Source organism: Toxorhynchites rutilus, chromosome 2 (assembly GCF_029784135.1).
Source record: "Toxorhynchites rutilus septentrionalis strain SRP chromosome 2, ASM2978413v1, whole genome shotgun sequence".
Lineage (NCBI taxonomy): Eukaryota > Metazoa > Arthropoda > Insecta > Diptera > Culicidae > Toxorhynchites > Toxorhynchites rutilus.
Window position 1 is genome coordinate 189,208,097 of NC_073745.1, and position 72,089 is coordinate 189,280,185.

General features: G+C 41.8%; 4 protein-coding genes and 3 long non-coding RNA genes across 8 annotated transcripts; 6 read left to right on the forward strand and 1 right to left on the reverse strand.

Annotated features, from left to right (window-relative positions):
- Nucleotides 1-2,852: 2,852 nt before the first annotated feature.
- LOC129771446 (uncharacterized) lies at nt 2,853-3,803 on the forward strand. Its single transcript, XR_008742377.1, has 3 exons — nt 2,853-3,015; nt 3,073-3,313; nt 3,369-3,803. It is a non-coding gene; the product is annotated as an uncharacterized LOC129771446 (long non-coding RNA).
- A 7,264-nt stretch (nt 3,804-11,067) lies between these two features.
- Nucleotides 11,068-12,400, forward strand: LOC129771442 (uncharacterized). Its single transcript, XM_055775080.1, has 3 exons — nt 11,068-11,327; nt 11,383-11,515; nt 11,620-12,400. Exons 1-3 carry the CDS (start codon nt 11,218-11,220, stop codon nt 11,938-11,940), a joined length of 564 nt encoding a protein of 187 aa, XP_055631055.1. The 5' UTR covers nt 11,068-11,217; the 3' UTR covers nt 11,941-12,400.
- An 11,932-nt stretch (nt 12,401-24,332) lies between these two features.
- LOC129771445 (uncharacterized) lies at nt 24,333-25,592 on the reverse strand. Its single transcript, XR_008742376.1, has 3 exons — nt 25,338-25,592; nt 25,175-25,270; nt 24,333-25,109 (listed from the first exon to the last, which is right to left on the reverse strand). It is a non-coding gene; the product is annotated as an uncharacterized LOC129771445 (long non-coding RNA).
- Nucleotides 25,593-25,963: 371 nt separating this feature from the next.
- LOC129771443 (uncharacterized) lies at nt 25,964-31,015 on the forward strand. 2 transcript variants are annotated; one of them, XR_008742373.1, is made up of 4 exons: nt 25,964-26,266; nt 26,323-26,563; nt 26,618-28,666; nt 28,725-31,015. It is a non-coding gene; the product is annotated as an uncharacterized LOC129771443 (long non-coding RNA). The 2 variants fall into 2 exon arrangements; XR_008742374.1 differs by having other exon boundaries at nt 26,618-28,627; nt 28,691-31,015.
- Nucleotides 31,016-38,661: 7,646 nt separating this feature from the next.
- On the forward strand, nt 38,662-40,026 carry LOC129771440 (DNA repair protein RAD51 homolog 4). The gene has a single exon (XM_055775074.1). It carries the CDS (start codon nt 38,901-38,903, stop codon nt 39,858-39,860), a length of 960 nt encoding a protein of 319 aa, XP_055631049.1. The 5' UTR covers nt 38,662-38,900; the 3' UTR covers nt 39,861-40,026.
- A 15,305-nt stretch (nt 40,027-55,331) lies between these two features.
- On the forward strand, nt 55,332-56,306 carry LOC129766537 (uncharacterized). Its single transcript, XM_055767110.1, has 2 exons — nt 55,332-55,454; nt 55,515-56,306. The coding sequence occupies exon 2, from the start codon at nt 55,644-55,646 to the stop codon at nt 56,304-56,306; it is 663 nt and encodes a 220-aa protein (XP_055623085.1). The 5' UTR covers nt 55,332-55,454; nt 55,515-55,643.
- A 2,104-nt stretch (nt 56,307-58,410) lies between these two features.
- On the forward strand, nt 58,411-61,695 carry LOC129766538 (uncharacterized). The gene has a single exon (XM_055767111.1). It carries the CDS (start codon nt 58,411-58,413, stop codon nt 61,693-61,695), a length of 3,285 nt encoding a protein of 1,094 aa, XP_055623086.1.
- Nucleotides 61,696-72,089: the final 10,394 nt, after the last annotated feature.

Below are 72,089 nucleotides of genomic sequence, written 5' to 3' on the forward strand. Positions count from 1 at the left end.
TCTGTTCTTGATGAGGGTTTTCTGATTGTCGTGAGCAGCTTTGCAAGCCAACTCGAGCACTCCGACGGCCGAAACTCTATAATCGCTGTTAGGTATACTGGTGCTCCGGCACCAATCCGTTCGGCCTAGTTACCCTTGCGGAGCAATCAGTGAATGCGACCAACAGGGAACTGGAGACCTGCACGGTTCGAGTGAGACTTTGCCTTTCCCTTAACTTGTCCTCCTTTGTTACGTCCACGATGTCGATGCCGTACAACCACACGGGTTTACGGTTTGAAAGAAAATAAGATATTTTTTTGGGGTCCGCGTGTTTTATACTCTAGCGGTACACACTCACAGGATAGAGACAAATCGGCAGACTCAGCCAGAGGGGCGAGTCCAACGAGACGAACGAATGAGCGTTAAAAGGGAGCGATGGCAAAAAAATACATTCATTACGACTTGTTCGCTCGTTGGATTCACATGCAGGCTAAAAAGGGTCCTTTTCAGGATCACAAAATTATCTTCAATCTAAAGAGTTTATTGTTTTGTTATCACTCGATATCCCCATCTTGTTCGGCTAAACCTTTCTGTTTAGCGATTGCATTTGCCACTCGCCACAGCTTTCACAGTTGGAAAATTTCTTCCCATCCAGCTTGTGACATGTTTTACAGTAAATTACATTCAATGGCACGTCGCATTACCACCACTCATAATTCATAATTTCATAATTTGGACCCCGAACTCTATGTTTACAAAAATGTCCAACTAAATATGTCGCAATACAGGTCCGTCCAATTAGCTAAATGTCGAGATAAGTGTAAATTACTGTACTTTCAATCTAGAAGCAATTTAAGAATCGGTGAAAATCAATAAGCTCAGAACAACTGCCAAATTCACATACTCATCATATTCTGGCAATCAAATTATGAAAAAATCAATTTGTGTTTTATTATTATTTTGGATATTGTTTTAGAAAGCATTGAACTGTATTTCCTAAACTCTTTTTTGGAAGGTTTAATGGCCCTGAAAAGCGCCTTGTTTTATGGAATGGTTCCAATTTAGAAAACTTAGTACTCGTGGTTTTGAAAAAAACCATTTCGAACGCCCTCGATGCCGCCTTTTTCTGGATTTGCCACCAAAGCAGTTTGTATAAAGAACAAACTTATTTATTCTGCTACCTGATGCCGTTTTGCGATTGCGTTTGCCACTCGCCACTCGCTGCAACTGCCTGTTGTCTTGATGTCCACCGAACCGAATGTGTTCTGTTCCGAATGCGGGTTTTCTTATCGTCGCGAGCAGCTTTGCCGGCTAACTCGATCACTTCGGCGGCCGAAACTATATAACGCCGGCTAGGTGGACTGGTGCACTGGTCCTAACGCGCTCGGCCTAGCTACCCTTGCGGGGAACTCCAGATCAACACGGTTCGAGCGGGATTTTGCCTTTCCCTTCACTTTTCCTCCTTTACTATTTCCAGACATGGCTGCTTGGGTTGGTTTGTTGATGTGTTGTGATGCGAACCGATGTGGTGTACGGTTTGAATGAGAATGATCGTTACGGCAGCGGAGCGGGGATTTTTAAGCTGACTGGCTGGCTAGAGAATTACGCATGTGTGAGACTGCGACCATTGTTTCGTTAATTTTTTTCTTTTTCCTTTCCAATCGTGTTTCATTCTATTTCGCTGCTGCTCTGGTTGCCCGTTTTGGTCGGTACGATTTGAGGAGCACAAAATGGACCAATCAAAAATGGGCACATAGTGCATTTTGACAATACTTGATATTTTACAATTATTCAATTATTTATCTCAAGAAAAATGAAATGTTATTCGTTATGATAGATGCGTAGATATATTTCCTATCAATTGATGCAAAAACCTTTGCGATCTATTGAGAAATGCTCGAGTTATAAGCGTTCCAAATCTTGCATTTTTTCCTACTTGTTCAGTGCCTAGATTTCCATTTCACCCCCTATATCTTCCGGTTAGACGTAGTCCTACGTCAAAATCGTGTAGTTTATGGACCCGATACTGTAACGATTCGCACAGCGTAGGTTTGATCGATTTCGTTCTGGTGTAGTGGCTGTCGAAGATACACCCCGTATTGATAGGTCAATCGTCGTGGAAACCGATAAAATCGTTGAAATCATCCAAATAGACCGGTATGTCAGCACTCGCTCGATTGGCCAGGAACTGGGTATAGACCATAAAACCGTTTGGAACCATTTGCAGAAGGTTGGATTCCAAAAAAAGCTGGATGTATGCGTGCCACACGAGTTGACGAAAAAAAAAACTTTTAGACCGAATCAACGCCTGCGATGCACTGCTGAAACGGAACGAACTCGATCCATTTTTGAAGAAGGTGGTGACTGGTGATGAAAAGTGGATCACGTACGACAACCTAAAGCAAAAAAAAGTCGTGGTCGAAGCGCGGTGAGCCGGCCAAAACCATCGCCAAGCTCGGATTGACGGCCAGGAAGGTTTTGCTGTGTGTTTGGTGGGATTGGAAGGGAATCATCCACTATGAGCTGCTCAGCTATGGCCAGACCGTCAACTCGGTTCTCTACTGTGAGCAGCTTGACCGTTTAAAGCAGGCGATTGACCAGAAGCGGCCAGAAATGATCAATAGGAATGGTGTTGTATTCCACCAGGACAACGCTCGGCCTCACACATCTTTGATGACCCGCCAGAAGCTACGGGAGCTCGGATGGGATGTCCTATTGCACCCACTGCATGTATTTGCAATGCCGATTTCTTTAGGCAGATTGGTTTTGAAGTATGTGTTTGGGAACCGTAAATTTGGCCAATCAATACGTGGCAGTTAACAAAGTACGTAGAATAGAAGGTAAGTGATATTACCTGTGTATACACACGGAACGCGCATGTGTTACACACATGAAGAAGTTAGTAATAAACAATCCTCAGTTTGTACGACGTTCGGAAGTTTTTTTAATATTTCTTGTTCAAAAAAACGTAAAAAGTGACAAAATCGTAAATCGAGCCGACGATAATCACGATAGTGTATCGCATTTTCACTGCAGGTAAGGTTTGATGTGATTTTTTATCGATTTCATACTGAACGGTGTTTTTTACTCCAGCAATATGTCGAAGTGTCACGTCCCGCGATGCCGGAGCAGAAAAAAATTGAAGAAAGTTCGATAACTTTCCACCGTTTTCCGACCAACAAATTGTTGAGACAGAAATGGTTAAACTTTTTCGGATACAAAAGCTCGTTCGATACGTGAAACATATTTGTTTGTTCGCTTCATTTTTCGCCGGGTTCTCTTGGGGATACTGTTTCAACCTATAATCAGCAAAGAAGACGTCTTCGTACTGGAGGTAAGTGTGTTTTATATAAATTGTGATGAGATAAACTAATCGGAGATGTTTTCAGCTGCTCCATGCATTCGCTTCTTGGATCTTCCAAAACGTTCCGTTTCAATGGTTTCACATAAAATTTCAAATTTATACATTCACTTCTTGCGAAAGTGCAAAATATTTGTTTGCAATCACTTCGGAAGATGACCCGGGATGGAGGAAATGTTTTTCTCGTTTTCCAGATACGCCAATTTGGTCTCTTAAGTGCCTTCACTACGGCTGAACACTCCAAACCGAAACCAATGGAGGCGTCGTGATGATTCTTGATGGATGATTCAATAAAAGAGAAAAAAAAATCAGCAGTGTGGGAGTTAATCTTTCATCATATTATCAATTTGCGGGAACGACACTGCTTCGATATAACCTCTCCACACATTTGTTCATCGTTTTTTGTGTTATTTTTATAATACAGATGCAATAATTTCACTGTTTTCAATTTTAAAATTATTAAGTATACTGCTATTTCATCATTTGGAAACATATTTTGACAGTCATGTTCGAATTTATATTCAATCGATGGTTTATTAAAATTTTTTGCTTTTTTTCTTTGCCTACTACTACTTGAACATAGCAGAGAGGAGACTACCTTCTATTCTACTTTAGACAGTTAGGGCGTTTAGATCAGGGGTTAGACATCAATTGAATATAGGCTACCAAGAATAAAAAAAAATGAGTGGGTTATATCTATGATATAACCGCAAGGTTGACGTGGAACTACCTTAGCTTAGCAATCATTCGTTTGTATTGATTAAATTCTTGATTGAATGAAACAGTTTCCAAATTCAATTGAGTTCAATATATTTGTTCTGTGAGTGAAAAAAATTAACAAATGCCATGTAAAGTCAATTCATTTATTGTGATTGATTGTTCTTCGTTACAAGTAAATTTAATGACGGACCTTTTACGTTTGGTATGATGACTAGAACAAAATATATGTACGGAAGAATTATCGTTTGATGAACCAGCCTAAGGCTGAAAATCTTTCCAATAAAGACAAAAAAAAATTATCAAACGATTATTTTATTTTACATTTCTCTCTGAAGTTTACATCCCAAAAGTGTACATACTTCTCGAATCTCGAATTTGCTTGAAACTGGGAAGTTCATTCGCTTCTAGTGTCTGCACGATTTTCCCAGGTTCCTAAGTTTTGAAGATCATGTTAGGACAGACATATTCCACTCTGCACAAAGGCAAGCGAGGACAAAAGTACTCGCAGTTTGCATTTATTTGCAGAGCCGATTTCTCCAGAAACCTCGGTTTTGAAGTCTGTGTTAGGGAAACACATTTCAATCGGAACAAAAATACCCCCGATTTGTATGAATTCGCAATGCCGATTTCCCCACGCTCCATGGATTTGAAGTCTGTGTTAGGGAAACACATTCCAGTCGGAACAAAAATACCCCCGACTTGCATGAATTTGAAATACCGATTTCTCCAGGCACCTTGGTTTAGAAATCTCTATTAGGGAACACATTTCGGTGGGAACAAAAGCTCCCCCTACATTCGTGTGTTCTTCTTCTTCTTTTTGGCTTTAAGAGGGTTTAAACTTTTCAGTTCATTCGCCTCTAGGCTCTTTCGTGTGTTTGCAATGCCGATTTCGCTGCTTGGTTTTAAAGTCTGTGTTAGGGAACATTTTTCGATGAGAACAAAAGTCCCCCTACTTTCATGTATTTGCAATGCCGATTTCCCCAAGGCTGCTTGGTTTTGATGGCTGTGTTAGGGAAACCGTAAATCGGGCCAATCAAAACGATGCAGTTATGGCGTTTAGATAACGCCTAATATTTTACAGTTATTCAATTGTTTATCTAATGAAAAACAACATTTTGTTAGTTGCGATAGATGCGTAGAAATATTCCCTATCAAGTGATGCAAACATCTCTCCTATCCAGTACGAAATGTTCGAGCTATAAGCATTCGAAATCTTTCATTTTTTCCTGCATGTTCTGTGCTTAGGTTTTCATTTTACCCTCCATATATTCCGTCTACGTCTAGTCCCACGTCAAAATCAATATGGCGACATTAGTTTACCAACGTATCATTTGCGAGGATTGAAATCGTTGAAATCACGGAGATAGTATGCTTGATTTCTAACTGCATGAGCGATTTTCATATTTTGGTTTCACATGGAGGTGTTCACATTTAACATGGAGCCACTATTCTATATAACTATATAACCAGACCGAGTTGTAAACAACAGTAATTGACAGAACCAAAATGTCAGTGAACCGCAGCAATATTGGGTACACTGGCAATATGAGGGATCTGACGTTTTAGTCATACCCCTGGTTTAGATAACGCTTGACATTTCACAGTTATTCAATTGTTTATCTCATGAAAAATCCACTTATGTTCCTGTTGCCGTGAATCGCTGGTCACCCTGGCGACTGTTAGCACATCGCGTACTGGTCCTGCCGAAGAGCAGTTCATGTATATGACAGAAGAATGACGTTAGAGAATTATATGAAAAAAATGAAAAGATGACTTAACAAAAGAAACTTAAAGAACAGAAACAAAGCATTCATTGAATATGGTTAATTGTGCAACTTATACTTATTTCGATATACTTAAAACTATTCCTTAAAAGTAGCCTAACTAACTTAAATTAGTGCTTATAATTAAACGGAATTGAATGTAAGTGGAACTAAAAACGAACGACATCTTATGAAGCTAAACATATATTTACATTTATAGTATATTACACTTAATCTATTCTTACCGTGAGTAAACGAAGTACACATAGAAGCCGACACTGAATTTGTAAGTTATAATTATTTAATATCGATGTATTGCACTAACTAAAATAAATATTGCAGCTTAAGCAATCGCTAAAAGAAGTGTTCGCTTGTTCATTCGAACAAACTTAAGAAATTCACGATACGATGGCCAACAATAGCGCAGATTCGACTGCCCTCAACAATACCCATCCAGTTCGGGAAGGCAATTGTCATGCTTGTAACCGTCCGGATAGTGTCGACGACATGGTTGAATGTGAGGAATGTAAGAATTGGTACCACTTCGGCTGCGTGGGTGTCACACAATCAGTTGAACGTCGACATTGGTGCTGTAATAATTGTTTACCAATCAGTGTTGGCAGTAACTCCTCTAGAGAGTCTGCCCGGAAGACGCGAGAGCAGCAGCGATTATTGCAGGAACAGCAGATTCGCCGTAAGCGGTTTCAACAAGAGAAAGCTCTAGAGAAAAAGCGACTCGAACAAGAGCAAAAGCAGATTCTAGAAGAGGAGAAAATGGAGAAAACATTCCTACAGGAAAAGTATGAATTACAAGAAGCGCATGAAGCTGACGAAGTCAGGAGCGCAATGAGCAACAGAAGTCGTTGTCGAAATAGCCTCGAGAAAGTCATGCAATGGATGCAAGATGACGGACCGAAGGAGCCAAAAGCCAGCTCACCAAATTATGCGGCAGAACGGGCACCAAATCCGGAAACTTCCCTCCACGACAATGGTAGCAACAAAGCTCCAACCGCGATCCATCCAAGTAGGACAACTACACAGCCGGACGCGCAGAACAACCAAACAATTTTTCAACCTCGTACATCCCAAAATATGATTCATAAGAATATTCCAGCATTTGTAGTGATTCCGTCTAACGTTCCCCCCACCGAGCATATCGTACCTCCTGCACAACTGATCAATGCTGTATTAGACGATAGAAGCATCGATATATCACCACTGCCGTTCCAGTATGCGCCTTCAGAAGGTGTCGCTGATTTTCCTCATCGTCCTTGTGATGATGCTCAAAATTCCACACCAATTCACTTTCCTCCAAAACAGCATTCGCTACCAATGGGTGCTGAGAATCAAGCCGCTATGCAAATTCCTCCACCGAAAAACACGAAAAACGCGGATCCTCCTGTACATCCTATCCCGCATCAAAGAAATGAAAACGTTATCGTTGATTCTGGACCTTCACCAATGCAAATAGCAGCACGTCACGTAATGTCACGTGATCTTCCAGATTTCAATGGGAACCCAGAAGACTGGCCTATATTCATCAGTCAGTACAACATCACCACGGAATGCTGTGGTTTCAGTAATGCCGAGAACCTCATCCGACTTCAACGATGCTTGAAAGGCCACGCTCGCGAATCGGTACGAAGTCGGTTACTCTTGCCAGCATCCGTGCCACGAGTAATAGAGACACTTCGGATGCTTTATGGGCGACCTGCATTACTCATAGACACTCTGTTGAACAGAGTACGCTCTACTCCAGCGCCGAAGATGGAACACTTAGAAACGCTAATAGAATTCGGTCTGGAACTGCAGGTACTCTGTGACCATCTGCAAGCGGCATCAGAAATCACACATCTCAACAATCCTTCGCTGTTACAAGAGCTTGAAGACAAGCTGCCATCTCAACTGAAGCTTCAGTGGGCAATGCACAAACAAACTGTGCCCAATGTGACACTGCAGACATTCGCCACTTACATGTCGCATATGGTTTCCGCGGCGAGTCATGTTACCAAATTCGTGGGGCACTCCAGTATGTGTCGGGGAAGTGATCGCAGGAATAATATAAATCCATGGAAAAAGGACAATTGCATACACACAGCTTGAATGACGAGCAACAGTTTCACACGACTAATAATGAGAACCCGGAAACTACAACACGCAGGTGTTTAGTCTGCAGTAAACCAAATCATCGAGTGAGGGAATGCCAACAGTTTTGTGGTCTAAGCGTGGAGAATCGCTGGCGCAATGTTCACGATCTTCAATTGTGTCGAATTTGCCTTAATCAACATGGGAGAAATCGATGCCGATTGTCAATCAAGTGTGGAATAGATGGGTGTGAATTCAAACACCATCCACTGCTGCACACTAAGGTGGAAAATATGGTCAAGCCCGTAATAACAACGGAAAATCATTCGCACCGAGACGAGAAATCCAAAACGCTGTTCAGAGTTGTACCCGTCACACTGCAAGGAAAAAACGGATGTGTTCACACATACGCCTTTCTAGACGAAGGCTCCTCTTTAACCTTGGTGGAAAAATCGGTAGCAGAGCAGGTAGGAGAGTCCGGACCAGCAAGTGCGTTATACCTCAACTGGACCAATAATGTTACCCGTTGCGAAACCGGAAACCGACTCCCAGGAAATTACATTTGAAATCTCGGGAGCGACTAGTGGAAAGGCCTTCAGGATTCAGTCAGCCAGGACAGTATCTGAGTTGAAGCTTCCAGTACAGTCATTGAACCCACAAAAGCTTTCCCGGCAATATCCTCACTTAAAGGGACTACCGATTGCTGGTTATGAAGATGCTGTACCACGTGTTCTTATCGGTTTGGACCAATTGAATTTGTCTTTACCGTTGGAATGCAGGGAGGGACGACACGGACAGCCAGTAGCCACGAAATCTCGCCTCGGATGGTGTATCTACGGCGGATATAGTAAATCACAGTCCGTAGGTGTAAACTGCCACATTCTTGAAGTCAATCAGCTTCAAAAAATTGAATATTCTTACGGACAGGAAAAAGCTGGTATCGGACCAGTTGTTGAACTAGCTTCCGCGGAAGCTACTAGAGCCGAGAATATCTCGACCAACTTTACCGATCGCTTGAAATATCAGTTTAAATTCTTGAATAAACATCATATTCGCCGACATTGCTTCGATAGTGTCGGAGATGAACAACAGGTAACAGCTGAGATGAAGTTAGTTCATCAAGAGGGTGGGTTTGAAATCCGCGATTGGTGCCCCAATTCGTCGGACGTACTCATCCATCGGGATAAAAAAGTTGTTCAGGAAACAAAAGCCCTAAACTCGTATAAAAGTTTTAAAGTGGGAAGAGTCTTCGGTATACTGAGGTTGCTAACCGGGAATATTTTGGAATTCGCGACACAAATGCGGATGAGCAATACTGCCATCATCGATAAAGGTCAAAACCCAAACAAACGTCTAGTCCTGCATCATTATATCATATCACAGTTTGGCTCTGAAAAACTGTTGACTACACATATTGTGCACGATGAATTAGGTAGTTGCTCTGGAAGCAACAAGGATCATCACAATCACATTTCATGTCGTTACATTATCCAAGCATTTTCTCCACTACATTCAGTTCAGCAGAACAAAGCCAACGAAGAAGCTTACTGCGCTGCGGTGACCTTTGTATGTGAAACCGACGTCTCCAAGTTGGTCTTGGCGAAGACGAAAGTTGAACATTTCAGGTTCAGAGCATGCTCATCGGGTCAGTCGGACTCATCAGGAGAGATGGGTTATAGTCCCGTACAACCATGGCTAAACCAAAATAGCTTGTGGTTAATAGATTATATTACCACTATCAGCTGCCACACGAAGTGGCTCATCGGTACAGGTGGAAAAAATGGGCTTAGTTCTAATTGCATATGGGGGAAAAAAGAAAATTGGAAATGGGAACGAGTAATCAAGATTCGCACAGCCACATCTGGTCAGATGGAACAAGCTTCAGATCGAACAACAACAGGATTGCTGAGAAAACCTGTTTCTAAGCTGGTGATCTGGAACGTGAAGTGTCTAGGTAAAACAGCGTCGAATACGCTGTGTTACGAGGGCCGGGATGTTGCCGTGAATCGCTGGTCACCCTGGCGACTGTTAGCACATCGCGTACTGATCCTGCCGAAGAGCAGGTCATGTATATGACAGAAGAATGACGTTAGAGAATTATATGAAAAAAAATGAAAAGATGACTTAACAAAAGAAACTTAAAGAAAAGAAACAAAGCATTCATTGAATATGGTTAATTGTGCAACTTATACTTATTTCGATATACTTAAAACTATTCCTTAAAAGTAGCCTAACTAACTTAAATTAGTGCTTATAATTAAACGGAATTGAATGTAAGTGGAACTAAAAACGAACGACATCTTATGAAGCTAAACATATATTTACATTTATAGTATATTACACTTAATCTATTGTTACCGTGAGTAAACGAAGTACACATAGAAGCCGACACTGAATTTGTAAGTTATAATTAATTAATATCGATGTATTGCACTAACTAAAATAAATATTGCAGCTTAAGCAATCGCTAAAAGAAGTGTTCGCTTGTTCATTCGAACAGTTCCCCTGAAAGTTCTGATTGAGACTTTCCCAACGATCTTAGCATCATTCACAGCACCCGGTAGACCCTACGCTGTCGATTCATCAAGATCGACTTTTTTATAAAAATCGCCAATCATTATCTACGTCGTATGTGGACGTAGTGATCCCCGATTTTTGAAATTAATCGTTCATCAGCTAATCGAATACTTTTCAGCAGTTTGTTATTCGATACGATTAATCGCCTCAAATAATCGATTAATCGTTACACTAAGAGGAATAATTAGTTAGACTAATATTTCTCATTTGATAGAGAGCCATCTGGAATCAAAAAAGTGTTCATTCCGTCTGAAAATCAATTCTTATCTTTTACGCTCCCCTAACTCGTAAACGAAACGTTGATGGCGTTGAGCTTCGTTTACGAGTTTAGGTGAGCGTAAAAAATAATGATTGTTTTTCAGGATAAAACCGCGGCAGTCGTAGGTTTCTTTCTCTCTGGGTTTGGATCGATTAATCGACGTAAATTATTCGTTCGTTTCGATTATTGGTTGCGCAGTATTCGTTCGACTAATAATCGATTTCTCTAGGAAGTATTCGATTAATCGATTAATCGAACGATTATCGGGGATCACTATGTGGACGGTTCGTAATTATTTCTCTGAATGTAACATTTTTGGGCGAAGGGGATGTGGAGGGGAAAATAATGTTTTGTATCGTGCGCTAAGTAGTTTGTTTATAAACAAAAGTATTTGCTAACGAAAATGCGTATATTTGCACTATAAATTATACTAAATTGTCTTGTAATTTTGTAAAGTGACGAAAACCAAAACAATGTTTTCGTTAGTCGCTGACTATGGAGATAGTGAAGAAGAAAGTTCAACTTCAGAATCCACAAATGCTGAAGATTCTAACAATGTTGAACCAGAGATTTTAAATAACCAGTATACATCCATCTGTTTAAATTTGGTATATTTCCTAATATAATCCAATTTTCAGACTTAGTCCGCTTCCGAGCGCTACCGCTATGCTATGTAACAATACGAAGATTATTCCGGGCGGTGTTTTCTGTAACCCTTTCAAAGCGGCGGAAGACGCACATATCGCTAACCTTGAGAAACATGTCAAAATGGTAATGCTATCAGTGCAGTATTCGCTTTCTATCAAATTTATCGTTAGATGGAAACATGTTTTTATTTGTTCAATCACAAAATATAGTGTGTTCAAACTGTTTAGGTCGATCCAGAGCAAGAAAGTGGAGATCAGAAAAGAAAAATTTGTTGGAACTACAAAAAAGGACGATGTCGATTCGGCAGTAAATGTAACTTTGCGCATGGCTCAGATCTTATAATGAAACAGGATCGTCCCGGCAGTCATCCAGAAACGGACGGAGATGATTTGCCGTCAGGGGAAAGGCCATCTGTTGCACTGGAACAGATTCAAACAAGTCGCAAGCAAACGAACAAGAAGAAACGTCCCGGTCTCAGCAAGGACTTGGTTCCTCCGAAAAAAGTTTTAAGAATGTATCAAAGGGAAAAGTATAGCGGAAAACACTAGAGTTGCTGATATTGCACTAACCCATAGGAATAATCGGTCATGCTTGTAGAAATTGATTGTATGAATAACTTCTTCCTTTATGGCATTACATTCCTTAGTGGAATTTCGATTTCTCGTGTAGTATTGCTAGTTTTCTCTTTCTTCATTCTAATACGATGAGGGGATAGTACAAAACATGCTCCAGTGCAAATCCAGGAATATATCAACGAAGAATATATTTGTCTAAACAAAACATGAGTTTAGAAGTTCGCACCCTATGTCAGAGGCTGAAATCCCGTGGATTTGCGATTTTTATGGGTGGCTGTTGTGTGTTTGTGGTCGAAATGTATTGTAAATCGACAAATGAATTATGGAATTAAAAAAAACTGTTTTCTATTGATGTACACATTTATCAGAATTGTCATATAATATAAGGAATAAGAATGCTATAACCAATTTATTTGATAACATATCTCAATGTCTTGAAATGGAACGTATGGTTTATAATAACAACAATACAAATGTTTGCTCATCCGAAATTTGCTTTTTTCTCAACATCTGCTGAATAAAATACTTGCCATCTTGAGGAATTCCTAATGCGTTGTGCATGTTTCGCGAACGATCACTAAGGGATTAAGTGCGATTCACATACCACATCCACGTCACGTTCACGTCCCGTCACTTTACGTCAGTTATTCTACCATGCAATTCTCATGAAACCATTCACATTCACCGGCGGCATAACAACCCGTCAGCGACCGTTCATCGAATACGACCGGCAGGATTTGTAGAAAACAATGGGCCCTATTATAGAAATCGAGGCGATAAAAATTTTGCTCGTTAGACCTATTTTACTATTATAGAAATCGACCGTTCATCGAATACGACCGGCAGGATTTGTAGAAAACAATGGGCCCTATTATAGAAATCGAGGCGATAAGAATTTTGCTCGTTAGACCTATTTTACTATTATAGAAATCGAACAATTCGATAGCACCGAGCGAGTGATAGCTATCGATGCAAGTGTCAGAACTTTTCGAGTTGTTTGGTTCACTTGTTGCATATCTTCAGAGAATTATTTTGTTTTGGTTTGCGTCCCTGATATTTTCCTTTAGGAAACATTTCAGAAACGCTTGAATATATGCAATTTTCAACACATGTTCGTTTGTTTTAATCAGTATTTGTTTTACGGTGCTGCCAGAATAGTCTATACAAGGTAAGTGTTCAATCCAACATTATTCATATTGATTATGTTATAATTTACAATGCAGAACTCACTTCCAGCACATATTTCAGTGGCTGAAAACGAGTGGACAGACAAATGTTTGAACGACTCGTTGAACCAATGGAAGCGAATGTAAACATTGCTCGAGGTATTTGTGGAGGCAGTTCAAATAAAATCCCGGTTAAGGAAACGTGGGAGGAATTCAGTGAGGAGCTTAATGCGCTCAGACCATCAATGCGTCTTGGTTCAGAATGCCAGAAAGTCTACGATACATACAACTATAGGAGATGAGATGAAGACAAGAGAAGAAATGCGAAACAATTGAAATATAGGTATATGTAAATATAAATCGATTACAAAATCGTTGTGTTTCATCTACTCATGATCTATGGTAAAGCTTTGGCTTTGTATGCAAGTGAATTCTTGGATTACCCATACACGCAGGCAATACGTGAGAACATTCCTCCACAAATAAGGAGAGGAAAATAATATAAGAGCGAAATGAGAAAAAGCTCTAATCTGTCTCTGTTCCGATCAGCGTTGCCAAATGTCTTATACGATTATCCGGATGCATTAGAAGTTGTTAATATAATGAAAACGCGCAGTAAAGATAATGTACGTCCGTGTCGTTACAGGTTTATTGAGAGAAAAAAAAAGAAATGATAAAGTACAGTACAGCAGAGAAACGTCAAATGTTACACATTAATTCCAAACTATAACAGAGTTGGGTTCAATTACATTGTAGCACAGATATGGATAATTAGATGAAGCACAGCTTATATAATTCCAACACCCCCGCTTAAGCTGATGCGTCCACTCCCATTGCAGCTCGGTTTCGTTCTAACTTGATCCGTTCAAGGGTCTTGGTCAGACCATCCGCAATCTGTTTGTCGGTGCTTACATAACTCAGCCTTACGATGTTCTGATCGAGGGCATCGCATACAAAGTGATGACGTATGTCTATATGCTTCGTCCTTGGCGTATAGCCTCTGTTTTTGGCAATACAGATGGTACTCTGATTGTCACAGCACAGTTCGATGGTTTGATCCAGACCTAGTTGTTTCATCAAACCACGCCACCACATAGCTTCCTGTACGGTGGCGGATAGAGCCATGTACTCGGCCTCGCATGTAGATAGAGCTACGGTGGGTTGCCGCTTACAACACCAAGACACTGCAGCACCTTGCAGCATAAAAATATATCCGCTGGTTGACTTACGATCGTCCAGATCCGAAGCCCAGTTAGCGTCAGAGTAACCGATCAAATCGGTATTACCTCCCTTGGTGTATCGCAGCTGAAGTTTCGACGTACCGCGTATATATCGAAACAGGTGTTTTACCGCTTCCCAATGCTTGGTTCCTGGATTCGCGTTAAAGCGACTTAATTGGTTGACTGCAAAAAGAATATCGGGTCTGGTGCACTGCGCCAGATACATCAAACTGCCTACAGCTTCCTGGTATGGGATAGCTTTCATTTTTGCAATCTCATCCGCGGTCTGTGGAGCCGTCTCCTTAGTCAGCTTCATGCTGGAGTTCATCGGGGTCGACACTGCCTTCGCTTGTCCCATGTTGAATCGGGAAAGCACCGATTCTATGTAAGCTTCTTGATCTAGAGCTACAGCATCCTTCTTCCGAGTAATTCGCATTCCTAGGCACGAGCTAGCTGGTCCTAAGTCTTTCATCTGGAACGTGTTGTGCAGCTTCTTCTTGATGTCGCTGGTCCACATATCATCATTGGAAAAGATGATCACGTCGTCTACGTATATCGCAACAAATATCATCCTATTGCATTCGATACGATAATATAAACATGGGTCGAAATTCGAAGATGTCAGTCTGAACCTACGCAGCGCCGCATCGAGTTTAGCGTTCCAAACGCGGCTCGATTGTTTAAGGCCATAGAGAGCTTTATTCAAACGGCAAACCAGTCTTGGCTGGTCGGACCTTTGAAAACACGGCGGCTGGTCCATGTAAATTTCTTCTGGCAACTCTCCTTGGAGGAAAGCCGTTGTTGCATCCATTTGGTCAATGGAGAATCCATGCCTGGCTGACAAGGCGAAAAGGTATCGCAGGGAGCTATGACGGACCACGGGTGAGTAGGTCTCGTTATAGTCCACCCCCTCTCGCTGCGAGAAGCCTTTTACGACTAGGCGGGCCTTGTGTCTGTTCACGTTGCCGTTTGCGTCGTGCTTGGTCTTAAAGACCCATTTACATTTGATCGGTCTTCTTCCTTCAGGCAGCTCAGTTAGTATCCACGTGTCGTTTGCCATCAGCGCATCATACTCCTCAAGCATTGCTCGTTTCCAGAGTGTCGCGTCATCCCGCAATAGCGCCTCTTGATGTGTAACCGGATCACCACTAGTCATTGGATCCATATCGATCGCGGTTGCGATCCCACTGAACTGCTCCTGGGATGTGAGCTGGGCTGGTGCAACCAATTCGCTCTCGTTCGTACCAGCTTTCTGTAAAATTTTAGAATGCGGCAGACCTTTATTCGTTATTTGATAGTCATTATACTTGCCTGGAATTTTGTGCTCCCGACCGCTACGCCTCAACACCTGTGACTGAGGTGGATTTGAAGTTTTGCGCGGTGAGAGCACAGGAGTCACGTCGTAACCGTTGAAATCTCCCTCGTCTTCACTGTTGCAATCCGTGAAGGACTCTTCCTCGTCGTCGTTGTCTTCGCTCTTCTCGACCAAAGTTATCGGTGAAGCGATGAACTCGACGTCTAGCGGGATCAAAACTGGATGCTGCTTCTCAACTGGTGAACTTGATATACCTTCGTCGATGAAACACACTTCGCGACTGATGGAAATTTTACACGACTGCGGATCATAGAGCCGATATCCTTTCGTGTTGCCGTCGTATCCCACGAAAATGCATTCGCGGGACTTGGGATCCCACTTCTGTCGCCTTTGTTTGGGCACTTGCACCATCGCCTTGGTGCCGAAGATCCTAAGGTGGGACACATTCGGTTTCTTTCCGGACCAGACTTGTTCGGGAGTAAAGTCGTGACCTTGCGTAGGGGACCGGTTAAGCAAATAAACGGATGTGTGTACGGCTTCAGCCCAAAACGTCTTTGCCAGCCCTGCTTCGAACAGTAAGCAACGAGCACGTTCAACAATGGAACGGTTTGCACGCTCTGCCATGCCGTTTTCCTCCGGGGTGTATACGGTAGTTTTCTGGTGTTGAATACCGTGTATTTTTAAATATTTTTCGAATCCTTTATTTACGTACTCCTTCCCGTTATCGCTACGAACCACCTTTATTTTCCGTCCGGATTGTCGTTCGACCATCACATGGAACTCTTGGAAGGTTCTCAATACTTCGGCTTCCGATTTCGTTTTGAGGAAATACGTCCACATCTTCCGAGATTTGTCATCTACGAATACAATATAATACCTGCTTCCGCCAAGTGATTTCACTTCCATGGGGCCGCAAACGTCTGTGTGCACCACATCGAGTATTTCCATTGCACGTGAACCTTCTTTGCTAAAGGGATGCCGACAATGTTTTCCCATTGCACACACCTTGCAGTTTATCGTATTTGTGTTGTTGATTGCGATTCCATCCACCAATCCGTTGGCTAACTTCTTGACACTTTTGAAGTTCAAATGTCCCAGCCGCTGATGCCAAACCTTCGCGCTGGTTGCTATCGAGCAAGCCAAAGCATTCTTCACATCCGCCGGCCGCTGTTTGAGTGAAAACAACTCATTCTCGTGACTACCTGTGGCAATAATTCTACCGTCGCTGTTCGAAATCTTACATCCAGCATCAGTGAACACAACAGTATATCCTTTTTTAACTATTTGATTTACGGAAAGTAGATTTACAGAAAGCTCCGGGATTAGTTGAACATCATGAACAGGAATGCAATTCTCCTGACATGTCGGCTTTAAGCTGGCCGAACCAGTTGCCGTTACCTTCATCCCGCTTCCGTTAGCAGCAATAACAGATCCGCTCGATGGCTGCAAATTTTCCAGAAATTCCGGGTTGTTCGTCATGTGCACGCTTGCACCAGAATCAATGAACCAATCAGATACCTTCTTTGACGAAAAAGTTGATAATACCGCACAGAAAGCATCTTTTTTTACGCTTCTGCATTCTCGAGCAATGTGTCCAAATTTGTGACACTTCCGGCACTTTGGTCCTTTCGGGGGATTATTCTTCGCTTCGTTCTTCGGTTTAAAGTTTCCAACTCCGCTGCTTCTCACTGTTCCCGTCCGTTGGTTTGCCAGCAATGCAGCGTCCTCCGCTGGAAATTTTACCTCTTGCAGCAGCTTTGTCTTTATTGCGTCACCTGTAATCGGCGTACCCGAATTCTCAAGAGCCATAATCATCGGACGATATTCATCGGGGAGACCGGCCAGTAGCAATGTTCCTATCCATTCGTCGGAAATCGGGAAATTTATTCCATTCAGCTGGTGTGCGGTCGTAACAATCCGGTTGACGTAGTCGTCCATCGACGAACAAGCGGACAGCTCAGTTTTTATCAACTTGTGCAGCAATCCAACTCTTCTTGTCAATCCTGTGTCGTCGAAAGCACTTTCCAGTTTCGCCCAAACTTCCTTGGCAGATTTTGCTTCTTTGACGTGCACGTAATTTACGGGGTCGAGCAGCAAAATGATTTTTGCTCTCGCTCGGCGATCGGATGTGGCGTTAACTATTTTGTCGGTTCCGTCCTTATTTTTCTCCGGCTTGACAGCGCTCCATAGATCCTCCAGCTCCAAATATGTTTGCACCGCAAACTTCCATGTGGGCCAGTTACTTCGACCAGTGAGTCGCTCGATTCCCGGAAGACTCGAAATGTTGTGAACTACCGTGCCAGCTCCTCCAGCTGGTGCTATATTTCCTCGAACCGAGGTTCCAGCATCGTTTTCGCATTCGCCTCCAATCATTTTATCACCCGCGTACCGAATAATCACTTTTCACACGACGAAAAAATTTCCGCGTCTGGGCCCATAACCTGTTAATATAATGAAAACGCGCAGTAAAGATAATGTACGTCCGTGTCGTTACAGGTTTATTGAGAGAAAAAAAAAGAAATGATAAAGTACAGTACAGCAGAGAAACGTCAAATGTTACACATTAATTCCAAACTATAACAGAGTTGGGTTCAATTACATTGTAGCACAGATATGGATAATTAGATGAAGCACAGCTTATATAATTCCAACAGAAGTAAAAGGAACATAATTCGGAAACATTGGCACCATTGGTCCGGAAGAGTATCAGCTAATAAGGATGAGAAAAATGAGAAATTAAAATATCTCTTTGGCTGATGCATGCCACTAATTCGATGGAACGTCAGTCTAGTGATCCCCGATTTTTGAAATTAATCGTTCATCAGCTAATCGAATAGTTTTCAGCAGTTCGTTATTCGATACGATTAATCGACCCAAATAATCGATTAATCGATTAATCGCAATACTGAGAGAAATAATCCGTCAGACTAATATTTCTCATTTGCTAGAAAGCCATATGGAATCAAAAATATGTTGATTCCACCTGAAAATCAATTATTATCCTTTACGCTCCCCTAAAGTCGTAAAGAATGCCCAATTCGCGTTGACGGCATTGAGCTTCGTTTATGAACTTAAGGGAGCGTCAAAGATAATGATTGATTTTCAGGATGATGTGCGATTCACATAGCACGTTACGGAGAAGAACGTCTACGTTCCGTCAACGTCTCCACCAATTCACACATGCAGTCAATGCTTCCACCAGCACCGTCACGTCAAATGCTAAACGAATGATTTATTTAATTTTATTCATGGTGTCGCCACCTACAACAATTTTAAATTGCAATGCCCTCTTTCAAATCAGCATGCCTAGAATCAGTTCTAAATTTAGAAAAATTCAATGAGAATCATTGAATTCAATTATTTAAATGCTTAAACCCCGTAGTCCGACCATTATGCAACAATAATAATAAATAGAATAATTCTTTCAACTAGTCGCGAATGATTTTCACTCCGAATGACTTAGCTCCAAAGAGATATGTTGGCATAAAAAGCACAGTAAGTTACTTATAAAACGATATGCTGAGGCACCACTCAGTGTCGCATTGGAGTCAGTTTCGACCAGTAATTGGACATTTGCGACTGGTGGCGACTTTCAATGTGGGGCCATAATTTGGGCCCCGAACTCAATGTTTACAAAAATGTCCAACTAGAGGTAAAAATGTCTAATTAAACGTGTTGCATCACAGATCTGTTCAATTAGCTTAACGTCGATGTAGATGTAAATTACTTTACAATCAAATCAAAACAAAAGCCGAGACACAAAGCCCAGACAAAAACCAAACGAGCCGTCCGTCTCCGTCAATTATTCTTTTCTATAAACCCTGCCGGTCGTTTTCGTTGAACGTATGCTGACGGGTCGTTACGTTGCTGGTGTATGTGAATGTTTTCATGAGAATTGCATGGTAGAATCATTGACGTACCGTGACGTGACGGGACGTGAACGTGACGTGTATGTTGTATGTGAATCGCACTTAAAACTGCAACGGCCGTACGTTTTTTTCTCTCAGCGTTTGGATCGATTAATCGACGTAAATTATTCGTTCGCTTCGATTATTGGTTGTGCAGTATTCGTTCGATTAATAATCGATTTCTGTAGGAAGTATTCGATTAATCGATTAATCGAACGATTATCGGGGATCACTACGTCAGTCTCTAGAATAAAGTTAGCAGAAACGGTCACTGGAATTCAACGATGCTTAAACGGGAACACGACAACAACTTCATAAGTAAATTTTATCATATTATTTGAATTACTATCAAACGAATTTCCTACCTAAAAATGTCTTATTCCTGCTAGCGTATGTTAGTACGTGTTACTTTTGTCAGCAATTTTCTTTCTTATTGCTATACTATACCAAACTTTCTATACCATATGCTAAAGCTGAAATGTCTTGCAAAACAATGATTTTTTTAAATTACAGATTTGGATTGACATGAGGTGAAAAGTAAATAAACACTAGCACATAACAAGCGAGAATTCAGGACCAAAGGTGGTGGCCCAATACAATAAAGCTATTGACGCCGCTACAACAAGAAATCGACGCTAAAAGAGAATTACATAAAAAAAATGTTTTCCTTAAAAAAGTGGAATTTATGTGTGACTCCTTACGGAATTCCATAGATTGCAGTTGTGAAAATAAATGAAAAGATTCATTTTCTAATAATTATATTTTTATAAAGCAAATTGTTCCATGATATCGTTTTTATTACACATCCATGCATGCATTACGCCTATTAAGCTTCATTCGTTGAGGGAATATCAGTTTTCTCCAAAACATAACCATATTAACACTTTTGGAAATACATTTTCATAGCAGATGCCTCAAAAAAAGATTTGGCATCCTTTCTATAGTGCTTCGTGAAACATTTCAAGCTTGTTTCAAAATATTTCATCACAACCGCTGACATTCGAGCTTGCTAACGAATCGAGCAGTTTTCCTCGATTTCTATAATTCCAGATTTTACTCGGTGTGATAGTGATAGTGATTGTATCGAATCCTCGATTCGATTTCTATAATAGGGCCCAATATTTGACGGAGACGAACGGTTCGTTGGGGTTTTGTCTGGGCTTTGTATCTCGGCTTTTGTTTTGATTTTGGTTGTATTCTTTATGCCAACATATCCCTTAGTTCCAAATTTCGGAGTCAAAATCATTCGCGACTAGCAGAGAAAAATCGCCTATATATTATTATTGTTGATTAAGGCTCGGGACTACGGGTTGAACCATTTAAATAATAGAACTGAATGATTTTCATTGAATTTTTATAAATTTAGTACTGGTTCTAGGTATGTTGATTCGAAAGAGGACATTGCAATTGAAAACTGTTGTAGGTGGCGACACCATGAATAACATTAAATAAATCATTCGTTTGACACTTGACGTGACGGTGCTGCTGCAAGCATAGACTGCATGTGTGAATTGGTGGAGACGTTGACGGAACGTGGACGTTCTTTTCCGTAACGATCTATGTGAATCGCACATTAGTAGTGGCACTTCGTACGCGGTACGCGTAGTCCATACGTTTCCCATGTTTTCTTCAGACAATGCGAATTGACTTACACAACTGATGTCTGTTGTTATCGACTGATGGAGGCCTGTCTACATATCACATGGACGGAAATGAAATTTTCGTCACACATGGACATTGGTCACTGATCTCCCTGTTATCTAAATGAACGATCTGCCTTCGTATTCTACCAATAACCATGAAGAACATGTTCCTCTAAATTGCTAAATTCTCTTTTCAGGAATCCACCCAGCAAACATTAAATCGTATAACTTTGCACATGATAAGTTACATATCATTCCGTATCAAATCACAATCGCAAAAAACACAATCAAAATATCGATCATATATATCTAAAATCGCATAACATGCAAAAACACGATTTTCCATGTCATCGATGGATTGAGTGGCAACGTTGTCGTATCAAATCGCATATCAGTCTAAAAAGCATCGTATATCGTTATATACGGCTTTATATACGTACAAAATATGGCATATACGTATATCGCCTCCACTTTTGTGTGTATATGCTAGTTATCTGCATCATATATCATACAAATGTGTCTTGGTTGTATGTATATCGCCTCCAATTATAGCTATTCACACGACCTCATGTTTGCTGGGCATTCTACAGGGTTTTTCAGATTAAACGCTCACGCAAAAAAAATCGAATAGCTCCTTATAAAAAAAGAGTGGGTCATATATATAGGGTTGGGGAAAAAGAAATGTCGTATTTCTGATCGAAATTTGATTAATTTGGTAATTCTTAAATTGGTAATTCTTCTAAAAGTACCGCGAGTATCAAGTCCCTACACTCCACATCTTCGTCTATTTCAAGGCCGCTATGGAGAACGAACACGGGTTTCCCCGAAAGCTGACAAGATTGATTCAGGCATCAATGAACGGTGTGCAGTGCAGTGTGCGGATCCCAGGCGATCTGTCGGAATCGTCTGAGACACACAGGTGACTTCAACAAGGTTAATGACACAGCCATTAGCGATAGACGGAAATTGGATCATGTCTCCCTGGAAGTCCCCTGGTTACTGTCCATATACCACGTGGACAACTTTGGGTAGGAGGTAGAGGTTGTGAAAGTGTCCACACATGTCCACGGTGAGGGGGGAGGGATATAGATGAGGACCACCTGAACACGATAAATAAATATTTTCGAAAAACATACTCAAGATGAAATCTGTAGTGCATTTATGTTCTACATATATCTATGAGGACATGTTCACAATCCGTATTTAACCCTCCTGTACTCGCGTGCAAAATCATAACACGTATACTCGCGCACGGTGTCACAGACCGAAAATTGAACTTCTCTGTAATGCCATTGTGTATTTTTCAGGCTTTATTGGCATTTATTTGAAGAAGAGGGTATGATTGAATGAAAAAACCCAAAAAAAATATGTTTTCTTCGCCTAATTCAGCCTCCTCAAAACCGAGTAATTTTCGATACTCCAACACAAAAAACGAAATTCAAATTTTTCACTGTTATTAATTAAAAGTAAGCAACTGAATATAATTAATGGAAATATAAAGAGTTATAAAATAACATAAAAACGTATTAATCGATTGTGGTTTCATTGGAGTAAGAATCAGAACATAGCATAACTACATGCTCGAAACAAATGTATTTTTTACATTCCATGCAGTTGTTGCGTATTTTCCGGATCTTTTATCGAAGAGAAGAATGTAAAACAACCTTCTAGATAATTACCAGATGATAAAGGTCCTGGAGTATGAAGCTTGCATATACTTTGTCTCTGTATTCTTGGTAAACTAAGAATTAATGCCTTTTTATAAGATGATATAATGATGATATAAAATGATTTCTAGGAATTTCCTTTTCTTTTTCTTGTTTTCGTGTTGATATTGTGCATTATAAAAAAAATATCCCCGAAACTGTAAGGCCGATTACACATTATCCGGTTTCTGCCGGACCGGTTTCAAAAAACGCCGCTGGGATTGGACGGAAAACCGGATAACAATGTGAAAGAGACCTCGCGCTACACAAAACCGTACATCTCTTACAAACAAATACACTACACAAAACTGTACATCTCTCACATAGACATGCATGCATTTATTTATATAGTGGATTGACAGGTACACATTGCTGCAAATATTCCGGCTACATGCAGCTGATTGCAGACCGAAAATTTTAAAACCACAGCTGCTGCGGCAACCACGAGCGTTTTCATATTGTGTGGCACATCAGGAGCATGGTCAAAGTAAGAGCAGCCCTCACGGGCATTAGCGCATCCTGGATCATAACGGTGTTCTTGCAGCACCTATCGTAAATACTTCCGCCCCACTTTAGAATAACTAAATTTAGTCCAGTTGCGGTGTAGTCCCAGCAAACATTAAATCGCATAACAAGCGTATATATAACATCATATGCCCTAAAATTCGGTTGGCATATAATGCGCCTAACTGGCATATGCATGCAAAAGTGGAGGCCATATACATACATGGCAAATGCTTACCGAATTTGTTTGGATGAATATGCAACTTTGACCGGCTATAATAGCGACTTGTGCCATACTCATATACGATTTATTACAGACATAGAAAAAAAACAAATGGCGCAAAATATTTTCGTGAAATGTTTATTATAGCCTCACGAATCGCCATTTTTATATATGAGTATTTATGTTTGTAGAAATAATAATTGTTTGATTGACTTGTGTTGGGAGTGGAATTGAATGTTTAAAATGGCACAGATTGATGTTTGGTGAAAACTGCTCCGATATGGGTTCGAACTCCGGTCGTCTGGATTATCATCCACCAGCTATCTCGCGCGGCTATCTGCAATTTAATTCAACAGCGGTTAAACTTTCGAGTGCATCAGCATTTCATTGACATTTCAATATGATGTAATATGTCCTTTATTAGGATCTAATATGATTTACTGTTTCATGATTTTCTTCAGCATGCAACACGATTTACTACAGTACTGAATCGATTTAAATTATACGCTTATACGACACACAAACTGCATCAGCATAATATACGCATATGATGCGGATTAAATATATTTACATATATTTAATATATTTATAATTACATCATAAAATTGATGTTTATTATACCGATATGCGACTTAATTTGATAATGGTATATAAAATCGAGTTTTTACATTTTATGCGATTTCAAATATACACGATACACACTTTGATTGATATTATATGCGATTATGATTTATTCGGATTTCTTGTAAGACTTGGCACGTGCAAAATTATACGATTTAATGTTTGCTGGGGTCATTCATACGCTCAGTTATTTTGTTTCTAAACATACACAAATAGCTTGATTTTTTCACACGTTCTGTTGCCACATATTGGTTGAACAGTCTCAGAAACAAGTGTACAATTTTAAGACCGAAAAAATAATAACATTCCGTAAGAAGCTAGCGGCACTATTTATTTATATGTGTAATGTGTTCATTTCCTGTGATTATCTTGGAATTTGTCTACGAGATAATATATGCCCTTCCATTCATTCTAGAGTGTTTTTCATTTCACCATTACAGTAGAAATCTGTACGATTAAAATAACATCATAATTCCTTCCTAAAAATAACATAATGATTCCTTCAAATGCTATCCCATTGCTGCATCCGCAGATCCTCGTCCAGAAACGGGCTCAGCATATGCCGCAATTCGTCGAACACCTACTCCTGGGGCAGCGGTAGCTTCTCGAGCGCATAGCAAATCAACGCACAGCTATTTATACGCGGATCTTGGGCAAAGAATGCCTGACTCAGATTTTTTAATTTGAGATTTAGGTGATTTTGTTAATACAGAACCGATGCTTCGGTGTCGGGCATCTCGATCACCGATCACAGATCGGACATTTTGGGCTAGAGTTCCTCAAGCCGAGCCTCGACCACCTCGTCGTCGATCGCGTCCCGAATCAGGTCAAACTGTCTGAAATACCCAATAAGAATATTAGGAGAGCTATTTTTGATGTGCTCAAATAAACAAAGACTGACCTCCTCATAAAATCTCGATAAAGTCGCTCAAAATATGCCCCTTGAAGAACCAGTTGGAGATTTGTTTGACATCATCGAACTTGTTCAGTAGCGAATCTGTGAACAATACAAAAACGGAAGATAATTTAAGAACTCGTTCAATTTGTCGAAAGACACCACCCACCGTTGATAGCACTGTCCACGGCAATATGCTTCATGATGATCTCGTGCGCCTGTGACCATTGCTTCCCTTCGTGCAGAAACTTGCATCACCGAATTTGTTCCACAGTGCAGGTCGTTGCCGAAGAAGCGAAATAAAAATTTCGGCATCCATATCACTTTCAAATTCTAAATTGATTTCAAAATGAACAAACAAACGTCAATAGCACACACATACTAATTCATGGGGCTAAAAATTGCCTGAATTGAACTAATACTAACAGACATGACAAACAACTGTCAATTCGCGTTGATGGCATGGAGTTTCGTGTTCCGCTTTTGGGAAATGATAGTGATAATGGATTTCCGGGTGTAGTAAACACATGTTTTAAAAATAAAAGTATGAATGAAAATTAACTTCTTCTTATGAAACATGTTCTTTATGTAATAGAGTAATACGTTTTTTGCAAGTAAGGAAAACCCCCTGAACAAGAATTGTGTTTGATAATGATTTTATATTACAATTATGAGTTTTAGTGAAAATGTGAAGAAAATTATACAAAAATGGTTAAGTAAGAATTAGTATTACGGGTTTTCAGTAATTAAATAACATGAAGTAAATATTTTCATTAAAAATTTGAACAACCCAAAACTGTCTTAAGGTCCGATAATCTTATAGGGAATGATTTGCTTTCCCAAACCGATGTCTCCACCACGATAAATACAATACGGTAGCGCGACTTATGAAAAAGGCCTATCAGCCATCTTGGATTTTTTATGCAGTGTTTGTAAACAATCTGCAATATTTTGCAATATTTTTTTTTTGCTCTCTGTGTGTAGAATTGTTTTGGTTATTCTGAATTTCTGCAGGGAGAGAGTGTTGATGGATATGGGCAAAGTTGTTATTTTAAAATGACTGGAACTGTGGCAATAAGAGCATTAAAAAGTTGAAAGGTAAGTATTTTACAGTTAAAACTAAGTTTGTAATATACTCTTATCTTATGTTTCAGCTGGCGCATTCAATGAACACATTCCAGCAATTGCACACTCGTACTACCGTTAGCTATTATGCGAAGCACGCGAAGGAAGGTATTGCAAAGGCACCTTCCGCTGCTCCATCGGAAATAGGATCGGAACCAGACAATGAGGCGAAAACTGAGCAGCCACGGGGGAGCAGTGCCGATAAGGAAAATCAGCATGTACGCGGGATTTTACTTTCGAAGGAATAGGAATGTACTCCGAATAAAATGTGTAAGTAATCGACCAAACACATTGGATTGACAATATTAACGACTTTGTTCACAGGGACAAGCACAAGCGCGATGGGTTGTCGGAAAAATGTTCCTGTTGCACTTATCATGCAGATAAAAAAGAATGGAAACGGTTCAAATATAGTCTACCAGGAGAAAACAACCATTCAAAGCTTAGATGGAAAGTGCGAAACAAACTGTAAAGTAAATTTAAACCAACAAAATTCGATTTTATTTCATGATGCTAATGATTTACCGATCGACATGGAATTTCGTCATAAATGACTTCGCATCGTTGCGATGTGAATGTTCGCTTAATTTCGATTCAATTTCCTGCGCTGCGCTTCTAGTCAGAACCAGAGTATTGAGTTTAAGCATTGAGTAGACATTCAGTCTATAAACGTGCATCAGATTCATATATTCGACTGCATCCGCCCCAGCGGTGATATTCTTCGGCATAGTATCGCTGCTATCGATGAACAAAACTGACGGTCCCCATGCTCACTCATGAGCCAAATCCTTTAGATATTGTGGATCATCTGTAGGAATTTTCAAACTCTCGACAACATGCAGATCATTCTGGGCAAATTTGATCGACAGCGATGACAGCAAGAGACATTTGTTCAAAGCCCCCAAATAAAATTCTTCTTAAAAAGCGTTCTGATCTGTTACACTGCTTGCTGGGGCTATACACAATATCTGCCAGTCTGATCATGCCGAGAGACAGTATTCCAGCTGCATTCAGGATGGATACCTACGAAAAAGATTTAAAATTGTTCACAAATCTGAAACTGGCGATTGTTTATTTGCGTATAAAAATGAATATGGGTTGCGACAGGTACAACTTAGAGGCGAATGAACTCTACGAGTTTAAAGCCTCTATAATTCAACAACAACAACGACAGGTTTTCTATACTAATCTGAACAGAAAAGCCTTACAGATTTTTATCAATCGGTAATGAATTGGTTTTAAACTTATACTCAATGAGATTATTGCAACTCTATCGAACTATTGATACTCATTTTTCATTAATCAACAGTATGCAACACGTCAATTTTGAAACATATGGATATGATTTCTACAGATCAACTTGTTAAAATTGAACAGCTGTTCAGAAAAAAAACATATTTCAACAATATGTAATAAAAGTATTTATAATATGTTGCATCTCAGTACAACATAAAACATATGAACAACATATTTGTGTAACGAAATGAAGAAGAAAAACTCACAAGATATCTCGACATTTTCTATTTCATCACTACTACTTCTTGCGCTGTCGGCGGGTTGATTTTCAACTTCTCCCAATTGAGTTCAGTGTTCAGGATTCCCTGGTAATGCTAGAAGTGAAAACAGTTTATTACACGGTTTTTATTCAATACGATACACTCACCATCAGCATTGATTCTTCGAAGCCGCTCAACCGAGTATGAGATATTTTCGCACTCTTCATTCCTTTTATAGCAAGAGGAATCGAAATGTTTCGAACAAATACCTTGGTTACCTAGAGGTTTCCACTGTTTTTGTTGTCCACAATAAGCGATCCATTTCAAGAGCAGATCCTCTCTTTTGGGAAATCTATGCACGGTAATACATTCAGCTTTATTTTTGTATCGAGAACGAGTTATTTCGCAGCCCTTAACGGCACAGAAATTAGCCATCTGCAAGAAAACGAAATTATATCTTATTATATATTGCACCATTTAAAAGATAAAAATACACTTACCTCGAAATTCCTCACAGGTGATTCCTCTGCCCAAATAAACTATCCTTATTTCTTGGCACAATTCAAATGTTTTGATAACAAACAATTGTAATGTTATTCGATGTTAATTGATGTTAAATGATTTTTATAATCCAGAAATATTCTCGTTCATGGAATGTTCATCAGAGCCAAACTTGACAGCAATATTTTTCCCCCGCTTTGCAGTCAAATCCCTTTCCACAGTCCTCTGTATGTTTATACCGTTTCCCCTCGCGCACTTATTGACGACACGGTCACACCTTTATTCTACACATCTTGGTCTCCACCAGACACCGACACCAAGGAAAGTGAAGTGGAAGGTAAAACGTAATGTCAGAATTGCCGTTCGGACGTATCCCGTAAGTTTGAACTTATTTACATAGATGGTATCCAAACAACACTAAACATTAACTACAGTTTCGCCGGCACGGTTGATTGTCGTTATGAACCAGCACAAAAAAACAAAGCTGCAAATTATGCGCCAGTGGCGGTACCACGATCAAAGCACTCCCTGAATCACATTAGCCGAGCCAGATGGCGGAAGCATATGCATAAAGGTTACTAGGTTACTATTTTCAACGACAACTGTTTATTTATTATACTGCTTCAAATACCTTCGACGAAATCAAATGTAACCATACCAACGTAAGTAATAACATAAACAAATCCAAATTTTTCGTCTTGCTATTCCTCAAACGTCTTTTCTAAATAGTGTAAATTACGAGCCACCTGTTAACTCCACCATCTTGGTCGACACCAAGGCGCTTATATCAATGTATAACAGGTGAAGCAACATCATCACTTCAAAAACAGGAAGTGGGTTATATCTATGGTATAACCGTAAGGGAGACGTAGGACTATCGTTGATTTAGGGATCATTTGTTTGAAGTTGAATCTAAATCCATCCTGAATGAATGAATAAATAAATATTTGGGTGGCTTCAAAAACGAGAGCATTACGTTGGAGGCTCAAGGTTATATGCATCCAATATTGGATACAAAAAACCTTGTTCTGAAGAATAATCTTCAGAAGCTTTCCTGTTAACTGCACTTGATTGACAAACCACAAAACCAAATGTATGTGGTCGCAGTATTATATGGATAGAAAAAGTCACAGGAGGGTTGTATCCAAGACACGACCGCATAGTTGACGTAGGATTCCGTTAGGCTATCTGCTGCATGCTGATTTTGGATAAATTGTAAAACTCTTCGATAATGATTTGGGTCCGTTTTGTCTGGTTGTTAGGTAATGTTTGTTCACTCCACCAGTGTCCATAACCGAGTGATAATGATAAAAGGATGGTGATTAGTCATTAGATAGTGCGTATCACGTACCAAAGCCGCCCTCTGTATTCCTGGACGAGATGGCTCCTGTGTGATGTATGGATGAAATAAAGAAAAAAAAAGCTCATCAATCATCATCGAACACAAGTTTTCTCACCAGAAAAAAAGTGTTACTTTAGTATAGAGAAAATATATATGAAATGGAAAAGGTAATTTCATTTATAATTTTTTTCTGAGTGTTTATTCAACCCATTTCCTTTTTGCTTTAAACCCAACGGAACACGATGCTACATTCCTCAAGGCGAATTTCAATTGAGCTAACAGCACCCAATACGATATATAGAGCATATGTGAAATCACTTTTTCGAATACTCCTTCATTTTTCCAATTTTGCTCGTCGCATGAACTTTCCTTGGGAAAAAAAATCGTTTCATATTTCAAGTCATTTTAACACAATAGCTACCATTCACAATTTTACGCTTACAGTTCTGCTAAAAGTTTCAAAATACATGATCGGTCATTGATATGAAATTTCACGAAGCAACCAACATAAAAGTTCCAAATTTTAATTTTATTTATATTCCATCTAGCATAAGTTCTATTCAGCTCATTGAAACATCATTCTTCAATCTACCCAACGAAAGATTCTTATTGGAACGAAAATAACAAAAAAAAACACTCGTTCATCGCTCCCAACTTATCCGCCAGCACGTATGCAATCAGCAATGCCCACGCTAGTTACCATTTGTGCGCGTCGTTAGTTAAACTATCGACCACGAGGGTATTTACATGCTGATTTCCCCCAGACACCTTGGATTTGAAATCTCTGTTAGGGAATACGTGTCGGTGAGAATAAAAGCTCCCCCTACTTTCATGTATTGTTCGATAGTTAGTTTCATGACATATATTGTTTTAGTCAATGTAAAAAATTGTTATGGAGTGCCGAAATTGAATGACGCAAAAATCTCATCAATCCATCATAAAATGACTTAGCAATAAGCATTTGAAATTGGACAATTTTCACGGTGCGCTCGATTTTCGATTTTCAATTTGTACCCCAATATGTTCCCGAAAGACGCAATCCTACGTCAAAAATTAAAATAAACTCGCTTGAATGTAATTTTCAATTCCAAGGGGAACTGGCAGATTATTTTTCAGCAACGATCATTTCTTTCCAGGTTTCTTCTCGATAACCAGCAAACGAAAAGAGTTGCGCGCGTGTATGTGTGTGTGTGTGTGTGGTGGCTGCTTCTATGTCTTCCCGAGGAACCGTATTTCGATGCTGATACTCTCTTGGTCACCTTCTCTTCTCCTTCTGATCGATCGGCTTTTCTGCGCTCCCTCACAGTTAAAACAAACTGATTGCATTTCAGGTCAGGTCAAGCCAGGTAATGAATACCTCGATCCCTCGCCGTTCAGCTCGTTCAGTAACGATGTTGTCTTGTCGATGTCCTCAGGCGTCGTGCACAAATTACGTAACGCAAAAATCCGGATTTTGAACCTCCCCCCCCCCTTTCGTAGCGCAATTTCCTATCTAATAAACAGAAAGTAACGCAACAACCTTATCGCGTTACGTAATTTGTGCACGACGCCTCACGAAAAATGAATGGGTTTCACCACCAGAATATCATTTCAGTATGCTTTTCGTGCGTGATTGAATTGAGAGAAGGTGTGGTTTACGATGGCAATTTGGAAGGCAAACTAGAGGAGAATGAACTCTCTGAGTATGAAAATTTCGGCGACTGAGCAATAATCGATTAAAAATTATATAATTTTGGCGATACGAAACATTTTCCGTTTTTCATGTTATGCATCCATTATTGGATACGAAAATATCCTACTGATGGGAAAGAATAATCTTCAGAAGCTTTCCAGCTAATTACACTTGATTGAAAAATTACGAAATCAAATGTATTTGGTCGCTGTGTTCGCCATATAATTAGAAAACATTAAAATAAACTCTTTCGCATGGATGTATTCTTCAATTCCCAGGGAACTGGCAGATTATTTTTCAGCAACGATTAGATCTTTCCGGAATTTTCTCGATGCTGTATGGCATCCAAACGAAAATTCTCGTTTCAGTTTGGCCTGCAAAAAACTTTTCTGAACTCTAATCCATCAAATTTGGAGCCCTGAAAAGGGCCGTTGATTATATGCTAAGCTAATATAACACGCTCTCCTCGGATACGATGGGCCAGCTGGATGTCCTTGGGCATGATGTGACGCGTTTTGCATGGATAACACATAAATTGGTATCTTCGAATAAGCATCCTGCAGCGTCATAACTGCGGAACTTTGGAAGCGCAGTTCGGTTTTGAAGTCCTGAGCAATTCCACGATCTAAATGCTGCATAGGTAGCTGCGGATCAGCAATTCGGTCGACTTCTGATAGCGACGAATTTCACGCAAAGTTCCCGGTCGATAGCGATGTGGCTTCTTCACGCTTCCTGCTGCTGGTGCGCTTATCCGAGCTGCTTTCATGTGCATTACCACCGAAAGACTAACGAGCTGTCTGCGAAAGACTAACGAGCTCGAGTCGTCACGGTGCAAGAGTAGAGTAAGAAATGAACGAAAGCAAGGGAAGTGTCATTTTATAAAACATAAAAGTATCGAATGTAAACCCCACCCTCTTTATTATATAAGCTTACTGTATACTTACGAATATAATAAGGGTGGGGTTTAGATTCTATACTTTTATGGTTTATAAAGTGACGCTTCCTTTGCTTTCGTTTATTTCTTACTCTACTCTCGCACCGTGAGGACTCGAGCTCGTTAGTCCTTCGGTGGTAAGGCACATGAAAGCAGCTCGGATAAGCGCACCAGCAGCAGGATAGGTGAAGAAGCCACATCGCTATCGACCGGGAACTTTGCGTGAAATTCGTCGCTATCAGAAGTCGACCGAATTGGTGATCCGCAGCTACCTTTGCAGCATTTGGATCGTGGAATTGCTCAGGACTTCAAAACCGACTTGCGCTTCCAAAGTTCCGCAGTTATGACGCTGCAGGAGGCTTATTCGAAGATACCAATTTGTGTGTTATCCATGCAAAACGCGTCACATCATGCCCAAGGACATCCAGCTGGCCCATCGTATCCGAGGAGAGCGTGTTATATTAGCTTAGCATATAATCAACGGCCCTTTTCAGGGCTCCCAATTTGATGGATTAGAGTTCAGAAAAGTTTTTTACAGGCCGAACTGAAAGGAGCATTTAGCGAAAATCGTGGTGTCGATGATAATTCGATACCGATAGGTGCCATGGATATGAATTTCATAATGAAGAATATGAAATATATGACATGATGTAGTGAATATATCCGAAGAAATCACTTTGGTGAAACTGCATTATAAAATTATTTGTGTACGAATGCCGCAATCGATAGTCGACTCTAATTTGCGCTGGGTAATTTCCTCGGAGGACTCAATTCCTCCTTTGAGCATTAAGAAACTCTTTCTGGTAATACGAAGTGGTATGTATCACATTATTTGAATGATAGAATGAAGAAGTTTTCTGCCAATTTCCTTCAACCTCCAAACATATCTTTCTCCCGTTTGTCGTTTTCGCGTTCGCTAATCCTTTCTCACAACACCCATTTCTCGTTTGAGAAATTGTTGAGTAAACATTGTTTGCCAGTGCGCGTAGAGCGGGAATTCCTAAAGATTCATTGCACCTCTAATAAATTGCCGAAAGACGTGGTCTTACGTTGATCGCATTGATTGAAAAAATCCAAAACGAAATGTATTTGGTCGCAGCATTCTATGAGTAGAAAACAAATAATCGCTCGAAAATGACTTGATTTTCGCGATGATGTTTCACGTTTTTCATGTTATGCATCCAATATTGGATATGAAAGTTTTCCACTGATGGGAAAAAAAATATTCAGAAGCTTTCCTATTAATTGCGATTGATTGAAAAATCACAAAACCAAATGTATTTGGTTGCAGTGTTATATGGATAGAAAACATTAAAATAAACTCTTTCGCATGAATGTATTTTTCAATTCCCAGGGGAACTGGCAGATTATTTTTCAGCAACGAGAATTCCGCGCGTGTATATGTGTGTGTGGCGGCCGATGTTTCAAGCGGAACCGTGGCATCACTCTCCTTCTGATGGATTCCCTTCTGGCCTTAGGTGCACATACAGGCTCTTGGTGACACCGTTCATTAGCGCTTTCATGATAAACGAAAATAGCTTCACAACACAGCGACAACATGCTCCAATCGCTGTTCAATCATAACTGAGGGGGTTTACGAGCGGCGCTCGCTTATATACCTATTGGTGATTTCAATAGCCTGTTTTGAAAGCAATTTTAAGACTATTGAAACAAGTTTTTGGATGAAAAAGTAACAAGTATATGACGCGTAGACCTTTTATCTTTCGAATGAAGTGTTTATCATACCATTTCGTTCAGTTGTTTAAGAGCTATTAACGCTCAAAATCTCGGTCTCCGGCGTAACGCTTTCATTTTCGAAACTTTGGTTTTACACCCCGGTATAGAAATGAAAGACGTAGTCCTACGTCAAAAGAAGTGGATTACGGTTTGAGGAGCGGGGGTTGCTTGTTTTGTTATTACTAGGATACGCCATTTTTGCATTTTCACATGCGAGAGTAGTGGAAAAGAGAATGAAATTCTACAAAATCATCCCTTCTTTTTCACATAAATTCACGAAAGCCGAACAAAGTAGGCACCGTTCGAATAAGCGTCGTAGCAGTTTCTAGAATGCCGCCGGCAGCGTTCTGATGCTGTTTGTAAACAATACCGACAGCAATTCTAATATGGCTGAAAGTGCATTTCATATGATTGTTTCACCTGGTATATATAGAGGCGCCTTGGTCGACACTATTCTACTGTCATCGCGTATAATGCTTGTCCGGTCACCGGACATTGCAGTCGCAGTAGACGGCTGCATCACGGCGCCGTATAAGGCGGCGGTGACACTGGATGCAGAGAAGTTATCGTACGAATTGTATGCAATAGTGAAAGTAAACAACCACATTGAGTTGTATTGGTGTGGTTACATTGCTTCCCCCTTGCTTCGCTCGAATTCGTCTGTTTCTATCGAACAAAATTGTTTGTTTCTATTCGTACAATCAAATTTTCGTGCGTACTCCTATCCAAAGTAACCTTAGCCTAAAGGTTGGTACGGTCGAAATTTGCCATTTGGGTTTCAAACCGGTTCGGCGGAAACCGCATAATGTGTAATCGGCCTGAGGGCGATTACACATTATCCGGGTTTTGCCGGACCGGTCTGAAACCCAAATGGCAAATTTCGACCGTACCAACCTCTTTACGGCGCCGTGATGCAGCCGTCTACTGCGACTGCAATGTCCGGTGACCGGACAAGCATTACACGCGATGACAATAGTATTGTGCCGACGTCTGGTGGAGACATCAGTTTGGGAAAGCAAATCATTCTCTATAAGATTATCAGACCTTTTAAGTTTCAAGTTGTTTAAATTTTGAATGAAAATTTTTACTTCATGTTATTTGATTACTTAGAACCCGTGAACTGATTATCATTTAATCATTTTTGAATAATTTTCTTAATATTTTCACTGAAACTCATAATTGTAATACAAAATCATCATCAAATATAATTATTGATCAGGGGGTTTTCTCCACTTGCAAAAGAACGTGTTACTCCATTACGAAAATAACATATTTTATAAGAAGAAGTTAATTTTCATTCATAACTTTTATTTTCAAACATGTGTTTATTGCACCTGAAAATCTATTATCACTATCATTTCCCAAAAGCAGAGCAAGAAGTTCCATGCCATCAACGCGGATTGACAGTTGTTTGTCATGTCTGTTAGTATTAGTACAATTCAGGCAGTTTTTCGTCCCATGTATTAGTATGTGTGTGCTATTGACGTTTGTTTGTTGTTTTTGAAATTCAGAATTTGCAAGTGATATGGATGGATTTACATTTACTCCTTTATTTCGCTACTGTGGAAAAAGTTTAGTGATGCAGCGATTTTATCGAGCTGAATGTGAAGGTCAGTTTTTGTTAATTTGAACACACCAAAAATAGCACTCTAGTAATATTCTTATTGGGCATTCCACACAGTTCGACCTGACCCGGAAAGCGATCGAAGACAAGGCTCGGCTCGAGGAGCTCAAGACCAAACTGTCTGTCATGTGACCGGTGATCAAGATGTTCTCCTGCCCGATGCAGAAGCAACCGCTCTGTCAGAGCGAAATCATTCAGCTGGCATATCTGATTCGGTCATTTTTCGCCTAGGATCCGCGTATTGATAACTATGTGTTGATGCGAAATACGCTCGAGAAGCCGTCCCTGCCCCGGGAGTACGCGCTCGAGGAATCTGCGGAAGCAGTGATGAAATAGTTTCTGAAGGAAAATTATGTTGTTCTAATCGTAAAGATTCATACTGCAATGGTGGAATAAAAAGACACTCTAGAATAGATGGATTATCTCGTAGGCTAATTCTAAGAAAATCACAGGAAGTGAACAAATAATTGAGTAGTGCCCTTAGCTTACGAAATGTTTTTTATTGGTTCATTCAAATTCTATTGGAAATATGTGGCAACAGAGTGTATGGATTGAATAATACTGTTTGTGTAAGTTTGGAAATAAAACAATTTATATATATGGATATGGATAAATACACCGCAACTGAACTTTTAAATTTATTTGTCATTGAATTGTATTTTGAAATGGGGCGAGAAGATTCACACCTTCGACCGCTGGATCGCACCTATCGGTAATAATACCGTCCTGATGCAGGATGCGCGTAATTTTCGCAAGATCTGCCGTGTCCCTGGTGTGCCACATTTTAACACGGCCGTATATACTCTCCAAAGGAACGCAAATTTGAGAAGATTTGTAATTGCTGCAGCAGCTGTGGTTTCAAGGTTTTCCGTATACAAACGGCTGCATGTAGCAGGAGTATTTGCAGCAATGTTTACCTGTCAATCCACTATATAAATAAATGCACGTATGTGTATGTGAGAGATGCACGGTTTTGTGTAGCGCGAGGTCTTTTTCACATTGTTATCCGGTTATCCGTCCAAACCCAGCGGCGCTTTTTGAAACCAGTCCGGCTGAAACCGGATAATGTGTAATCGCCCTAACTGTTAAAAATTACCGTAAGCCACCGTTTAGTTTATAGTTTACTGTTTACAATTCTTCCACAAGTGAAATTCATTCACAAGTGTGTATATGTATGACCATTATATTCAGCGAATAACTATACGAAAGTCAAACATTTATATTTTGCTTTTGAACGTATGAATTTAACGACGAATATATCGACGAATTGTTAAAATATAGATCAGCTCAATCCAGTTACAAAAAGGACTGAAATCAAATAAGAATAGTCCGGTAATGATCTTATGCATTATATTCAATAAATAGTCCACGCCACTAACATTAATTTATACATTTCATTCAACAATATTTTAGAATATGAAAAAAGGCACTTGTCCAAAAAAGTTACTCCTATACTCGCGTCGGTGTGTCAGACCGAAAGTGTGAAAAAAGTTACACACGTCCCCTTTGTACCAACACATGCGATACGCTAAACGATGACGAACGACGAATAATGAAGCTAGAGAGAATCGCAAAGTCGTAGTGTTGATATTTTCTGAGGAATGAACGAATTATTGATTCCTCGGTCTGACAGACCAATGCGCGAGTATAGGAATGTTAAACATGATTGAAAATTATTCTGCATTCTCAAGAATGTATGCACAATATCAGCTCAATCGGACTTAAGGGAGAGTGGCGCAAAGCGGTCAAAGTTTGAGTTTTGACGTAGGACTACGTATTTCATTTCTATACTGGGGTGTAAAATCAAAGTTACGAAAACGAAAGCGTTACGCCGGAGAACGAGATTTTTAGCGTTAATTGCTTCTAAACAACTGAACGAAATGGTATGATAAACACTTCATTCGAAAGATAAAATGTCTACGCGTTATATCCCAGCAAACATTAAATCGTATAACTTTGCACATGATAAGTCACATATAATTTCGTATCAAATCACAATCGCATAAAATATCAATAAAAATATCGATCATATCACATAAAATGTAAAAACACGATTTTCCATGTCATCGATGGATTGAGTGGTAACGTTGTCGTATCAAATCGCATATCAGCCCAAAAAGCATCGCATATCGTTATATACGGCTTTATATGCGTACAAAATATGGCATATACGTATATCGCCTCCAATTTTGTGTGTATATGCTAGTTATCTGCATCATATATCATACAAATGTGTCTTGGTTGTATGTATATCGCCTCCAATTATAGCTATTCATACGACTTAATGTTTGCTGGGATACTTGATACTTTTTGATCCAAAAACTCAATAATTGCTTTCAAAACAGGCTATCGAAATCAAGGAGGAGAAGAGAAGACGACCAAGAGAGTACCGGCATAGAAAATTGATTCCGCTTGAGGCATCAGAGCAGCCGCCACACACACATACACGCGCGCAGCTATTTTCGTTTGGTGGTTATCAAGCAATCCTGAAGAATCCGGAAAGATGTAATCTTTGCTGCAAAATAATCTGCCAGTTCCCCTTGAAATTGAAAATTACATTCAAGCGAAAGAGCTTATTTCAATGTTTTCTATTCATATAATAATGCGACCAAATACATTTTGTTTTGCGATTTTTCAATCAAGTGCAATTAGCAGGAAAGCTTCTGAAGATTAGTTTTCCCCATCAGTACAATATTTTCGTATCCAATATTGGATGCATAAAATTTAAAAACGGAAAATGTTTCGCATCGCGAAAATCGTATAATTTTCCATCGATTATTGCTCAATCGCATTCCGTATGTTTCGAACTGTAAGGGAGCGCAGAAGAGCCGATCCATCAGGAGGAGAAGAGAATGCGACCAAGAGGGTACCAGCATAGAAAATTGGTTCCGCTTCAGGCATCGGAGCAGCCGTCAGACACACATACACGCACAACTGTTTTCGTTTGGTGGTTATCGAGCTAGCATTAACCTTAGTACCATAGACCCGTCTTGATACAGATAGCGAAGAAGATACAAAAATAATGACATACCTTTGGTTATTGTCTAGGTACGTTGGGTTGCTACTTTTTCCATATGTTGTTTGTCTTTCAGTGACAGTGCCGGTAAGGCCGCCGATTATGTTTTATCCGCAATCTTAAGCGATCCATGTATCTGAAACTAGAATTTATTCGAGATTCGTTGTGAATTCTCCAATCAGTTTATCGAAAATGGTATCTATTTGTTAGAAGGATTAGATACATTTCAACTTTTATACTTTCACATGGTGTTATCATTAGAAACAATTAGAAAAGCTCATAGATATGGCTACAGTGTCCTTGAGTGCAGATACACATCCGGATATTACAATGTATGTTATAAAGCTTTTGACGAAGAACAATATAGTAACTATTCTCGATTTTGCACAAGCAGATATTGATCGTCTTGTGCGAATAACAAAGCTTTCTCCAGAAGCAATTAGGGCCATCAAATCGGATATTATTAATCGCTACTGTGGTAACGTTATTAATGTTATTGAATATTTTCGATATCTCGATGGTTTGGTGGAACCGATACCAACTTCGATTAATGGTTTGGATGCCCTACTTGAAGGTGGCCTATTGCTTGGTCATACACTAGAAATATGTGGAGAATCTGGTACCGGAAAAACGAGACTTTGCGTCTCCTTGGCAGCTAATGTTGCCCAGTATAGCAAATTCGATAGTATATACGTGGACACAAAGTGTGATTTCTCTGCTACTGAGCTACGGAGGATGCTGCAACAAAGAAAATCCTCTGACCAGGAAACTAAAGAAATAATGCAGCGAATCAAAATTCACCATTGTTTTTCATTAGCGGATTTGGTTGATTTCGTAGAGGAATTACTCGCAATTGTAGATGATATGAAAGCATTCAAAGTACTCATAATAGATTCTTTGCCGTCGCTTTGGTATATGCATCAAAATTCAAAATCTAGCTGTTATTCGCTAGGCTTGTTAACCCGTTTAGCGGGATCGCTAAGGAAACTTGCTTCAGAGAATCTTATTTCCGTTGTTATTGTTAACCTGGCGATACGCCCAACTGGCATATCGGCGGAAAATAATGGGAGAAAAGTTGTAAACCAGAGAGATTCTTATTCTGCCTTGGGCAGGTTTTGGGAATCAGTTCCTACGACTAGGTTATTAACGAGTAAGATCGAAGAAAACAAAATAGTAATAAGTATTTGGAAATCTAATTACCTAAAGAAAATTGGTCAGCAAATAACTATTACTAATAACTATTAAATTCACCAGAGATCTATTAGAGAAAGTAAACAAAACTGAATGATCTGTATCTAACTTCATGAAAATATCCTACTTTTGTACCTAAAAAGCCATTTTACCTATACTATGTATATTATAGTTAGATTATAACAAAGACTATAAATAAAGAAAATGTATAATCACTCAATTATTGTTCGATATTCTTATCACGTGTCCCTTAAATGCTAGGAAACCACGCTGAACAGCTTCTCCGGGCCTTCTGGCCTTCGGGCGGTGAATATCATACTAACATTCCTTCCCTTCCCCTGGTGACTATAAGGACGTGACCGGCGTCGTTATTCACTATTTAAAACTCGAATCATCGAAATTTGCACAATGAGAATGATTTGGTACTCCCAAGCGTCATTTAGTGTGTTATTTGTGCAATTCCGTTGGTTCAGGTCAATCACGGAGAGTAATTACGAATTTTATAGTTTACCCAAGCTCAAGCTCAAGATATTCTTATCACGTGCCCGTTCTCATTCCTGTTAATCTAGTATGTTGCATTCTTTAACCTGATCGAGATCGACTTTATGGCGGATTTACATTAGGGAGATCTATAGCTATATATGAATTTATTCACCCGAAAATAGATGTAAACGGGTGAGAATATATATGATACACTTCTCCGAGGTATAAATGTATAGGATGAATAGAATAAATTCAGACATATGTAAACGCTGGTGAATTTCTCACTGGTGAGAAATCACTGAAGTTGGATGCAGTTCTACTTAAGGTGAATTAATTCGCCAAAAATATGAATATATTCATTATATAAGTTCGCGCTAGTGTAAACAACTGATGCGATTTCTATAAATCTCATCATATTTCTTCACACGAATATATCACTAGTCTAAACCCACCCTTAGGATTCTCCCATCCGAACGAGATCAAACGATACGATAGTTTTGAGAAAAAGATAGATTTGAGACATGTAATCGAGGTCTAACCGAGCCAACACATCCCGCACCTGCACATTGGGTTGTTTGCCTCGGGCTCATGCATAAAGTGCGCTAGACATACAATGTTTAATAAGCGTCTTATACACTTATACACGCGTCAGTATACACTTTGTACTTTGACTCAGTCTGTTCGTCCGCAATTGCTTGTGAAGTTCATAGTAGGCACGACTTCCGCTTATAATACGCTTTCGAATCTCGCGGCTGTTGTCATTGTCCGCCGTCACCAGTGAGGCAAGGTAGACGAACTCACCAACAACCTCGAACTAATAGCCGTCGATGGTTGCACAACTGCCTAAGCGGCGTCGGTCGGCCTCGTTTCCGCCTGCCAGCATGTACTTCGTTTTGGACGCATTTATCTTCAATCCGATCTTCACCGCTTCGGGTTTTAGTCTGGTGTACGCTTCAGCTTCCGCCGCAAATGTTCTGCTGACAATATCCATGTCATCAGCAAAGCAGATGAACTGATTAGATTTGTTAAAAATCGTGCCCCTCGTGTTTATATCCGCTCGGTTCATGACACCCTGTAACGCAATGTTGAATAGCAAGCAAGAGAGGCCATAACCTTGCCGAAGTCCCCTGTGGGATACGAATGAACTCGACAGACCACCCAAAATCCGCAGACAGTATTGCGTACCATCCATCGTAGCTTTAATCAGTCTAATCAGCTTCCCGGAAAAACCGTCCGCGTTCCTTAATTTTCCATAGCTCTTCGCGGTCGATGGTATCATACGCTGCTTTGAAATCGATGAACAGATGGTGCGTCAGGAGTCTGTACTCACAGCCTTTCTGGAGGATCTGCCGCAACGTAGAAATTTGGTCCGTCGTTGATCGTTCTTCAACGAAGCCGGCCTGAAACTTCCCACAAATCTGTCCGCAATATTCGTGATATTCGACGGAAAATTATTTGGGATAGCACTTTGTAGGCAGCATTGAGGACGGTGACAGCACGATAGTTTTCGCAGTCCAGCTTGTTTCGGGCAGATAACCCCATCCTTCCACTCCTCCGGCATTTGTTCTGCATCCCAAATTCCCACAATCAGTCGGTGCAGACAAATGACCAGCTTCTCCGGGCCCATCTTAATAAACTCCGCTCCGATGACATCCTTCCCAGCGGATTTATTGTTTTTCAGCTGGTTGATAGCTGACTTCGCTTATCGTTGAAGCAGGCACCTCCTCCACGCTGGTTCCATCGACGAAAATGCATTCAGGTGTTCGTCGAAGTGTTGCTTCCACCTTTCCATCACTTCACGATCGTCCGTCAGAATACACCCATTCTTATCCCGACACATTTTTGCTCGCGGCACAAAGCCTTTGCGGGATGCGTTCTGTTAAAACTTTCATGTTTCCTGAGACCGATGCAGTTGCTCCAACTCTTCGACCTCCTCCAGGCAGCGCTTTTTCTCCCTGAAGATTTGAGTAAGCTGCATCTTCTTCTGTCGATGTCTTTCCACGTTCTGACGAATGCACTGCGCAACTTAGCCGCCCGCGCAGCGTTCTCCTCATCCATCACCCTCCTACATTAATCGTCAAACTATTCGTTCCACTGAGTACTTTCCACATGCCCGAGTATGTTCTCTGCTACGCTGTTGATGGCTGTTTTAATGGTGTTCCAACAGTCCTCGAGAGGGGCTTCGTTCAGCTCGTCCTCTTCCGGCAGCGCAACTTCGAGCGAATGCACGTAATTTCCGGCGACATCAAGCTGCATCAGCCGCTCGAGATTCAACCAAGGCGGGCGTCGGTACCGAATGATGTTCACAACAGCGAGTTTTAAGCGCATCTTCACCATCACCAGGTAGTGACCCGAGTCAACGTTAGCGCTCCGATAGGATCTGACGTCGATGATATCTGAGACGTGTCAGCAGTCAATCAGAACGTGGTCGATTTGCGTTTCTGTCTGATTAGGTGACCTCCAGGTGTCCTTGTGTAGGAGTTTATGCTGGAAGAAGGTACTACGAATGGCCATGTTCGTGGAGGCGGCAAAGTCGATAAGTCTTAAGCCCATTTTGTTGGTCAGCTGGTGTGCGCTGAACCCCCCAATTACCGGTTTGAAAACTCCTCCTGGCCAACTTGAGCGTTGAAATCCCCGATGACGATCTTAATATCATGTTTTGGGCAGTGATCGTATTCACGCTCTAACTGCGCGTAAAATTCTCCCTTGTCATCATCGGTACTTCCGAGGTGTGGGCTGTGCACGTTGATGATGCTAATGTTGAAGAATCGGCTCTTGATTCGAGGACTAATTGGCTACCAGTCAATCACCCGCTTTCGCATCTCGCTCATCACTATGAAAGCTGTGCCTAGCTCGTGTGTGTTGCCGCAACTCTGGTAGATGGTGTGACCATCCCTAAAAGTACGAACCGTTGAGCCCTTCCAGCACACCTCCAGCAGTGCTACGACGTCGAACTTGCGGCTCTTCAATACGTCGGACAGCACTCGAGTGCTTCCTTGGAAGTTGAGAGATCGACAGTTCCACGTCCCGAGTTTCCAACCCATAGTCCGTTTTTGTCGCCTGGGTCTATGCCGATTGTTCCGGTTCGAATTTCCTTGTTCATTATTCACTGCTTGCTCTTTTTTACGGTGGCGGCTTGCAAGGCTTGCGACCAACCCTCTGTCTTGCCGGAGAACCGTCGTGCCAGTACTGTTTAGAGTCCCACACTGACACGAGGACGGTGATTCAGCCGCCCCTAACCTGGAGAACAGACGCTGTTTTAAGCCGCCCCTAACCTGAAGAAAACAGGCGCTCAGGTCGATAGGATGAGAATCTGGACAATTTGGAAGAATGACAGTTTTTTCATTGAAATCGATCTTGTTCTCTTTATACCTTTTGACGACATTCCGACTATAATGGCAGCTTGTCAAGTCAGGTCAGAACTTTTGCGGACCTTTGTGTGATCGAATGAATGGCAAAATACTGTTCTGAAGGCACTCGATCTTGTAAACTTTCCCATTCATTGTTACCCCAGTGTTGAAAACCTATGTCTTCTCTCCACAACTATAGATCCCTTTCCAAATCATCAACTTACGGGCAAATTTACCTGCGTAAACAAATTCAAACTTTCCCATAACACCCCCTTTTTGCTTAACTTTTTACCAGCTTAAATGCAAAAGTGGTGGAACAAGATAGCAAATACGGTTACATACGGTTACCAGCAGTACTGTGGAGAAAATTATGGGTGGAATCACACGAATCATCCGAAAAGCTGACGAATGATGTTCATGTATTTATAGTTCATTAAAAAAACCTACAAAATGACATCCCTTATTTTTACGTTGAACGTTATTTTTATGCTGAGAAATGTCCTACTTTAAGGAATAAAATTTTAACTGGAACAGGCTTTAGCTACGATTATGACCAAACCACTGTCATTATTTGAGTATAAATGAATGAAACCACGTTGTATGTGATTTGCACTTCAAGAGACAAAAATATTCAAATTGATTTATTTGACTTTGAATTGTTAATAATTAGGGGCTGTCCATATACCATCCATCTGTCCATGTGGACAACTTAAGGGAGGTAGGGGTCGCGAAAATGTCCACGATTTTCCACGGTGGGAGAGGAGGGGGTTTAGATAATATGGACGTGGACACGATAAATTTTCAAGCTGTATTTTCAAGAATTATTGAACTTTCCGCCCACTCAGTATTCTGTGTTTTTTGAAAAAGAGTTGAGCTGCTCGAGTACATCAAACATTCGTATTTTTCATATGGCTGGATCTCTTCCCTGAAGTGTGTATTTTGAAAGTCATCCATATGAACTGAGAGCGATCGATTTATTTCCATTGATAGGAGAGAATCATGTATTCCACTAGAATGAAGAAACAATCGAAGAATGTTGCTATTGTATAATATACTCGACAAAAAAAATTAGAGAAACGGAGTGTTAAGTTGAATGTTTTAAGTGATTTTGAAATGCTGTAACTTCGAGAAAAACCAACATACATCATTCCAAGTCTTCAACTTCAGCATTTCAAAGCTTCATGGAGACGATCTGGCGTAGTGGTAACATCCATACCTCTCACGCTGAAGATCACGAGTTCAATTCTCACTCCTAACATTCTTCCAAAAATAGAAGTAAAAAGTGACGAACCAGCCAAAAGTGTTGAAAGTCACTATAATACAGATAAAAAAAAAAAAAAAAAATTCAAAGCTTCAAGTTTTGGAATATATTACAGACACATTGTTATCTTGGTGTGTGTGAATGTAGTGAATAAAAATATAGGAACAAATAAAAACCCATCCTCTTTCTGTTATTTTATGGTTTTTCGGGACTTTCAGCTAAATAAGTCAACAAAAAATCGAATTAACATTATCAATCAGTTTTCATGGGTTCCAAGAACTTTCCTGTAAAACCTTTTAATATAAAGTTATTTTTGTTTGAATGAAAAAGTTCTCCATCGTCTTCGATGATTAATAATTCAATAAATGATGAACGCGCGGCAGTTTTGAAAATTAAAAAAAATTGTATAAAGTTAATTCGTTAATTCGATGAAAAAATATTCCATTTATGAAATTTTTTTTGCATCGTTTTTAAAAAAGTGTCAAAACCGGTTTTGCTATAGTGTTTTAGAATGTCGTCTGTAATTTTGCAAATATTGCAAATATACCAATGTTAGCACAATAAGTATATCCTCAAAATCCCTGTGAGTATAATGATAGTTTTATCCATTCTTTTTAACCAATCAAAGAAAGTTTTGAGTAAATTATAGAAGCACTCCATCGCAAATTGTGCCGGATGTACAAAATGCTATGCGTATCCTGGACATAAACGATTATTAACTTCAGTTTTCATGCGTTTGTGTTGAAAATTCAAGCTTGAAATTATGTCTATCATATATATTGCGTTGATTTTTCACGTAATTCCATAAAATACTTAAAATTTTCGACTTTAAACTCTGTACCTCTAATTTTTTTGTCGAATTTATTCAAAGCACGGTATTATTTTTGTATGTGCGGATTTCGATTCAGCTTACACTCCTTCGCTACTATTTATTGAGGTATTGCGAAAATGAGAGCAAACTACACATTCTTTGATGCATGGGCCATATCTCTGGAGATGTGTTCCTAGCAGCGGTGCTCTTTTTTTTAATGAAGTAATTTTTGCAATACAGATTCACTACAGATATCTAAAATTATCATTCATTAGCACCTGGTGAGTGATGGTTCATAAAACGCTGCAATGGATGGGTTACATATTATTTGAACAAGAACGTTTGATTGAATACATATCCATTTGCGATTCACTTCATCAACGCAACTAAAACTAAAAACGCAACTAAAAACTAAAGAAATCATACACTGTGTCTGGTTGGATTGGAAAAATCTGTATTGCGAGTTTCTACACTCTCAGATGGAATCCCCTATCTTACGGGCCCTGCTCGGAAAATGCCAACATCTCAATTGCTAGTTGGCTTTAGAAACTGCTGGAGTGCCTAAATCTCAACTTTCAGTGGAGTTCGAGAGCTGTCCAGGTGCCTACATGGCACCTGAACACTTCTGAGGCGAGTTCAAGGCCAGAATTATCTAATATGATGGGGGTCGTATTCCTCCGGGACAATGCCAAACCTCATTGACAATTCAGCAAACATTCTTTGTAGTTTGGCTGGTACTCGCCGTATTTACCAGATATTGCTTCTTTAGATTATCATTTGTTCAGGATCCTGTAAGAACTGTGGCTCACAAAACGGTGCATATATAAGAAATGCATGTCTATAAAAATTATGCTTTTGATTTTTTCATAAAATCGGCACGAGTTTTCCGGGCACCGAATATTTCCCACGATTAACGAAGCTGTACAGAAAAATATTGGTTAATGAAATCATCAATCACGATGATACTGTAGGGGTTTTTTCTTGACTAGGTTCATTGTAGCCGCCATGCACTACCTCACCGAGTTTTTAGTAATGTAAATGATGCTTAGAAGAGAAAATATTCTACATTAATAAACTAATCTTGATAGATATGATGAATCTGTTTTAATACTAGAGATGGGCAAATCCTAAGATAAGATCAGACAATAGGGGGTCTTTTACGGACCAAATTTCTGTCAGATACGGACCAAATTTCTGTCAGTCGTTCTGATTTCTGATTGGTCGATTTCGATAAATTTTGTAAACAAAGTCGATTTTTCCAGTGTTGCCAATAAAAATAAATTACGTTGGGTTTGTATTGAATTTAGAAAAAAAATGAATTTAATTGATATTACGATACTTAGTTTAGAGGAAATGTGAAGGAATTGTATACACGTTTTACCTAATTATTTTGTTACTATATTTTGATTGAATTGAAAAATTTATATATATATATATATATATATATATATATATATATATATATATATATATATATACATCCATTTCATGTCAAAACGATATAGTGCTCCTCAGATTTCCATGAAAAGTGGTAGTTTCTTTCTTTATTGCAAAATATTAGACCCGTATTTTTAATTTTTTCGTTAGGGTGACCTTTTCTTATTTTAGGGTGGTCCGAAAAATGATTTTTTTCAACTTTTTCCTAAAAGTGCCTTTTTTAAAAATTCATAACTTTTGAATCACTGAACCGATTTAGATGATCGATATATCAAATTGAAGCCAATTAATCTTTTTTGGAAAAATATTAGGCTTGCCAAGAAATCGAATTTTGTTTTCGTAACTATTGATTGTAGTTGTTTTTTGTTATTTTTATGTTTTTTGTTTTTATGTTTTTATATTTTATGTTTTTTCTTGAAAGCTGAGGATTTATTACATAACATATCTCGATATCAGATAGGCTTTTTTGTGTTTTTGAGTGACTTTTCAAAGTTAACCGGTCGTCCGTAAAATCATTTTTCCACTCTTATCCAAAAATAATTTTTTGCAAAAATTTATTACATTTGAACTACTGAACTGATTGAGATGATCGACATATTAAATTGAAGCCAATAAGCCAATCTTTTTTGAAAAAATATCACACTTACCGGAAAGATAGGATTCTAGTCGCATAGGTCTAGTCTAGTCACATAAGAATATTGAACGAAGACTTAAAACATGTTAAATTTACAAAATAATGACTCTAAAACGAAAAAAACACCTCTCTAGAACCCTCTTTCCAAGTTCAATACTTTTTTCAATATTTTTTCTATTAAAAATGTACCTCATTGGCTTCAATTAGATTTATTGATCATCTGAATCGGTTCAGAGGTTCAAAAGTTATGATTTTTTGAAAAAGTCATTTTTGGGAAAAAGTGGAAAAAATGAGTTTTCGGACAACACTAAAATGGAAATGGACATAAGTTTAGTTTAATAATAATCTATTTGGTTTCTGATACTGATATATTTTATTTCTACCATGCCATGCTCCTGCTATCAAATTTTCGTTTCCTTGTTTTTTTGTTTTCTCCGCTTTTTAAACGAAAAGATATAAATTTTTTTATAATGTCATTCCTTGTTTTTTCACAATGGAATAAAGTGGATGGTTGTATTCCTGCTCATATAATAAGATAGAATGTTTTGGTTCAGACAATGAGAATCTGCATAACGCTGTAACGGTTGTCAGATTAGATTTATTTGCTAAAAAAAAATCCCAAATTTGTTTTGGAAACGATTATATTATAGATATGGGTATTTAAAAGACTTATTTTATCCTTTTAAAGCATATTTTTGAGATTGTCTATTTGAAAATATGCAATAATCATTGAATTCGCACCAACCAAATGTTACGATTCATTAAAATAGAAATTTGAAAAATCCGATATTTTATAATATTTGGCAGCTCTGGCATCTTCATGTCATGGCTTCGTTTTTGGACGACGAAGAAGAGTAAGAAGCCAGTTGTCTGGTCTTGTCTTAAGGCCCATTTATACGTTGCTAGTAGCTGACTTGACAATGAGCAGCTACTGACCCGGTGGACTCGCTTGACAATTGGTTGACTCGCCTTGTCCGTTCACACAGTGTGAGCTGCTGGCGAGAAACTAGATACTACGGCACGGGTTTACCAGGGATGCCAGGCGACTTTTCAAATGTCCATCAAATAGTCAGAAACAGCAATCAGGTCCGAATTTGTCAAATGATTGGTCCAAAATCGACTTCTTTATTGGCAGTTTTCATCTTAGGTTTTCAGTTGAATGTATCATCACACAATTTTATAGCAAAACAAACGCTGATCGTGTTTAAAAATACATACTTTGTGCTGAATTTCTTTGAACTGAAGGTACTATCCGAAAAAGCAGAAAGAGAAAAGGATTCGGGCCAGGAATTAGATGCAAAGAAAAGGAGCAACAAATACAATATTGAAGGAACTCTACGATGAGGATCCCCGAGATTACAGAGCAGTGTTGATAATAACACCTGAACAAGTGAAAAAACTGTTGGATTTAATTGCTCCACGAATACAACGCCAAGATACAGTCATGAGGGATGCTGTACCTGCAAGAGTTAAATTAGAAATGACATTGATGTGCCTTTGTTTTGGAATATCGTTGGGATTGTTGTCGATATTTTTTAGAATCTCGAAAACATCCATAGCTCAGATAATTCCGAAAGGATGTGATGTTATAAATGGTAGTCTAAAAGATTTTTTTTTTAATTTTATTTATTTTGTGAAATGAAAATGATAGTCGATTTGCAGGTGCAATAAATACGCTTCAAAAATTTTAATAATGAATGAAAATGTACTTTTTTAAATCGAATATGTATTCTGTTTCTTAGAACAATACTTTTTTTTGTAAGTTGTGATCTGATAATGATTCTATATTAGAGATTCTCAAGAAAACTATCTCAAAAAGAAAGCGTGCCCCGCCAGCGTGCAAAACGAAATAACAATTATTTCGTTTAGAAACTATGAGGGTTTTATTTGTTTTTCCAATAATTTTCAAGTCTATAAATATCTTCACATATTTTCAAATATCTTAAAAATAGAGACATTTCATTACATTTGGCATCACTGATTCGAACGCTAAATTCTGTTTTTGACGTTGTGAAGCATGCAAGTGCGAGTAAATTCAAAAAACTTTGAAGTAGCTCGCACGCCGGATCACACATGACAATAACTGGCATGATGTGTTCACACGGTGTGAGTAGCTGCACTGCAGTAACTGACTAGACCGACTCGTATGCTTACTCGCACCGTCTGAACCCGGCTTTAGGGCAAATCAGCTCATCATGGTGAGCGGCTCAGAGCCGTTCAGCCCATACAAGTGAGCTGTTCATTTGGAACAGCTCTTGAGCTCAGTTGAATTTTGCAGTTGTCCACACAATTGCATATGAAACGTAATCACCATGGGACATTGCATAGTGTGCATTTTCTTAATAGACGGAAAGCAAAAAATAAACGAATTTAATTTGTAATTGTACAAAAACTAGAACTGATATGAATTCTAATAATATAATATACAACAAATACTGAATGCTGAAATCCAACATAGAAGATGCTTAGGATATGCTGAACTTAAACAACAGAAAAACCAGCAGTAGCCAAATAAAATGCCTCCAGGAATATTGGCCGAGACAACGTTTTTTGAAAAAACCATCGAGATTTTTTTTTTGCACCCGAGGATATAAAAATAAATCCACTAATAGGTGCAACGAGAAATAATTATTCACGATCACAAAGGTAACAAAAGGACCAGTATCAATCATCAACATTTATGCCGGGTGGTTTTCTGAATTGTTTTGATTCAGCACGCGGAAATAAATGTATGTGTTTCCACAGTAATGTTTAAATAACAATGTAATATATAAAATTTATTTACAAGCATATAATAATGTTTATTATTTTGTTTGGCCATATAAGAAAAAAATAATGATGTAACGAACGATTGAATATCTTCAAAACAAAAACCTTTTTTCCTATCTGGCATCTCTGCTAAAGCTAAAGTACGAAGAGGGATACACGAAAACAAACTGACGTCATGCCATGAAGCGCGCTAGACGAAAAATCCTTTCCGCGTCTCGGAATTCACTCTCTGCAGCTTTTGCGCTCCACAGCTCAACAGCTCAACAGCTCAACAGCTCAACAGCTCAACAGCTCTTCAGCTCAACAGCTCAGCAGCTCATCAGCTCTACAGCTCAACAGCTCATCAGCTCAACAGCTCAACAGCTCATCAGCTCAGCAGCTCATCAGCTCAACAGCTCCAGCTCCGTAATGAGCTGATGAGCTGCGTTTTTTTGATTGCGAGCCGATCCGAATCCGCTCACTATGATGAAGCGATTCGAATGAACAGCTCATGAGCGGATGGCACATCTCTATTCCGTACGTTGTACTGTGAACACGCGAATTAAACCTTCTGTTAAATTATCGTATCACGTGCAGTGTTGTAAACAGTCGACATTTCTCTCAACCATCACATACCGCCCTTGCTCAAGAGTTACGGCTCAATATGTATTGCGAATGTAACCAAGAATGCATTGCTCGGTTCTAACAGTCACATCAGAAATAAACACACAGCCGCAAACACGACTATCAATTGAACGTTTATATGTTTTCTCTTTCTGTCGACCGTACCCAGAAGAGCGATGAAAATATGCTATTTCCATTCTACCATTCGTGCTCATAACCATCCCTCAATTCCGGCTAATATGACTGTAGTTTTAATGTCATTTGACATTAAAACTGCAGTGGTGTGCATTCTTTTTCTCCCTTTATTCTGCATTCAAGCGTAGCTGCACATATACATCCACCTGCTCACTCACACATCCATACACGATGGATGGTATTCAGACGGATTGCTATATCAAAGCAACCGTCGAACTCTCCCCTATCAAGTGCGAATGTGTTGAATGAACGTTTTCAGCGGTGAGCGTTCCCCGTGAACACTGTTGTTTAATTACGGGGCGATGGATATCTAATGTATAGGACGAAAAAGAAAGCCGAAATGTCATATGACATTTTTAGTTCGACGGTTGTTTGACTGTTCATTTTATGATGTTAATTAATGACACAGCACATACGTCTCCATGAACAGTCATACGATGGTGACCATTAGCAACATTGATCACGTGTATTTTATTACCGGCAAAATCCCTTTTCCGTGTCTATTTGGTGGAGTCCGCTTCGCGCAAAGTGGTTCTGCCCACAGGTTATGGGCCCAGTAGACGAATAGTTCAGAAAATATTGAGATTTAGTTTTGTTTAATTCGGCGTGTGCTTGCGAGTGAAAAATTAGGTGTTAACAATTTTTTGTGCAAGTAGCAAAATGGCGGATAATACCAAAGTTAATTTTCCAAAGTTGGGCTCGAGCAACTGGGGTTCGTGGAAACAGCGGATGGAGTGGTTGCTCGAGAGAGAAGACTTATGGGATGTGATTTGTTTGGCCAAACCGCAGGATCCGGAACCGGAATGGTTGGCACGCGATCGGAAGGCTCGTGCAAATATTGGTCTTTTTCTGGAGAAGAGCCAATTCAAGATCGTGCAAGGTACGGACAGTGCGCGCGGTATGTGGCATGCTCTGCAAGAGCACGATATGGACAAGCATTTGACGGGAATGGAAGAACTGTTTGCTAAGCTGGCTGCCGCGGGTCAGAATTTAGAAGAATCGTTAAAAATTGCGATGATTTTTAAAAGTGTTCCGTAATCGTATCGTGGCTTGGTACAAAGCCTGCAGTGTCGTGGTGATGCTGATTGGACAGTGGTTTCCGTCAAGGCTAGGCTGTTGGATGAATTCCGGCAGAGGCAGCAGCGAGGTGAATATCTTTCGACGGGTGAGAAAGCGATGAAATTGGCCGCGAATAGCAGCAAAGAAGAGCGGCGTTGTTTCTACTGTAAACAGCCGGGTCATATAAAGGTGCAGTGTAAAAAGTGGTTAGCGAAAAACAGTGGTAGCGATAAAAATCAAGGGCCAAAGGGCGATAAGCCGAAAGATGGCAATCCAAAGGCGAAGCAAGCGCAGGGAACGGGTGGCTCGGTATGTTTTATGGCTGGTTATGCAATGGCGGGTAGCTGGATTATCGATAGTGGCGCTACGGCGCATATGACAAGTGATCGTGCATTTTTCAAATCGCTGCGTACAAGTGTAGAGTCAAATGTTACTCTTGCCGATGGTAATAAAACCAAAGTGAATGGTATTGGTGATGGTGTTATTTTCGGTGAAGATAGACGGGGCAGTCCAGTGGAAATCAAGCTTACAAATGTGGTTTTTGTGCCTGAGCTGGACGGAGGTCTTATATCCGTTTCCTCCAATAGTTGAAAGGAAGGCGAAACGGCCACTCGAGTTGATCCACACAGATCTTTGTGGACCAATGGAAACCACTACTCCCTCGGGAAACCGGTACATTATGACCTTGATAGATGACTTCAGCCGTTTCACCACCGTATATCTACTCAAGAGTAAGGATGAAGCTACTGCTAGGATCAAGGAATTTGTGCGTCGCTGTGAGAATTGTTTCGGAAGGAAACAGTCGTCATACGGTCGGATGGAGGCGGAGAATACATCGGCCGGGAGCTGCGAATTTTTTATGAAAATGAGGGAATTAGGGCGCAGTACACACCGCAGCAGAACGGAGTAGCCGAGCGTAAAAATCGGTCACTGCAAGAGATGGCGATATGCATGCTGGCGGACGCTGAGCTTCAAAAGCTGTATTGGGGCGAAGCGGTAATGACAGCTTCGTATATACAGAACAGTATTCCATCGCGTGTAATCGGAAAAACACCGTACGAGCTGTGGATGAACAGTAAGCCAGATTTGGCGTGCACGTTCCGGATGCTAGGCGCTCGAAATTGGATCACAAAGCAGTTAAACTCAGATTTGTCGGGTATTCGGAGAAGCATAAGGGTTATCGCTTCCTTGACACTTCTACGAATCGCATTACCATCAGTCGGGATGCGAAGTTTATGGAGTTAAAGCATGGCTCGGAGATGATGTTAAAATAAACGGATCCAGTTGCAGTTGTTAATTCGGACAACGAAATAGAAATTTCGCTGAATACAAGTGAAGTTCAGAACGATGTTTTGGAAACGGAGTCGTCCCCAGGTGATCGGGATAGCTTCTCAGAAATCGAAGGTTTTGTCAGCGCTGATGATAGTTCGGATGAATTTCCTCGTAAAAGTGACGGTGCACGTGCGCAGGAGGAGCAAGAAACGCGTCGGCAAAATAGGCGAACAAGAGGTGTACTATCACAACGATTATGTGACTTCGTGGTGGGGGCCGCTAAAAGCGTAACGATAGAGCCTACTGTTTATCACCAAGGCGCCTCTATATATACCAGGTGAAACAATCATATGAAATGCACTTTCAGCCATATTGCAAATGCTGTCGGTATTATTTACAAACAGCATCAGAACGTTGCCGGCGGCTCTCTACAAACTGCTACGACGCTTATTCGAACGATGCCTACTATTGGTGTGTTGCAAAATTTTTGGAAAGGATGGATCAATACTTATGCACTGCTTTCGGGGCCACATGTATATATTAAACAGTGGTCGGTAAATGGCTGAATACAGCGAACATATAACTCATTATGATGATCCATTTATGATGGTAGCCTATGATTCAGCAACTCCTATCTCTACCTCCCCGTGGTACCGACTGGGATACGAGCAACCTTCGGAAAGATCGAGTAACCAACCTCGGTGGGACCTTAGGTCGTATGCAGACAGAGAAGGGGGCACTCGGGCCCCAAAGCTTAAGGTGTGTATACGATCCGTGCCGATAGCTGAATGGTGGAAGGGGCGATACAAATATGAAGCCGCGAACGGACCCTGTGGGGTACCGGGGCAAACCTCACAGTAATGTTGCCCTTGCTGTGGTATGGCAGGGTAGTCCACAGTCGACCATATATTTTCCCTAGCGACTCGTGGGAACCACATGAAAAGCAAAACCAACCCAATGCGAAGATCGAAGCGTATTCATCACCCTAAGAAGTGTCCTTGTTGTGTGAACTCAGTGGCATCGTCTTCCTCATCGTCATCATCGTCCTCATCATCATCGTCCTCGTCCTCATCGCTATCCCCTTCTCCGGTTATAGATATAAATCCGGATGAAGAATCGAAGAGCGAGCAGCAGTGGTCTGACCACCCATTAGCACCGTCATCGCCATCCGAAATGACACAAGACCCACTGTACGAAGAATCGAAGAGCGAGCAGCAATGGTCTGACCACCCATTAGCATCGCCATCGTCATCCGAAATGACACAAGACCCACTACACGTGGAATCGAATAGTGAGCAGCAATGGTCTGACCACCCCTTAGCAACGCCACCCTTATCAGTATCATGGGAACCACTAGCATCGTCATCCAGAGTGATGCTAGAGCAACTACCCCAGTCCCCTTCTGTAGACATAGAGTCTGTTCCCGCTGGGCGCACTGCTACATCTAAGCGTTTCACGGTGTTACCTCGACTTAATCCCGCTAACGGCTGTCAAACACCCACAAACGGTTCATAGGATGACAACCGGAAAGAAAGAAAAATAATCTCCACCATTAGAAAGTCATAAACAGAGTAGTTGTCAGTGAAAAGATATAAATTGAGTTTCTTTGATTAAAAATTGTTAGTGGAATACTAAATTGGCTCCACGTAAGTAAATTGGAATAACTATTGGTTATTTGTTCACAAGTGTAGATTGAATTTTAGATCGTCCTATTAGTTAGAGCTATCTTGGAGATCCCGCGTGATAAGAATTTGTACTCGCTATCACCGAAAGTGTGAGTAAAAAATGTATATCTAACCTAAAACAGAAATGGAAAATTGAAATATATTTACAGTTAAAAGCTGCGCAAAACAAACAGATTCTGTTTCTGTGCTGCTGAGAACCCGGTAAATAGTGAGATTACTCCTTGGACTTTTTTCCTCGCTTCCGCTCGCCGTAACACAACTTTTAAACTTTCGTGACGATGAGTGCGAAAGAAGCCGATGCGAATCAAGGTGCGGATAAATCGCTGTCGCAAACGCCGGAAAAGCCGAATACGGGAGGCTGCGTCAATTGCTCGCGCCCCGATAGCTACGACAATTTCGTCCAATGTGACCAGTGTGATGGCTGGTGGCACATGCGCTGTGCGGGTGTGACCGAATCAATCGCGGAGAGGCCCTGGACGTGCCGTAATTGTCTACCTTTGTCTGTTCACAGCAAGGCGACAAACCGGTCGGCTCAGATTGCTCTGAGACTGAAGAAGCTGGAGGAGGAGCGCGCAATTCAACAGCGTGCGGCTGAGGCCGAGAAAAGGGCCATCGAGCAAGAGAGGAAACTCATGCAGGAGAAGTTTGCTCTGATGGAGGAGCAGCTTGAAGATGAACGGGAGAAAGCTAGCAACCGTAGCCAGGTGAGTCGACGATCGAGGGAACAACGAGTGACCGAATGGGTGCAGCAGCAGTCCTCGGATGAAGCAGCTGTAGAAGGAGTACCGGAGCAAGGCGCAGAAACCGGACCCAATCCTTCCGTTACGGAGCATCAGGCAGAGCCCATCCCAGTGAAGGAACCACCGATGCAGCGTGGAGAAATTCGGGTAGATCCGTCGAAACAACCGGAATCAGCAGCGGAACACAGGCGCGATTCCTAAAACGGTTCCGAATCGTCAAATCATTCCGACGACGTCTGTAGGTAATCCTATCCCCTCTGAACCCCCCACACTGCCACCAGGTAAGCCACCAAAAATTATTCTACCAAAAGAGAAAAAATTAAATGAAAATAAAATTCAAATAAACGATTATAAAGATATGCTAGAGAAATTGGGATCTATTAGCCCGATACTCCTAAACATGAGTCGGGCTGAACCTGTTGGGGCTAAGCCTGTTTCTCAAGGCCCACCCCCCTCTACGTTTCCTCTCTCCACACCACCAGAGAGGAACGGAGATCAATTTGCTCCTCAAGCCAATACAGGTCCAAATAATAACGATTTACATTCTAATGTACGTTCTATTCCGGCACCAAGAATGCCTGAAACTGGTCCTTCCCCCTCGCAGTTGGCCGCTCGACAAATTATGCCCCGCGACCTTCCCCCTTTCGCCGGTAACCCCGCGGACTGGCCTATATTTATTAGTTCGTTTGTCAATACAACCGCCGCGTGTGGATATTCCAGTGTTGAAAACTTAACCCGACTACAACGATGCCTGAAAGGTGCAGCGTATGAAGCAGTAAGAAGCCGTCTCCTTCTCCCGGAATCAGTGCCGCAGGTCATCAACACTCTTCAGCTTCTCTATGGACGTCCGGAACTCCTGATCAATGTGCTGTTGGATAAGGTGAGATCGACTCCAGCACCTAAGGCGGAACGTCTAGAAACGCTCATCGAGTTTGGAATGGCAGTACAGAGCTTGTGTGACCATTTGGAGGCAGCAGGTCAACAGTCCCACCTGATGAACCCGTGTTTGCTGATGGAGCTGGTGGAAAAGTTGCCCGCACATGTGAAAATGGAGTGGGCGAGTTTCATGCAGCGATTTCCTGAGGTGAACCTTAAGACTTTCGGAACCTTCATGGACGGCATTGTGGTATCGGCCAGCAAGGTAACCCGATATACTGGAGGATACGGAAAAGGAGCCAGCGTGGACAAGTCAACAACGAAGAACAGAGGGTCGATCAACACGCATGTTAGCCAACCGGAAGTACCGAAGAAAGAGGATAAGCCATGTGGTGTTTGCAAGCGGCGAGGGCATCGGGTACGGGACTGCGACAACTTTAAAGCGCTCTCTGTCGACGACCGGTGGAAGACAGCGCAGGACAACGAACTTTGTCGCAGCTGCTTAAATGCGCACGGCAGAAGGAGTTGTCGAAGTGCAACCCAGTGTGGAATCAACGGATGCCCTTTCCGCCACCACCCACTACTGCATTCCAACCGTAGTAATCGACCTTCCAGTGGATCAACAGCGCCCAGGGTAGCGTACAATATCGAAACTGCGGGAAATCATGCACATCGTATGCAGGATCAATCGCTGCTTTTTCGTATAATTCCAGTGACGCTCTATGGACCGAAGAGAACAGTGAAAACCTTTGCATTCCTGGACGACGGCTCGTCCTTAACACTAGTAGAAGAGGAGCTTACAAACAAGATCGGTATCGACGGGATACCGGCACCATTGTGTCTAACCTGGACGGGGAATGTGTCCAGAATCGAAGCTGAATCGAAGCAGTTGCAGTTAGAGGTGTCCAGCGCTAACGGTGGAAAGCACCACCAACTGAAGAATGTGCGTACCGTGAAAAAACTAGCTCTGCCTGGTCAGACGTTGCGAATCAACGAGTTCGTGGACAGGTATAAGCATCTTCGCGGCCTCCCACTTTCCGGATACGAGAACGCAGTACCTCAGCTGCTGATAGGAGTCAACAACTTACGGTTTACATTACCGTTGAAGGTGAAAGAAGGTGATTCCAACGAACCAGTTGCCATGAAAACCCGTCTGGGCTGGTGTGTATACGGGGGGATCGATACTTCGTAGACCAATGCCGTCAATTTCCACGCTTGTGATTGTGACTCGGATCGTGCACTGCACGAACTGGTGAAGGATTATTTCACTCTAGAGGACGTCGGTTCCAGACCGAAGAATGAATTGCTGTCAGCCGATGACAGGAGGGCTCAGCATATTCTGGAGAAGACCACTACACGGGTGGGCAATCAATTTGAGACAGGGCTGTTATGGAGGTACGACGAAGTTGAATTTCCGGATAGCTACGGAATGGCTTTACGAAGACTGGAGTGTCTAGAACGTCGGATGGTGAGGAATCCATTATTAAAAGAGAAAATTCACCGTCAAATTGAAGAGTACCAGCAGAAAGGTTACACGCATCGAGCTAACGAGGAGGAGGTAAAAGCAGTCGATCCTAGAAGAGTCTGGTACCTACCGCTGGGAGCGGTAGTGAATCCAAAGAAGCCGGAAAAGGTCCGGCTCATCTGGGATGCCGCAGCTGTAGTGGATGGAATCTCCCTCAACGCAATGCTTCTCAAAGGCCCGGATCAGCTCACATCATTGCCAGCTGTATTGTCGCGGTTTCGCCAGTTTGCGGTGGCAGTCGCCGCCGATATTCAAGAGATGTTCCATCAGTTGCGGATCCGTGGAATAGATCGACACTCGCTGCGTTTCTTGTTTCGTGAAGATCCAACCGTTACACCAGATGTCTATGTTATGGACGTGGCTACATTCGGGGCTACCTGCTCCCCAGCATCGGCGCAGTATGTCAAGAACAGGAATGCCGCAGACTTTGCCGACAAGTATCCAAGAGCTGTCGAAGGGATAATAGAAAACCACTACGTTGACGACTACCTCGATAGCTTTGGTACAGTAGCGGAAGCAGTGCAGATATCGGAGCAAGTGAGGGCGATCCATAGCAAAGGAGGCTTTCTGCTACGAAACTGGCAGTCAAACAGTGCTACCGTGAAGCAGCAATTGGGTGAAACCACAGTCTCCTCTAACAAACATTTGTTTCATGATAAAACAGCAGAAAACGGACGCGTATTGGGCATGCTGTGGTTAACGGACGAAGATTGCCTAAGCTTTAGCGTACAGCTGAAGGAAGACGTGCAGCGAATCCTGAAAAGTGAATCCCGTCCTACGAAGAGACAAGTTCTACGTTGTCTCATGAGTTTTTTCGATCCACTGGGCCTCTTGAGCGCTCTCATGGTCTACGGCAAGATCTTGCTACAAGACATATGGCGCGCTGGAACTCAATGGGATGAGCAGATCAGTGAAGACCACGAGGAGCGATGGCGGAGCTGGACTGCCGTGTTACAGCGGATTTCGACCGTAAAAGTTCCCCGATGCTATTTCCCGAACGCTACCCTGCAGTGCTACCGTCAGCTGCAGTTGCACATCTTCGTGGACGCGAGCGAGGCTGCGTATGCAGCGGTAGCGTATTTTCGAATCGTCGAAACAAATGGTACGTCAAGATGCGCCCTGGTGACGGCAAAAACCAAGGTTGCGCCCCTGAAACACCTGTCCATTCCACGGTTGGAGCTACAGGCTGCTGTACTTGGAACTCGATTGATGCGTTTTATTCTGGAGTCCCACACCGTAATAATAACCGAGCGGTACATGTGGTCGGACTCTACAATAGTTTTGGCATGGCTTAGAGCGGATCCCCGCAAGTATAAGCAGTACGTAGCCTGCAGAATTGGGGAAATACTGGAACAGACGGATGTGAACGAGTGGTGGTGGGTACCTTCGAAGAATAACCCAGCGGATTACGCCACGAAATGGGGAAGCGGTCCATCTGTGGACGTTAAGGGTGTTTGGTTCCAGGGACCATCTTTTTTGTACCAACCGATGGAAGAGTGGCCGAAGCAGAAAGTGCCGTTACCAATGGTGGAAGAAGAGTTTCGTCCATGCAACGTTCATGTGGAAGCGGCTGTACCAACGGCGGTGATTGATTGCGAGCGTTTCTCTAAGTGGGAACGTCTACTGAGAGCAACGGCCTACGTGCATCGCTACGTGGGGAACCTGAAACGAAGCATCTACGGTGAGGCGAAAAATACAGATTTCCTCACTCAAGAGGAGCTGCAGCAAGCAGAAGTGATGCTGATTGTGATGGCACAACGACAGCGGTTCTCAGACGAACTTGCGGTGCTCTCACGTGATCGTGACCGACCCAGAACCGAACGAGTGGGTTTAAGCAAAGCCAGCTCGCTGTACCAACTGACACCATTCGTCGATGAAACCGGTATTATGAGAGTGGATGGACGGATAGGAGCAGCCGCAAATGTATGCTTCGAGGCGAAGTACCCTGCAATTCTTCCCAAGAAACACCGACTGACAGAGCTTATAATAGAAGCGTATCACCGAAAGTTCCAGCACGCCAATTCAGAGACCGTGGTGAACGAGATAAGACAGCGATACTATGTTTCTCACCTACGAGCAGTCGTCCGCAAGATCGGGAGCGAATGTAACGTGTGCAAGCAGCTTCGAGCGACTCCTCATGTTCCACGCATGGCATCCCTTCCTCCAGCCCGCTTAGCTTCGTTCACGAGGCCTTTTACCTACGTTGGCCTAGATTTCTTTGGACCCTTAGTTGTGAAAGTGGGGCGTAGCAATGCGAAACGGTGGGTTGCGCTTTTCACTTGCCTTACAATCCGTGCGGTGCATTGTGAGTTAGTATTCAGTTTATCAACCGACGCCTGCCTGAAGAGTATTCGTCGTTTTGTGTGTCGCCGAGGCGCCCCGGCCGAAATTCATTCTGATAATGGCACTAATTTCTGTGGCGCGGAGCGGGTGTTGGTGGGACAGATCCAGCAGGGACTTGCTGCGACGGTAACCAGTACGACAACCAAATGGCTGTTCATTCCGCCTACAGCCTCCCATATGGGCGGCGCATGGGAGCGCATGGTGCGCTCGGTGAAGCAGGCGATGATGGGTGCCTATAACAGCCATCGAAAGCTCGACGACGAATCGCTGAACACGTTGATCATTGAAGCGGAAGCCATTGTTAACAGCCGTCCCCTCACTTATTTGCCATTGGACGCAGAGGAAAGCGAGGCTCTATCTCCGAACCACTTCCTGTTAGGAAGCTCGAGCGGAGTTCAGCAACCTGTGGCGGAACCGACGGATAGTTCAGAAGCATTGAAGAATTCCTGGAGCATGATACAGCATCAACTGGATTGCTTCTGGAGGCGATGGATCCGGGAGATGCTGCCAACGCTGACCAAGAGGACAAAATGGTTCGGGGAAGAGAGGATGATTAGTGACGGAGACCTGGTGTTCATCATAGACGACGGTAAGCGGAATGACTGGACCAGGGGAAGAGTGATGGAGGTTATACCGGGGGCCGACGGTCGGATTAGGCAAGCAATAGTAAGAACTGCGAGGGGGTTACTCCGTAGACCTGCTTCGAAGCTAGCTATCTTGGATATTGGTGGTAAAACTGGGACCGGTGGCCAGTGTTACGGGGGGGAGGATGTTCCCGCTGGGCGCACTGCTACATCTAAGCGTTTCACGGTGTTACCTCGACTTAATCCCGCTAACGGCTGTTAAACACCCACAAACGGTTCATAGGATGACAACCGGAAAGAAAGAAAAATAATCTCCACCATTAGAAAGTCATAAACAGAGTAGTTGTCAGTGAAAAGATATAAATTGAGTTTCTTTGATTAAAAATTGTTAGTGGAATACAAAATTGGCTCCACGTAAGTAAATTGGAATAACTATTGGTTATTTGTTCACAAGTGTAGATTGAATTTTAGATCGTCCTATTAGTTAGAGCTATCTTGGAGATTCCGCGTGATAAGAATTTGTACTCGCTATCACCGAAAGTGTGAGTAAAAAATGTATATCTAACCTAAAACAGAAATGGAAAATTGAAATATATTTACAGTTAAAAGCTGCGCAAAACAAACAGATTCTGTTTCTGTGCTGCTGAGAACCCGGTAAATAGTGAGATTACTCCTTGGACTTTTTTCCTCGCATCCGCTCGCCGTAACAGAGTCGTTTGATACACAGCAGACGATCCAATTAGACTCTCTGAAAGAACTCAGAGTTGTCCTAGAGCCGATAGATGCTAGTCAATATGATATACAAACCATAAGACTATCTAGAACTGAAACAAGAATGTTCATCTTGCACCACTACGACATGGGTGATTCAGTGTCGGACACCCTCTTGGCATTGAATTCCACATATGGACAAACTGTTGCTCGTAGAACGGTTACGATGTGGTACAAAAGGTTCGATACCGACAGGAACTGCGCGGATCGTCCACGCAAAGGCCGTCCGAAGGCAATCGATAACACAGCAACACTGCTTGCTGATGTGAAACAAAACAGCCAGCAATCTACGAGGTCTATGGCCCAGAAATACAACTGTTCGGCAGCGACTGTTATGCGAACGTTGCATAAACTAAACTATGTGCCAAAAAGAATGGGATACCACCCACACAAGCTAGACCCAGTCAACCTTGCAAAGCGAGTGAAACTAGCCCAACGACTACTCAGACAAAGTGAACGAGACCAGGGTATGCTCGATAATTTGGTCACTTGTGATGAATCTAAGATACCCATGTTTGCGCCTCACAGAGGCATACATTGGATCGTAAAAGGCGCCATGCCGAAGACAATCGCCAAAGACAGGATGAATCGCAAGTGGAACATGCTCTGTGTGTTTTGGGATCGACGAGGCATTATACACTGGGAATTGCTAGACAAGGGTGTATCTGTTAACCGTAAACGATATCAGAAGCAGCTGGAAAAGGTGGCTGGTATACTGGGAGTGAGTAAACATAGGCCGGTACCCCTACTACACGATAACGCTCCGTGCCATAGGGCACATGAAACGATAGATAAGGCTTGGGATTTAACATATTGAACCATCCTTCTTACTCACCAGACATCAGTCCATCGGACTACCATTTATTCAGGTCATTGAGTAATAAGCTTAGGAATAAACTCTTCAGGACTAAGGATGAGATGAGCGCATTCCTAAAAGAGTTCTTCGATAGCAAGCCTCCTACGTTCTATGCCAGAGGCATAGATTCCCTACCTGCGAGGTGGAAGCGGGTCATAAAATACGGTGGTAAATACTGCTTCTAGGTTAGTGTTATGTCATGTATGTTATGTGTTGTGTATCGTCCAATAAAAAAGAGAGAAGCCCCCCTAAATGTGTGGGGCTTCTCTCTTTTTTATTAAATTCCCCTGCGCTTAATCTATGCAACACGCATTACATCTGGTTCTACGGCTAAGTCCCAGAAACGAGGTCATAAGTCGAAAAAATTCTAAGTCCGAACAATATTCTAAGTCCAAGAAATATGTTCCCGGATCACCCCCCATCGGAATCCGACCCACACCCGGCACTGGTACTGATTACGGTGTCCCAAGTTGCCCCGATCGAACGAGGTGTCTCTGCTAGCGGTATAAGCTGTGCACCATGTCCTGGAATGCAAAGTAGCATGTTTTGGAAAAGTCCCCCCCCCCAGCACAGCACAGCACAACAGTTTGTTCAATTTCTCACTGCGCGACCCAGCACGCAGTACGTGTAACAATGCCCCATCAGCATCGGCGCGGCACAGTAGCTTGTGCAGTATTGCCCTTGCGATGCGCTATGTGATGGGCGGGTGCGTCGTGTCCCGTAAGAGAGAAGTCCCACCGTGGTAGCTTAGTGCTGCCGGCGCTGGCGGCTTCTCTCTTTTTTCATTAAATCGCATTGCGCCTGGTAGTATGCAATCGTGCGTGTGTGTGAAATCATCCCATGGCCGGGAATAACAACTGTCAAGTGTTGTCCCCCAGCACAACACAGCACACAACAGTCTGCGCGAGCCAACGCCCGCAGTACGCAGCATCGGCGATAAGTACGATAATGCTATAACACCAAGTGCGTGTGTGAAGCCATTCCCCTCGCTGGATATTACTTTACTTTTTTTTATTTCATCCTGCGCCTGGTAGTATGCAACCGCGTGTGTGTGTGAAACCATTCCATGTCCTGGAATGACAAGTCTCAAGTGCACAACACCCGCACACCAGCACCCGCAGTACGCAATGTGTAAAACACTGCCCCGCCGACAATAACACTAAGTCCCAGAAAGCGTCCAAGTCCGCCCAGCATACAGCACACAACAGCGCTGCGCGAGCCAACCCCCGCAGTACGCAATGTATAAAACACTGCCCCGCCGACAATAACACTAAGTCCCAGAAAGCGTCCACGTCCCGGAATGCAAAGTGTCAAGTGTTGGAAAAGTCCCCCGCACAGCGCACACAACACAACAGCGCAACGGTTTGTTGAATTTCTCACTGCGCAAGCCAGCACTCGCAGTACGAAATGTGTATAACGCTGCCCCGTCGGCAATAACACCAAGACCCGGAAAGCGTCCACGTCCCGGAATGCAAAGTGTCAAGTGTTGGAAAAGTCCCCCGCACAGCGCACACAACACAACAGCGCAACGGTTTGTTGAATTTCTCACTGCGCAAGCCAGCACTCGCAGTACGAAATGTGTATAACGCTGCCTCGTCGGCAATAACACCAAGACCCGGAAAGCGTCCACGTCCCGGAATGCAAAGTGTCAAGTGTTGGAAAAGTCCCCCGCACAGCGCACACAACACAACAGCGCAACAGTTTGTTTAATTTGTCACTGCGCAAGCCAGCACTCGCAGTACGCAGTATGTGCATCGGTCCGGCACTGGTATTAAGCCCAATTCGATAACACAATAACACCAAGGCAACATCGAGGGTAAGAATGCGCGTGTCAAGTGTGATGAAAAGTCTCCCCCACACAGCGCACACAACACAACAGCGCAACAGTTTGTTTAATTTCTCACTGCGCGAGCCAGCACTCGCAGTACGCAGTGTGTGCATCGGCCCGGCACTGGTATTAAGTCCAATTCGATAATACAATAACACCAAGCCAACATCAAGCACAGCACAGCACAACAGTTTGTTTTATTTCTCACCCGCAGTATTACATCGACAACGGCGCGTACATGACTATTGAAAAAAAAAACAACACATTCATACATTGGTCACACATCATCATCTTTACCTACGGGAAAACTGAAACTGTTGGAAAAAAGTTCAACTATTGAAAAAATGTCAACTATTGAAACAAGTAACCAACTATTGAAACAACCAACACCTTAGGCACGGCCCAAGTACAAGTACGAGTTCAATAGTAGGGTTACCCCCCATCGGAATATGACCGACACCCGGCACTGGTACCGATTGCGGTGCGTGAACATTTCCCGACCCAGCATGGTGTCTCGGCTAGCGGTACAAGTCTATCCAAGGCACTCCTATAACGATGCCCCCAGTGTGGTATATACCCATACCGAGGCAACGTTGGTATGACCATGTTTACACTATTGTGGGGAAAGTTGGTGAGTGAAAAGTTTGAGGCATAACTTGCGAAGCTTGTATGGATGTTCGGTAGTACGATGCCGTACGGGTGGGGTCAAGTTACTGTCGGTAGGGTCGAACGTCTATCGAATCCAGTGAGTCTGGTCGGCACCCGGAAGGGTAAACCTTTTGAGCTTGTATCGAATTCAGTGAGTTTCGTGTGTCGAACCCCTACCCTCACTACGTGGTGAGACGTACGTACTCCAGTGTGTGGTGTCGTGTCGTGCGTTGAACGTCGAAGGGGCATAAGGCGATTGTGACTTTCTCGTGTGCCATGCGAACCCTGTGCAGTACGGTGTGTCGAACATTGAAATACCTCCCATGTAAGACGCATCGCATCAGTGCAGCTAGTAGCACCACACGGGTAGTTACCGCTCTCTCGCTCCGAGTTTTTTTTCTCCCTTGTTATGCCTCCTCAGCGTATGCTGTAGGTATGCAGTAGGGGAAAAAAAGCGTGCGCTCGCTCGCTCGTCTGTGTGTGTTGGGTCGTTTACATCAATGTGGTGCAGCTACCTCGTGATAAGCGAGCGTGGACATGTGCACAATACCCCCTCTCACGCTTTTATGCGTGCTAGTAATTGTGTATGGGAATCTTTTGGCTAGTGTATGGCTATCGTGTATGCGAACGAGGAACGAATTTACCGAGGATGAACGTTGTGGTGATGTTGTGCGAAGTTAATATACACCCCTATCGAATTGTTTGCGGGCCGGCGTGCCGCGCATCCATCAGTAGATAGTGATAGTGAATTCTGGTTGATCCTACCAGTAATATACGCTTGTCTCAAAGGTTAAGCCATGCATGTCTAAGTACAAACAGATTTAATGTGAAACCGCATAAGGCTCAGTATAACAGCTATAATTTACAAGATCATACAACTAGTTACTTGGATAACTGTGGAAAATCTAGAGCTAATACATGCAAAATGCAGGGACCTCGCGGAACCTGTGCAATTATTAGGCAAACCAATCGTCCCCCTTCACAGGGCCGTGACGCTTGAGTTGAAATCTGGATAATTCCGCTGATCGTACGGTCTCGCACCGACGACGGATCTTTCAAATATCTGCCCTATCAACTATTGATGGTAGTATAGAGGACTACCATGGTTGCAACGGGTAACGGGGAATCAGGGTTCGATTCCGGAGAGGGAGCCTGAGAAATGGCTACCACATCCAAGGAAGGCAGCAGGCGCGTAAATTACCCAATCCCGGCACGGGGAGGTAGTGACGAGAAATAACAATATGAGACTCTTGAATGATGTCTCATAATTGGAATGAGTTGAGCATAAATCCTTCAACAAGGATCCAGTGGAGGGCAAGTCTGGTGCCAGCAGCCGCGGTAATTCCAGCTCCACTAGCGTATATTAAAATTGTTGCGGTTAAAACGTTCGAAGTTCATTCTTGTCCAGCACGGGTGCTACTCCTAATGTTGGCAGTAGGTCACTGGTATTGCTGCGACTATAAGACTGGGTGCACATACACGGTGGCACTTTGTGCCCTTTATCGGGTGCGGTGTTTCCACCTGCCCAGCTGCGATTACCTTGAACAAATTAGAGTGCTCTAAGCAGGCCACACAACGGCCGAGAATAATCTTGCATGGAATAATGGAATATGACCTCGGTCCTGGCGGCTGGTAAAGCCAGGGTACAGCGCAATCCAGTGCCAATTATTGGCCCTTCAGCTTCCGCCCTGGAACTCCTATCCTTACCTCCCCGAGGTACCGGCTGGGGTATGAGCAACCTTAGGAAAGATCGGGTAACCAACCCCGGTGGGACCTTTGGTCGTACGCAGACAAGGAAGGGGGAAAACGGGCCCCAAAAGTTAAGGTGTGATGCGACCCGTGCCGAGAGCTGAGTGGTGGAAGGGGCGATATAAATGAGAAGCCGTTAACGGAGCCTGTGGGGCACCGGGGCGCACCCCACAGTATGCAGCCCTTACCGTGTTACAGCAGGGCCCTGACGCGGAGGACCCCACCTTTCCCTAGCGACTCGTGGGAATCACATGGAGAATAATAAACAAAACCAACCAAAACAAAAAACTGTATCGACGATGAGCGGAGTAGGAGGTAAAACTTACCTCAGCCTTACGGCAGAAAAAACCGATGGAAAGATAACAAGAAACCCCTTCTTGATATCAAAAACGCTATCCAAACTAACGAAAGACATCATAGAAATAAAGTACATAAAAAGAGACACAAGCTTTCTGATTGTTCTAGAGAACAACAGAAACGCGGAAAAGCTACTAATGCTTAAAAGCTTAGTAAACGGAGAAAAGATAAAAGTAGAATACCACAAGAACCTGAACATTTCAAAATGTGTGGTCTACAGCGAAGAAATGATGGAAATGGAAACGAAAGAGATACAAGTTGAGCTAGCAGACCAAGGTGTGCTAAACGTACACAGAATCACTAGGAAAAACGAAAAGAGAGAAACGGTTAACACGCCTCTTCTTATCATTACGATCAATAGATCAGAGCCTCCGGAGCATCTGAAATGTGGTCTACTAAGACTTAAAACTAGACACTATTTCCCGAAACCAATGCAATGCTTTAAATGCTACAAATATGGGCATACACAGAAGAAATGCCAAAGAGAAGAAGCAAGGTGCAAAAAATGCTCGAAAGACCATATAAACGCATCTTGTGAAGAACCACCATATTGCATCAATTGTAAAGGGAATCATGGGCCTGGCGACAGAAACTGCCCATTTTACAAACGAGAGAACGATATACTAAAAATTAAAGTATCAAGAAACATACCATATGGGGAAGCAAAAAGAACGTACGTAAACACACAAAGACAAACAAAAAGTTACGCTGATGTAGCCAAAAGCCAAGTTCAGCAAAGATTGGTGGTAAACAATGAGGTCATAAACGAGAATAACGCTCTTAAGGCCCAGATCCAAGAACTGAAGCAACAGATAGAAGAATTGAAATCAATCATTACAGAGATGCAGAAGAACAACATGATAAACAAAATTGTTCAAAACGAAGCCGATCTGATAAAACCTTCAACCAGCCATAGCGCTCCTAAGGGCATAAGAACGAGCGAACCTAATAACAAAGCGAACAAAAAACAAAAAAAGAGGAAAGAGAAAAGATCCTCTGACTCCTCGCCTCCGTCAAGGAAAAACAAGAAAAGCGGAAACTTTTCCGACTCCGAAATGTCACAAAGTGACACAACGGAGTTATAGTGAAACCTTTAATATTCCATAATGAGCTATCACAAATTCACAAACGAAACACTAATACTACAATGGAACATCTTTGGCTTCCGAGGCAGACTACACGAGCTACAGCTACTAGTAAACGAACACTATCCATCCATCATTGCACTTCAAGAAACAATGATCCCCAACACAAACGTGTGCATAAACGGTAAACTACCAAAACAGTGTAGCATATTCTCCGCTGAGGCATATGCTCTCCATAAGGCAACCCAGGCTGCCAGAGAAGGTTCAATAATATTCACGGACTCGGCAAGCTGTCTGGCTGGGCTAGAAAGCGGAAACTGCGACCACCCATGGCTGAAGCAGGCCAAAGCAACAGCTTGGGAAAAAGATTCCTGCCCATACTGGGATTGAAGGCAACGAGAAAGCAGACTTTTTAGCCAACGAAGGTCGATCCAAGCCACTTGAAGACAGAACCATACCTAAGGAAGATGCCATCAGGTGGATCAAAGAAGCAATAAAGGACGAATGGAACAAAACCTGGTTCCACTGCAGAGAACAGAAACTCAGGAAAATTAAAGGCAGCGTAGAAAAATGGACCGAAGCAGACAACCCTAGGGACCAGAAGTTGCTTACTAGGCTCAGGATAGGCCACACCTGGATGACGCACAGCTCAATCATGAGCCAGAGACACCAAGATGGACCCACGTGCGAAACTTGTGGAACAGCTTTAACAGTAGAACATATCCTTGTGGAGTGTAGAAAGTACGACACTGAAAGACGGAAACATGGACTAGGAGACAACATCCAAATAATTCTGAAAAATAGCACTGAGAACATAAAAAGAACGTGTAATTTCATAAGAGACTGTATTTTGACTAATATGATCTAAGTTAGGGACTAGAGATAGGCCCACCATATCACGAATACTCAAAAAATGAAAAAGAGTGAACAGAGCAAAAAACGCCCGCTCAAAGTGATGGTGAACAGGAGTATAGGGAATATAGGGAATAATGTAAAAGAGATAAACTTAGGCGAATGACAGAGCAGCTAGTTACTGTAGAACAAATGTTAAAGCCTAATAAACAAGATATACACACACACCTCGGTCCTGGCTGGTAAAGCCAGGGTACAGCGCAATCCAGTGCCAATTATTGGCCCTTCAGCTTCCGCCCTGGAACTCCTATCCTTACCTCCCCGAGGTACCGGCTGGGGTATGAGCAACCTTAGGAAAGATCGGGTAACCAACCCCGGTGGGACCTTTGGTCGTACGCAGACAAGGAAGGGGGAAAACGGGCCCCAAAAGTTAAGGTGTGATGCGACCCGTGCCGAGAGCTGAGTGGTGGAAGGGGCGATATAAATGAGAAGCCGTTAACGGAGCCTGTGGGGCACCGGGGCGCACCCCACAGTATGCAGCCCTTACCGTGTTACAGCAGGGCACTGACGCGGAGGACCCCACCTTTCCCTAGCGACTCGTGGGAATCACATGGAGAATAATAAACAAAACCAACCAAAACAAAAAACTGTATCGACGATGAGCGGAGTAGGAGGTAAAACTTACCTCAGCCTTACGGCAGAAAAAACCGATGGAAAGATAACAAGAAACCCCTTCTTGATATCAAAAACGCTATCCAAACTAACGAAAGACATCATAGAAATAAAGTACATAAAAAGAGACACAAGCTTTCTGATTGTTCTAGAGAACAACAGAAACGCGGAAAAGCTACTAATGCTTAAAAGCTTAGTAAACGGAGAAAAGATAAAAGTAGAATACCACAAGAACCTGAACATTTCAAAATGTGTGGTCTACAGCGAAGAAATGATGGAAATGGAAACGAAAGAGATACAAGTTGAGCTAGCAGACCAAGGTGTGCTAAACGTACACAGAATCACTAGGAAAAACGAAAAGAGAGAAACGGTTAACACGCCTCTTCTTATCATTACGATCAATAGATCAGAGCCTCCGGAACATCTGAAATGTGGTCTACTAAGACTTAAAACTAGACACTATTTCCCGAAACCAATGCAATGCTTTAAATGCTACAAATATGGGCATACACAGAAGAATTGCCAAAGAGAAGAAGCAAGGTGCAAAAAATGCTCGAAAGACCATATCAACGCATCTTGTGAAGAACCACCATATTGCATCAATTGCAAAGGGAATCATGGGCCTGGCGACAGAAACTGCCCATTTTACAAACGAGAGAACGATATACTAAAAATTAAAGTATCAAGAAACATACCATATGGGGAAGCAAAAAGAACGTACGTAAACACACAAAGACAAACAAAAAGTTACGCTGATGTAGCCAAAAGCCAAGTTCAGCAAAGATTGGTGGTAAACAATGAGGTCATAAACGAGAATAACGCTCTTAAGGCCCAGATCCAAGAACTGAAGCAACAGATAGAAGAATTGAAATCAATCATTACAGAGATGCAGAAGAACAACATGATAAACAAAATTGTTCAAAACGAAGCCGATCTGATAAAACCTTCAACCAGCCATAGCGCTCCTAAGGGCATGAGAACGAGCGAACCTAATAACAAAGCGAACAAAAAACAAAAAAAGAGGAAAAAGAAAAGATCCTCTGACTCCTCGCCTCCGTCAAGGAAAAACAAGAAAAGCGGAAACTTTTCCGATTCCGAAATGTCACAAAGTGACACAACGGAGTTATAGTGAAACCTTTAATATTCCATAATGAGCTATCACAAATTCACAAACGAAACACTAATACTACAATGGAACATCTTTGGCTTCCGAGGCAGACTACACGAGCTACAGCTACTAGTAAACGAACACTATCCATCCATCATTGCACTTCAAGAAACAATGATCCCCAACACAAACGTGTGCATAAACGGTAGACTACCAAAACAGTGTAGCATATTCTCCGCTGAGGCATATGCTCTCCATAAGGCAACCCAGGCTGCCAGAGAAGGTTCAATAATATTCACGGACTCGGCAAGCTGTCTGGCTGGGCTAGAAAGCGGAAACTGCGACCACCCATGGCTGAAGCAGGCCAAAGCAACAGCTTGAGAAAAAGATTCCTGCCCATACTGGGATTGAAGGCAACGAGAAAGCGGACTTTTTAGCCAACGAAGGTCGATCCAAGCCACTTGAAGACAGAACCATACCTAAGGAAGATGCCATCAGGTGGATCAAAGAAGCAATAAAGGACGAATGGAACAAAACCTGGTTCCACTGCAGAGAACAGAAACTCAGGAAAATTAAAGGCAGCGTAGAAAAATGGACCGAAGCAGACAACCCTAGGGACCAGAAGTTGCTTACTAGGCTCAGGATAGGCCACACCTGGATGACGCACAGCTCAATCATGAGCCAGAGACACCAAGATGGACCCACGTGCGAAACTTGTGGAACAGCATTA

Coding starts and splice junctions, on each gene's coding strand:
- LOC129766538 (XM_055767111.1), top strand. CDS start 58,411: ATGGCTTTACGAAGACTGGAGTGTCTAGAACGTCGGATGGTGAGGAAT.
- LOC129766537 (XM_055767110.1), top strand. CDS start 55,644: ATGAGTGCGAAAGAAGCCGATGCGAATCAAGGTGCGGATAAATCGCTG.
- LOC129771440 (XM_055775074.1), top strand. CDS start 38,901: ATGGCTACAGTGTCCTTGAGTGCAGATACACATCCGGATATTACAATG.
- LOC129771442 (XM_055775080.1), top strand. CDS start 11,218: ATGTTTTCGTTAGTCGCTGACTATGGAGATAGTGAAGAAGAAAGTTCA. Junction 11,328..11,382: donor CCAGAGATTTTAAATAACCA/GTATACATCCAT, acceptor TCCAATTTTCAG/ACTTAGTCCGCTTCCGAGCG. Junction 11,516..11,619: donor TTGAGAAACATGTCAAAATG/GTAATGCTATCA, acceptor CAAACTGTTTAG/GTCGATCCAGAGCAAGAAAG.